Here is a 72,089-nt window from a genome sequence, read left to right as displayed (position 1 = left end):
CATAAAAGGCATGCGCTGTGGGTGTTTTGTTTTATGACATTTGTTTGTGGGCTGTCATTCTCAAAATTCCGTGGAATAGCTTTGTCACGAATGTAAGACAAAGTACGAGTAACTTTAATGATAGAATGGTGTGGCAATATAACCCGCATATACCATAGCATGTCATATAGCAAGGCGTAGCATATACGTATGCCTAAATTATATATACGCTAATTTTCCCTCACGGGACGCCGACACCGGTTTTCTGCGATGCGCGGCCCTTAACGCTCTCGCGTTAAAAATGAAAATTAGTTGTCGGTCTCTTTAACCCTGTAATGCAATGCAGACCACTTAGTTTGTTATGCCAATGTGCCCATTGGTTACACTCCACGTGGCGGAATTAAGCTGCTGCTCGGCAATGCCGCAAACGGCGCCAGAAAGGGAAATGCAAGTTGACAGATGATGACAAGGTGTGCATTAAAAACTGAAAGTTTATTCCTTGATCCTGCAAGATAGATGCTGGTTGATAGCATAGGGGTGTGCGAATTTTCGAATATCGCCGCATTGAATAGTGAATTCAAATGATGTGCGACTTGAACATCTATATTTGACTTTTTGAATATACACAATATATATATATATATCAGGCGCACCCAGGATCTCTGCCAGGGGGGGGGGGGGGGTTGACAGTTTGCCAATACCATCTAAACAGCACTAATTTTGATTTCTTCACAGGAAATTGTCAAAAAATTCGCTTTTTGCGAGTGTGCAGATGATTGCGCGTCTTGCATATTAGTTGCAGTGCTCAAATGCGTAAGGAAAGTAAAGGGGTTAAACAAAAGAGGGTTAAGTCGGCCTCAGGGGGGGGGGGGTTACAGCCCCCGAATCCCCCCCCCCCCCCCCCCCGTCGGTGCGCCACTGATATATATATATATTCGGCGTAGAGATCCAACGCTATGCCCCATGTTGCGTGCACCGCGGAGCCCCTCGTGGTCGACGCGGTCCAAGCGAGCGTTTCATTTCGTTTTCGGCGCGAAAGGACGTGAGCATTGGCTGAACGCGCCTTCATAGCGACGAGCACATTATAATTGGAATTCTCCGCTCTTTCTGCGCATGCGCGGGGAGCAGTGGTTGCGAGAGAGATATGTGGGGACTTCTGAGGAAGGTTCCTCCATGTTGGGATTAACGTATCCAAGGAGTATACTAAATTTTACATACTCGTCTTGTAAGCATTTCATACGTCGGAGGCCTAGGTGAACGTCGGGTTTGTTTACACTGACTGTTTTACCCTCGTAGCCAACTCGTAGCTATTCAACGCAGTTGCGGAAAACGCGAGCAGTTCTTCCTCAAGTTTTTTTAGGCTTGCTACAGTGAAGAACGGCGCGATTGTTGCCGCAATTGGCCCTGTGAATCCACAAACAAAATAGTGTTTGGCTTAGCTAGATACGATATAAATTACATGTACTCGGAAAGTGAAGCATGCAACTGTGCGTCACCCGGTCTGAATGCAAAACGAACCCGATGCTCGTGTGTCACACAGGATTTCTTAGGCTGCCCAGGTGTCACGCGCTGCCACGCAACGTTTATAAGCATAGTCGCCGACTACGGGGGGCATACTTTGAGGATTCTTTTGCGTTGCCTGTACCTTTTCACTTTTGTTGTGGCTAAACGCTCACGGCATCATTGCTGGCGTGGACGTGAACGGCTTTTAATTCAAACTTTCGCTTTATTTCGGCAAGTCCTGACAATAGGAGGACAAGCGCATTAGAAGCACCATCGGCGGCTACCTCATCCCTGTTTCCTCACTATGGTATGGTATTGTATGATGAACTTTATTCAGGTCCTGAAGATCAACCCTTAGGTTGACGCAGGCGGCTCTCACGTCGGGACAGTAAGGTTTAACCTTACCGCCGTGTCGTGTTTCCTCACTTGAACATTTTTTTAAAATTTCCACTGAGGACATCATGCACAGACACAATATATTTAAATATATACAAAGGACAAAATTTATTATAAGGAGAAGGAGGTAGCCAATTAAACGCATAGCATATGCCTAGAGAACGAACATGTTGATGTAGGTTCACCTCACTTCAAATTACTTTGCGTGCTTTTTTGACCCTGAAAAAAAACAAAAAAACTGCAGACTTCAGTGACCCCTTCGGCAGTCTTCTATCAACGGCGTGTGAAAAGTACGTGAGTGATATGTGTATCAATATTGATGAATTCTCTTGCCTGTATACGCAATGCTAACGACTGGTGACATAAAAAAAAAGAGTTCTAAATATTTGCAACATTTACACATTAGGGATGGAAACATCGCCTCTTGCATGCAGAGGCCATAAATACGGGGTATTTCAGCAAACACTTTCAAAAAAATTTGAAAGGTTGCCTGTGGCAGATAGCACAATTCTAGTTCATGGGCTGGTCTACTGGAAGAGGCAGATATTACTTGCACAAAAAATTGAAATGCATAATCGACTACTTACCAAAAATTCGCCAATTAGGTTTTTAATATATTAATTTATGGCCCATATGTTGCACTTTACAAATTCTAGCCGTGGAGTTCGCAAAGCGGATGCACTAGGAACTAATTCTCAGGATGGCACCAGTTTAATTCCCTAACATTGCGGAGAAATGCATTGGCGTTCCAGTTACTTTTGCGCTTACCCGCCGTTGTTGTTTAGTGGCTATGGTGTTGGACTGCTAAGCATGAGGTCGCGGGATCAAATCACGGCCACGGCGGCTGCATTTCGATGGGGCGAAATGCTAGAACACCCGTATACTTAGATTTAGGCGCACGTTAAAGAACCCCAGGTGGTCTAAAAATAATTCCAGAGTCCTCCACTACGGCGTGCCTCATAATCATCGTGGTTTTGGCACGTAAAACCCCATAATTTATATATCTATTCATACATCTTTGCTTCGATGCATAAAACAATGTTTTGTTAAGAAAGTGACTGCAGCACGCCGATGCTTTTCTCTGCAAAGTTAATTGTCTAATAGTGGCCACATAAATCTTAGTAAACATTCACCTAAAATTAAAATAGCAAGCATAGTGTAATGTACGGACTATGTAAACCTGTAAATACCTCACTGGATGACCTCGACACTGGTGTCAGCCTGAGAATTAGTTCCAAGTGGATCCGAACTCCACGGCTAGAAATTATAAATTGCAACATGCATGGCCATAAGTTAATTAGCTAGAACTTAATTGGTTAATTTTGTTAGTCGATTATGCATTTAAATTTTTTGTGCAAGTAATGTCCGCCTCTTCGAGTAGACGAGCTCATGAACTAGAATTGTACTATCTGCCACAGGCAACCTTTGAAAATTTTTGAAGGTGTTCGCGGAAACACCTTGTATATAGAATTCACCCAGTAACCGAAATGATGCCAAGCCGGGTTCACTCAAAATCAGAATAAATAGAAGTCTAGAAGGCATGCGCAGCAGCGCTTATACTCGGGCTCAAAGTACTAAAAAAAAAGTGCAGTTTAGCCGGGTAGGCGAAGCAGTATTAGTGACAGTGAAGACAGTTACACGAAGGACGATTCTTACCATGTAAATCCGTGTAAGGATCGCACCCGTGTCAGGGCCGCACCCTCAACTTGACAGCCAATATTTAAAAAAAAGACATCCAACCTAGAAGCAGTCGCGTTCCGTGCGTTGATTCTAATCGGGCTCAACAGCGAATTGTCGCACGCAGCGTACTTTCGCGCGTCGCTACTGGTTGTCGAGAGGAGGCGATCCGGAGGTTTACGGCGGATTTCATACTCGCAGTTGGGAAAATGAGGTTAAATGGCCTGGCCCCATGAAAGGCCTGTCAAAATCGCGACAGAAAAGTACGGCCCTTACACGAGTCTATACGTTAGTTATAGCGGCCACATAAATCGTACTAAACATTCACCTAAAATTAAAATAGCAAGCATAGTGTAATGCACGCACTATGCAAACCTGTAAATACCTCACCGGATGACCTCGAGCACTTGCTTTCACTACGCAAGCATTATGAAGAACGCCGGCAGCGGAGGCGAACGGTTCGTACAGCCGCGCGATTCACCGCAACTCCGAAAGTTAGGTTCATCATCATCATCTGCATATTTTTATGTCCACTACAGACGACGTCTGTCAGTGATCTGCAATGACCCGTCTCTTAACTCTGCAACACTAGGGGTGCGGAAAGACAGCTCGGCAAGGAAGACAGCGCGCATGAAGTTAGCAGCCATCCCTGCTCGCCCTTTATCATTGCACCCACTAATGATTACGAACAATGAGATATGGCACGCGGGCCGCATAAGTGTCAGCCGCGCACAGTCATTAACAGCTACGGCAGGGCTAGAGGAGAAGACGCGCGCTCTCCTTCCCATTCGCGTTTGATTACCTGACCTACAACTAACCCCAATATTGAGCGCGTGGGAAGATAATGCCCATCAAGCCGCCGTCCTTTTCGGCTCACTGTTGTGCTTTTTCTCGCACGCACAGTGTATGGGTCGCTCATTTATATGGCTTTTGGATTGAATACGGAACGTCACGGCGACCACAACAGCGAAAATTTACCTGGAGTGTCGATATCATTGCTGTCGCCACAAAGCGAGAAAGAGCAAATTGTTAGCAAAGGGTTAGCAAAAGCTAGTAGGGCCCCAGCCCCCCCCCCCCCCCCCCCCCCCCGAAAAATGAAAACTTTCCGCCTATGTTTATAAGCGTGGATGTAATGGCTTTCTAACGTCGCTACTGATTTACCCGCGCTCGAAACGACACAGATCGACTTCGACGAAAATAAACACTCCCTGACTGCAGTACAAGAAAAGGGATGCTAAAACAGAGTTATCTAGGTCGCGTTCGCGTTTTTTTAAGCAGTCGTAAACAGCACACGGGAAAATGTATATTTTAATATTCGACATCGAGAGGTCGATATTTATTGCAGTGGTTTTCTTACTACATTACGTTATTTTTGACACAGCCGCCCGCATTCTGACGCTCTTCGAGCCACATTTAGCTCGGTTCTGCATATTTCTGAGCATCTCCTCGCTTCATTTGCGCAAGGCAAGCTGCACTCTTCAAAGCAAACGCATGAAGCTTCTCGATCACACAATTATGGTATTTAGGCTCTTCGATGATGCGGAGAAGCTTCCCAGCTTTGCGATACCATCAAATTCACCTAGTGGAAGTGAATTTGTCGAGCTTTCGAGAATGTGTACGGTTTAAAGTATGGTACGCATGCCTGGGTGTCCGCATGTGGCACTTCCGCGTAAAACGATAATTTACCGACACTGAAAAGTCAGTTGTCCGGCCCGCAAGTGCCGTCAGGCTTGACAGCTGATGTGCCTGCTCGTAGGCGCCGACTACGGTGGGGCTTGGGGGCCTAGCACCCTCTGGAGTTTTCCGGGGGAAGCAGAGCCCCCCCCCCATAAAGTGTCGTTACCAGAGTTCTGTAATGGCTGATTCCCACTACGCCGACACGAGAACGACTTTGGTCTGCCGACTGATGACGCGAGCAGTTTACAGGACAGAAAATGCTGTCGCCAACAGTCGGCAGACCAAAATGGGTGCCATGTCGGCCTAGTGTGAATCAGCCTTTACCAACGTCATTTGACGTTTCTTTTGTGTTGCCTCTATATTTTCAATTAAAATGTTATTGTGGCTAAAAGCTTAGTGCATCATTGTTGGCGTGGATGTGCACGGCTTTTAATTCACACTTTCGTTTTATTTGTGCCAATCCTGACAATAGGAGAACAGACACATTAAAAGCACCACCTCATCCATATTTTTACGCGCAAGCGTACCCGTCTGTCAAATCGGCGAAATTATGCTTGCTATGAGGGAAGCGAGCGCCAGAGGAGGAAAAAGATTCCCCGCGTTCGCGCCCTTTCCGTTTGTGCTTCGACGCCGCGCTGTGCATGTTCGCGGCGTCTTTCCTTGCGCATCTAGCAGTATGCGCTTTCCCTGTGACCAACCAGGCATTGCACCATCGAGATCAATGTAGCGACTGCGTTCGCGCCCTTTCCGTTTGTGCTTCGACCGTGACTTCGACGCTGCGGTGCTTGCTGCACCTAAAGCCCCCTGAATTTTATGCTGTGTATGTTCGCGGCGTCTCGCTTCCCCTGTGGCCCACTAGACGTCGCACCGTCGAGATTAGTGTAGCTTCCGCGACCGCGTTCACGCCCTTTCTCTTTGTGCTTCGACGCCGTGGTGTGCATGTTTGCGGCGTCTTTTACTTGCGCGCTTTCCCTATGGCACAGCAGGCATTGTACCATCGAGATCAATGTAGCGACAGCGTTTGTGCCCTTTCCGTTCGTGCTTCGACGCCGGAGTGCTCGCTGTGCATGTTCGTGGCGTCTTTCCTTGCGCATCTAGCAGTATGCGCTTTCCCTGTGACAAACCAGGCATTGCACCATCGAGATCAATGTAGCGACTGCGTTCGCGCCCTTTCCGTTTGTGCTTCGACCATGGATTCGACGCTGCGGTGCTTGCTGCACCTAAAGCCCCCTGAATTTTATGCTGTGCATGTTCGCGGCGTTTCGCTTCTCCTGTGGCCCACTAGACGTCGCCCCGTCGAGATTAGTGTAGCTTCCGCGACCGCGTTCACGCCCTTTCTCTTTGTGCTTCGACGCCGTGGTGTGCATGTTTGCGGCGTCTTTTACTTGCGCGCTTTCCCTATGGCACAGCAGGCATTGTACCATCGAGATCAGTGTAGCGACAGCGTTTGTGACCTTTCCGTTCGTGCTTCGACGCCGGAGTGCTCGCTGTGCATGTTCGCGGCGTCTTTCCTTGCGCATCTAGCAGTATGCGCTTTCCCTGTGACAAACCAGGCATTGCACCATCGAGATCAATGTAGCGACTGCGTTCGCGCCCTTTCCGTTTGTGCTTCGACCGTGACTTCGACGCTGCGGTGCTTGCTGCACCTAAAGCCCCCTGAATTTTATGCTGTGCATGTTCGCGGCGTCTCGCCTCCCCTGTTCCCCTGTGGCCCACTAGACGTCGCACCGTCGAGATCAGTGTAGCTTCCGCGACCGCGTTCACGCCCTTTCTCTTTGTGCTTCGACGCCGTGGTGTGCATGTTTGCGGCGTCTTTTACTTGCGCGCTTTCCCTATGGCACAGCAGGCATTGTACCATCGAGATCAATGTAGCGACAGCGTTTGTGCCCTTTCCGTTCGTGCTTCGACGCCGGAGTGCTCGCTGTGCATGTTCGCGGCGTCTTTCCTTGCGCATCTAGCAGTATGTGCTTTCCCTGTGACAAACCAGGCATTGCACCATCGAGATCAATGTAGTGACTGCGTTCGCGCCCTTTCCGTTTGTGCTTCGACCATGGATTCGACGCTGCGGTGCTTGCTGCACCTAAAGCCCCCTGAATTTTATGCTGTGCATGTTCGCGGCATTTCGCTTCCCCTGTGGCCCACTAGACGTCGCACCGTCGAAATCAATGTAGCGTCCGCGACCGCGTTCACGCCCTTTGTCTTTGTGCTTCGATGCTGTGGTGTGCATGTTTGCGGCGTCTCTTACTTGCGCGCTTTCCCTATGGTACGACTTTCCTTTCCGCCGCCGAACAGGCCGGACGTGTTTCGAGCGAGCTCCTCAACAACGACCACCACCAAGGCCACGTGCAGGGAAAGCGGCGTCCGTCTCGGCTCCCTTTTCTCCTCGACCTGGTGGCCGGCCAATGACTCCGACCATTTTCGACCTTTTCGAACCCTTGTGATCTGCTACGCCACCGACGCTCTAAGCATAGCGCGCAACGCTCGACTCCAAGCGCCTGCGCACCGCACAGCTGCGTTCCGCGCCACACCTGCGGCCGACGCCGCCCGTTTTCACCACCTCCGCCGAAACCGTTCGTGACCATCCAAGCCGCCGACATGGCATACCAAGTCGAAGGCGTCTCCATCACCCCTGCTGAGCTAGAAGCCGACTCACGATGGATCCGTGGCGTGAAAGCACACCGTGCAGCCGTGGCCCACCAGGCCATTGCCTCAACGCCGCCTGCCTCGCCCCCATCCAAGACCCCTACTCCACCGCCAGCCATCACCCCCAGCACTACCACTCTCCGTCGTCACGCTCCCCTCCCTCGTCTCCCAGCAGAGGACTTCAAGATCGTTTTCAGACCGGGAGGGGGCTTGACCTCCGCACTACCACTAACGGAGCCCTGCTACAAATCCTCTGCACGCTTGCCACCATCGACTATGCCACCGCCTGCACCGCCGACCGTGTACGGATCAATCCGTACAACAACTCCCTGACTATCAGCACCCCATCTCAACCCCGCGCTCGTCTCTACCTTAGGGTATCGGAACTCCGCCTGGGTCCCACCTCTTACCCCCTGCGTGCCTACATGGCAGCACCCGACAACGCCCTCCGCGGCATTATATACAATGCCGTGGACTCCCAAACCCAGGACGAGATCGTCCAAGATCTACAAGCCATGAATGTCAACACCCCCTACGCCATCGCCGACGCACGCCAGATGGGGGGCGCTCGCACTCTATCCTCATCACCTTCGTCGGCACTACAACACTCCCCAGTGCCATCGTCTTCAACTGCGGGATCTACCGCTGCCACCCGTTCCGCCCGAAAGCCGAGACCTGCACTAACTGCTGGGCTCCCGGCCACCGCGCGGACGTGTGCACGAAGCCCAAATCCACCCTCTGTCACCGCTGCGGCCAGGCTCAAAAGGCAGTCTAGCCCCCGACCTGCGTCCCCTGCTGCATCTTGTGCAGGGGAACCCACGTCACGGGCTCGCGTCCGTGCAAGCTCCGGTTCGACCGGAACGGCCCGTCGTCACCTCCGGCCACCTCTAAGCCTCAGCCTCCCCCACCAGCGCCACCCACCAGGCCCATCCACAAGACCTCTCGGCCTTCCCGCCGCCGCTCTCCCTCCCGTGGTGCCCGGTCTGCCAGCCGCCACCGCTCCGTCTCCTTCCCGCCTCTGCCCAGGTCCGAGGCGTCCACCGCCCCCACCACCACATCACCGGTAAGCTGGAAATCGCAGCCTCACACGTCGGACCCCCAAACCGCGGCCCTCAAGGCCACTATCGCTGCCCAGCAGCTACAAATTCAGGAGCTGTCGCGCCAGTTGCAGGCCGCGCTAGCGCGTCTGTCCTCCCCCGCTCCTTCTACTCCTCCTAGCCCAGCTACCGCACCTTCACAAACGCCGTCTCAGCCGGCGCCAGCAGAGGAGCCAATGAACACGGCACCCTCGGCTGCGTCATCGCGCGCCTCCTCTCCCACCCGCCACCCCCCGCACAAACGCTGATCACCCTCTTCCGATGACGTAGCGCCCGAGCGTGACATCGTTCGCAAAACAACCTCCTTCTTGGAGGCGTTTGAGCAGCGCGTCATGGCGCGCTTCGTGCGACTTGAGGAGCGCATCGCCTGTGTCAACAACCGCGTGGCCGCCATCGAATCCCACCTTACCGCCCTAGACACCAGGGTCGCGGTCCTAGAGGCCCGCCAGAGCGCGACTGAGGCCACCCTCGCGCACCTCTCGCTCCCCGCCCCCCTCCCCCCGGCACCTACCCCAACTCTGTCCGGTGACCCCGCCATCCATCATGGCCAGACACCCCCCGCACCTTAATCTCTGGCAGTGGAACTGTCGGGGGTTCCGCGGCAAGCGGAGCACCCTGCAGCTCCACCTCCAGAACATCCCTCCCGACACTATCCCCTCCGTCCTAGCACTCCAGGAACCCCTAGCTCCCGTGAAGCTGCGCGACTACACCTCCTTTCATCCTTCTTCTGAGACCCACCCAAACGTTGCCACCCTGGTGCACCGTAACCTTGCTGCCGTGCTGCACCAGCTGGACGTTTCAGGCTGTGCCCATCTCCTCCTCGAAATCCTTCCCCGCCGTCGCACTGAGGCAAGCCTCTTTGTTCTCAATGTGTACAGCCCTCCCAAAGCCCCTTCAGCCCCTCTACTCCTCGTCCTCCGCAAAGCGCTCTCCTGCGCTGGCCGCAACGCCATGGTCGTTCTGGGCGATTTCAACGCACCTCATACTAGCTGGGGCTACCCCCAGAACACCCGCAAGGGCCACTCGCTCTGGACTTTCATCCACAATGAATGCCTTTCCGTCCTTAATGACTTCGCTCGCCCCACCAGGATCGGATCCAGTGTCCAACGAGACACCAATCCGGACCTTACCCTCGCCAAAAATGTAGCCGATCCGACCTGGTCTAATACGGGAGTCTCCTTCGGTAGCGATCACTACATCCTCTGCACCGCTTTCCCTCTCCCCTCCCTTGCTCGCACCTCTACTCGTCTCACCCAGATAGTTGACTGGGACCACTTCCGTTCCACTCGTCTTTCTACTTCCTCCTCTGCTCCTATCACCGATCTCTCTGCCTGGACTGAGACCCTTTTGGCAGACGTCCATAGTGCCACATCCACACTCCCTGCACCACCACACTCCACCACGGCAGACAGCCGTCTACTGCACCTTTGGGAGGCCTATCACGCTGTCCACCGCCGGTGGCAGGCTCAGAAACACAATCGCCGCCTGCGCCTCCGTTTGGCCCAGCTCGCGTCGGACATGGAGGAGCACTGCTCCTCTCTTCTTCGACAACAGTGGGGCCAGACATGCGACCGCATGGCCGGCAACCAGGATCTCCGCGACACGTGTTCACTTCTCAGGGTGCTGCTAGACCCTACTAGAGCACTGCACGGGCTCGGGCTTACCCGAAAGCCCGGGCCCGGCCCGGCCCGTGGCCCGGGTCGGGCCGGGTAGAGCAGTTTTTTCACGGGCTCGGGCCAGGCTCGGGCATGGCGTGTGCTTTTTGACCCGGGCCCGGGCCGGGCTGGGGTTTTTTGACGCGGGCCCGGGCCGGGCGCGGGCTTTCTGCGAGTTATTCTCGGGCTTCTCAACTCTGACAAACATGTATTTTTCGGTCTCGGGCTGGGTTCGGGCCGGTTTCGAGCCGGGCTCGGGCCGGGCTCAGGCTTAAGGTAAAGGGGTGGCGGGCCGGGCCGGGCGGGTAACGTAGATTATTTCCGGGCCCGGGCCGGGCCCGGGTCTTGCCATAAAAGTTTTGATCGGGCTCGGGTGGGCCGCCCAATGTAAGAACAGGCCCGGGCCGGGCCCGGGCCGCAAAAATCGGCCCGTGCAGTGCTCTAGACCCTACACACACCAAAGCTTCCCAGCGCAAGGATATATCCCATCTCATTCACTCCTCCCCACTCACCGATACTGACTTCCTGGCGGCCCTCCGGGACCGCTACCTCTGCACCGACCCCCCTACAACTCTTCCCGCCTACACCGGTTCCCCCAACCCTGACCTTGAGGCGGACATCTCCCTGGGAGAGGTTCGTGCGGCGCTACTCATGCTCCGCACCACTTCGGCCCCGGGGGCGGACCGCATCACTAACAAGGCACTCCGAAACCTAGATACCCCCTCCCTCGAAGCCCTTACTGACCTTCTCAATGAGCATTGGCAGGCTGGTACTCTTCCTTCCTCCTGGACCCATGCACGTGTCTCTTTCATCCCCAAACCCGGTAAACCTATTGCCCTCGAGCACCTCCGCCCCATCTCTCTCACCTCCTGTCTCGGCAAGCTGTTCGAGCACGTCATCCTGGCTCGCCTCCAGACCTATCTGGATCATCATGACCTATATCCGGACTCTATGTTCGGCTTTCGTCCCCAGTTGTCCACCCAGGATGTCATGCTCCAGCTTTCCGAGGATGTCCTACACCCCACCCACCACAAACGCGCTCGAGCTATCCTGGCGCTGGACCTTACCAAAGCATTCGACAATGTACACCACACCGCCATTTTGGACGCGCTCTCCTCCCTTTATGTCGGACCCCGTGTCCATGCTTACGTGACCGCTTTCCTCGCCCACCGCACAGCCGAGATCTCGTACGGCCCACTTTCTTCTCTTTCTTTCTCCCTTGGCAACAAGGGTACTCCCCAAGGCTCTGTCTTGTCCCCTCTTCTATTTAACATAACCCTCTTCCCGCTGGCACGTGCACTACGCACTATCCCAGCTCTGTCTCATGCTTTCTACGCCGATGACATCACCCTATGGGTGACCACCGGCAATCTTGGCGACATGGAGACCACTCTCCAGGCGGGCGTGGACGCGGTGGCGACTCACGCCCGGTCTGTCGGTTTGAGCTGCTCCCCGGCCAAATCGGAGCTTTTGCTCTTTCTGCCTCGGGGGATGGCCCCCCTGTCGCCTTCTGCACTCACAGTCTCCCTTGACGGCACACCCATTCCCCTCGTCTCTACTCTCCGCATTCTCGGACTCTTTCTTCAGTCCAATGGCAAGCACACCACCCTCATCACTCGACTCACAAACACTGTACACCAGACCATCCGCCTAATACGCCGCATTGCCAACCGTCACCACGGCATGCGCGAACACGACCTCCGCCGCCTAGTGCAGGCCTTCGTTCTCAGCCGCTTCATCTATTCTCTTCCGTATATTTTCCTTTCACGCACCGAGGAAGACAAAGTCAACAGCCTCATTCGTCAGGCATATAAGTCGGCCCTGTCTCTTCCCACATTTACTTCAACGGCTCGGTTACTGTCGATGGGCATCCACAACTCCCTTACAGAGCTGACGGAGGCCCATCGCACGGCCCAGCTCCTCCGTCTCTCCCGTACTCGGTCTGGTCGCGCACTTCTCTCTACCCTTAAACTCTCCCCTCTTACCCCTCTTCCCACGTCTACTCCCTGCTAACCGTTAATCCCCTCCCTAAGAATATGCACCCTGAACACCACCCGTCCCGTAGAGCAGCGCGAGCCTCCGTGCTCTGGCGTCAGTACGAACGGCAACCCGCCGTGGCTTACGTGGATGCCGCCCCGTACCGCCACTACCCAGCCCATGCCCTTGCAGTCACTGACAACTCTTTTCGACCCACTCTTACTGCCTCAGTATACACTTCGACCTCGGTCGAGGCCGAAGAGGCAGCTATTGCCCTTGCCATCACGCAAACCTCCGTGGAATACATTTTCAGTGATTCCAAGCCTGCAGTCTACAACTACGCGGTTGGACGGGTGGCATCCCCGGCCTCCGGTATCTTGCGTTCCGACACTGTTCCCTCTCACCCAATCCAAATCATCTGGGTGCCCGCTCACGCGGCCCATCCTGGCAACGAGGCGGCCAATTCCATCGCCTCGCGATTCGACTGACCGAGCAAGCCCGCCCCCGCCGGGAATGGATACGCGCGACGCGCTCCTCAGGTACCACGATATCACCTTGCACTACCGCCTATCTCGTCTCACCTTCCCCCCACCGCACAAATCCCTTTCCCAGCACCACCAACACTTGTGGCGCCACCTTCAGGCCCACACCTTTCTTACTCCTGCACGTCTTGCCCTCTTCCACCCCGGGATGTACTCGCCGGCCTGCCGCTTATGTGACAGCTCCCGCGCCGATTGCGATCACATCTTATTCTCCTGCCCGGCACACTTGCCCCCTGCCTCTTGGCACCTAACCAGTCCGCAGCAGTGGGAGGCTGCTTTGTCCAGCACCGAGCCGGATCTCCAACTCCGGCTGGTGACCTGGGCAGAGGACGTCGCGACTAGGCACGGCCTGGACGCCACAACCGGCAGCCTGAAGGCCGCCCACAACGCTGCTTTTTAATTTTCATTATTTCGGGCCTTCTCAATAAAAGTTTTCCACCACCACCATCCCTATGGCACAGCAGGCATTGTACCATCGAGATCAATGTAGCAACAGCCAGGCGCGGATCCAGGGGGGATGTCCGGATGTCCTGACCCCCCCCCCTCAGATTTCTGCATCGCCCCCTCGCTGACAGGGGGATGGCCCTGTCGCAAAAAATTATGGCCACCAGCATTCTTGAAAAGCATTTTTCGCGAGTACCAGTGATATCAGCCATGTATAGAAGTAAAGCTAGCTCGCTCACAAGCTTAGTTGTATTCCGTCGGAGTGTGGTGTCGCGAAGTTGCCGTAGTTATTTTTTCTCATGAACACCTTGGACCTCCTGGCGCCGGCGGTGCCTTACTCGTCCCGTCGGTGGCGTCGAATGAACGAGGTTGCCAAGCACGCCGATGTCCGCGCGAGCGCCTTCGCGCCTGATCAACTTAGTTGCCCCTTGGAGTGTCATCGGTTGCCTCATTGGCTGTCATCGGTTCCGCGACCAACCTGCTTGATGGAAGAGATCACTTGCTGAAGTGTTCATATACAGTGTTTGTCCGAAAAGAAATGTCAGTGATTATATTGTGAAGCGACTAAACGTCGCAGCGCGCTAAGACCAGTTGGGATTGGTGGAAGGGGAAGTTAGCATACGCACGCGTGGTCGCTCAGTCGTCTGCGACAATCTGGAGAGTAAGGACAAGGTTTTTCGTAAACTCATTTTTATTTACCGTGCAAGCCATAATGCAACGCTCGTTGGAACAAAGGATTGCCATCGAGTTGTGTGTGAAACTCGGCAAGTCTGCAGTGGAAACTTTTCCAATGATAAAGACAGCTTTTGGTGATAATTATTTGTCAGAACGTCAAGTTTACCGGGGGCACAACGCCTTTTTAGAAAGTTGTGAAGAGGTCAGCGATGAAGCCCACGCTGTATCGCCATCAACGACCATCAGCGACGAAAATGTGACGCGCGCGAGAGATCTTTTGTACTCAGACCCTCGTTTGAGTGTCCGTTTAGTGGCACAGACAGTAAACATTCCAAAAAGCACCGTTCACGAGATTTTGACGAATAATTTTCAAATGTGAAAAGTGTGCGTGAAGATCTTGCGCAAAATATTAATGGACGACCAACAATCAAGCCGAGTTGAAACATGACAGGAGGTTTGGGACTTGTGCGAAAGTGACCCCCACGTTTTGGACAATGTCATCACAGGTGACAAGACTTTGGTGTTTGAATACGACCCCGAAACAAAAAGGCAACGTGCCAAGTGGCACAGCTTGGCGTCCCCTCGCCCCAAGAAAACCAGAATTAGCAAGTCAAAGTTCAAGACCATGCTGATTGTGTTCTTTGACATCAGTGGCCTTGTCCACCATGAGTTTGTACCCCACGGCACAACCGTGAACGCCAAATTCTATGTGAAAGTGCTCAAGCGACTCAAACGAAGGATTCATCGCAACCGGCCTGATATCGGGGGCGATTGGAAACTTCACCATGACAACGCACCATGCAGCCTGCACCGCCTTCCTCGTGACCCGCTTCCTGGCCGATTGAAAGATGTCAACAGTTCCCCAGCCGCCCTACAGTCCCGACGTGGCTCTCCCAGGCTTCTTCTTCTTTCTGCACAATTCCCATGAAAGGACATCATTTCGCGACAGTTGGCAAAGTCGAAGAGGCTTGCACCAAGGCTCTAAAGGACATTCCTGAGGAGGCCTATACCGTGACGCCTTCGATGGTTGGAAATCTCGCTAGACGCAATTTAACGACGCAGGAGGAGCCTATTTTGAAACATTTTATTGTGTTGTACCAATCTGATCAATAATTTCTTTTTAATCGACTCACTGGCATTACTTTTCGGACAAACCCTGTATAAATAACAACTAACAGCTAAACTAAGAACTACGCATGGGCAACTTTTTTAACTGTAGCACTCATTGTGATCACAGTTACACGTTGACAATATCCAGTACGAGCACAGTACCGTTCGTACGCTACAAGTTTTTCATTGTAACTTCGCAGTTTTATTGCCGTACATTAGGCATAGTAGGGTCAAAGCCGCTGGATCCGTTTATCTAAGTGGGCGTTCTCGCGGAGCGGGGCGAAGTCTCGAGCAGCGGCTGCGAAGTGGGGGAGCGTGACGTCAGCGGTCAACGCCAGCGCGCGGGCCAGGGATGGCGTCGCGTGGTTAGAGAAACGGGAGCAGATGCGCGCCTTGTGTAAAAGGATGGCGTCGCGCGGGAAACAAAACATGAAGATGCTGGCTCACGCTCTCGGCTACTAGAACACATCGTTCTTCTTGTAGGTGGCGTCGTGAGTCTTCATACGCGGCGATTCGCATATCGTAAACAACAAGCGTAGTAGTTGCTGCGTTGGAGCTCCAAAGCAAACGAAGGTGTCTCAGCCGACCACAAAGAATCTCCTTAAGGAAATCAATGTGTCCCAACAGAACTCCAAAGAAGGGCCCGTGCTTACGCATTTATAACGAACCTGCAACAGATCATCCCAAATTTTATTTTAAGAAACAATACAGGCTGGATATACCAGGTGTTCAAAATTAAGCATTATGGTTTTCTTAAAGTTAGGCACTGGGAGGCACGTGAAGAGCACCTGCGCAAATAAGTTATGTGGCCAGGGGGACACAAATTGAGGTGATAATTATCGCTGTCAGCAGCCGAATTGACTAAAATTGAATAATTAACTTTTTATTGACTGCAGTAAGAAACACGACTGCCTCTAAGTTTTCAATACAAACATACCCACTTACTGCAGTCGACAAAAAAAGATTGTTCAATTTTAGTTAATTGGACTGTTCACAGCGACTATTATCATCTCACTTTGTGACCCCTCTGGCTACATAACTTATCTGCACGGGTGGTCTTCGCATGCCTCAAAGTGCCTAATTTTAAGAAAAGCATAAAGCTTAGTTTTGAACACCCTGTATTATCAGGCACAGCCGCCAAGCACATGGCTGTATTGGGTAACGTCCTTTTCCTATAAGCTCAGAGAAACCGATATCTGGCTTCGCTACAGGTCTTCTTCCTCTTTCTGGGGTTTTACGTGCCAAAACCAGTTCTGATTATGAGGCACGCCGTAGTGGAAGGCTCCGGATTAATTTTGACCACCTAGGGTTCTTTAACGTGCACTACAACGCAAGAACACGGGCGTTTTTGCATTTTGCCTCCATCGAAATGCGGCCGCCACGGCCGGGATTCGATCCCGCGATCTCGTGCTCAGCAGCGCAACGCCTGAGCTGACTGAGCCACCATGGTGGGCTACAGGTGTTGCTCTAGACGTATAAAATGCGGGTTTATCGTGAGCAGAAACGGTGAATTTCGATAAATAAGAAAGGCTACTATCATCATCATCATCATCATCATCATTGACAGAAGCTGACCCCCCCCCTCAGAAAAAACCTGGATCCACCCCTGGCGACAGCGTTTGTGCCCTTTCCGTTCGTGCTTCGACGCCGGAGTGCTCGCTGTGCATGTCCGCGGCGTCTTTCCTTGCGCATCTAGCAGTATGCGCTTTCCCTGTGACAAACCAGGCATTGCACCATCGAGATCAATGTAGCGACTGCGTTCACGCCCTTTCCGTTTGTGATTCGACCGTGGCTTCTACGCTGCTGTGCTTGCTGCTCCTAAAGCCCCCTGAATTTTATGCTGTGCATGTTCGCGGCGTCTCGCTTCCCCTGTGGCCCACTAGACGTCGCACCGTCGAGATCAATGTACTTCAATGTCGAGATCAATGTCGAGATCAATGTACGCTCCCGTGGCTTCACTCTCACAAGTGAAGCCGACGGGAGCGGACGTGTCGAGTCGAGGTGCCATTTCAGCGCTGCAGGAGCAGCGTGCCAAAGAGATAAGTTTTGTTATTTTATATTTCACTTTTTGGTTTTTTTAGGAGGGTTAGCTTAGCCAAGCAATCTTTATAAATTATTCTAAGGCTTTCTCACTTTCTTGGTCTTCTCGCTTAGATAAAAGTAGGTAAAGAAATTTTTTTTTCCATATCTACGCCTTGTTAGTACGAGATGATGGTTGGTACTAGGGGGAACCCACGCGTGCGTTGTTCTGAGTGCGAGCGTTCCTACGCGCTGGAAGAAACGCGGTTTAAGTCAGCACGCGAAGCGAATGGTGCAGATTTTATCTGTAGGATGTGTGTGCTAGGGTCGCGGCTAGACCGCCTAGAGCAAGACAAGGATAAGTTAGCTAAGCGGGTTGGAAAGCTAGAAAAGGAACTTAAAATCGAGCAGAAGGAGGCAGAAGAAAAGCTAGCTAACGCAGAAATCCAGCTGAGCGCCACCATTCTGCAAAGCAATGATGAACGCATCGAGGCGAGCACCGCGAACGGAGCTGGCTCCGATGCGAGTGCAGAGACAGCCGAACCCGCCACGCCGGGAAGCAGTGGCGGAAACGTCAGTGATAGTCACGAAGGGGATACCACTGACGCGGCCGCGGAAGAAAACAAAGCGAAGGGCAAGGATAAGAAAGGAGGGGAGGGCAGTGTGACTTCGGGGGCAGCTTTCGGCGATGAGGGGGAAGGAAAGCGTCGAGTTGTCTTTGTTGGGGATTCCTACATGCGTAAAGTAGAACCGGCGATAGCAGAGAGGGTAGGGGCAGACGAACGAGTCTAGGTTAGCGCGCTTCCCGGAAAGCCGATTGGAGAGGTGATAGCGAAGGCCAAGGAATGCATGTGGGACACAATGGAGGAGAGACACCTAGTGGTGATAGTGGGCGGAGTGATTGACGTACTGAACGGACGAGGAGCAGGAATCACAAAGCAAATAGCCATAGGGGTCACCGACCTGCGGAATGTTTCAAAAGAAGTACAAATCGCGGTGTGCACGGTGCCAGAGGTTGAAAGGCAGGGTTATAAAATTGAAAGGGCAGTTCTTGCAGTTAACAGGGAAATTTGGACTCTAGCTAAAGCAATGAATTTTACGGTCATTGACATCAACCGAGAAGTGCACCGAGCAGGCCGCGAAGGCGCTTTTGTGCATGACGGGATACATTTTAGTGAAAGTGTAGCAACACCGGTCGGAAGTCGATTCGCGGCACCAGCTGTAGCTTTTTTAGGCGGGCCCCAGGCAATCAGGAAGCAGGATTGAGTATTGAACATAGCGAAACACCAGTAAAGGGCAGAATTAGGCGACCAGGAGTCAGGAAAAAACGCAGAAAGGATAAGAATAGAGAAGGTAAAATTTGCTACATTAACATGCAGGGTGGTCGTAAGCAGGAAAAATGGCTGGAAATTCAAACGCAACTGAATGATGAAGCGATTAGCGTGTACGCCTTGACCGAAATGCATCTACGAGATTTGGAGCAGCCGCCTGTTATTGACAACTTTGTATGGGAAGGGTGCAACAGAATGACCGGGTCAAGGAAAGGCGGAGGCCTAGGTGTACTAATTAGGCGAGGTCTGAAGTGGCGAAGGGTAAACGAGACATGTAAAGAGCATTTATGGATTAGTGGTACATGGCAAGGTAAAAAGACGTGGCTGGGAGTAGCTTACCTATGGACAGGTAGTGATAGCAGGGAAAAAAATAAGGAATTGGTCGATTGCCTTAGAAGCGATATTAATGAGTTCAGTAACTCGGGCCAGGTGATATTAGTCGGAGATATGAACGCGCACATGGACGATTTAGACAGATATACTGATTACAACGGCTCTCTAGTGCTGGATTTGTGTGATGAACAGAACCTTATAGTAGTTAACAGGGAGAATAAGTGTCATGGACAGGTAACGTGGCAATGCGGAAACAGGCAGTCATGTATCGACTACGCCTTAGTCTCAGAAATGGTCTACGAACAACTGGACCAAATGATAATAGACGAAAATGGAAAAAATAGCCTGGGAAGCGATCATAGACGTTTAGCATTAAAGTTTGGGAGAGATACCAGCGCAGAACATGAACCAATAGCCTCAGAGTTTTTAAAAATGAATGACGAGCAAATAACAGAGATCGCAAACAACATAGAGAAGAAAATTGAGGCTTTTCCTACAGCAGTCTGGGAATATAAAGAACTGGTGGAGGTTATGCAGCATGAAATAAGGCGGACACGGCAATACAATTGTTGGATTGGAAAGAGGAAACCACGTAAGTGGTGGAACAAGGAAATTAAACAAGCTATAGAAGAACGTAAAGAGGCATCTAGGGTTCATCGAGAAGCCAAAAAGTTGGGATTACAAGAAGAAGAGGTGCTCCTTAGATGGAATACATACAGAGAAAAGAAAAGGGTTGCGAGTGAGCTCGTGCAAGAGAAAATTAAATGCGCAAGTGAACGTTGGGTGCATAACATTCACAAAAGAGACAAAGGCGCCCCAAAAAGATTCTGGAACCATATAAAAGCACTCGGAGCTCCAACTAGAAACTCGCAAACGGCTATAAGGGATGAAGACGGTAACATCTATGAAGGCGATGATGCGCTGCGGTACATCACAGACGTTATCAGGCATAACTTCGGTACGAGAAAAAGCGTAGTTCAGACAACAGATCCAGCAACAACAGAGAGGCTTGAGAGATCAAAATTCAGCATAGAAAGCTTTTATTGGAAAAAGGCAGCAGAAAATGTCCCTAACAACACGGCAGCAGGACCCGATGAAATCCCAATACAGCTAATCAAAAACCTCGGTCCAAAAAGCAAGGCACTGCTGACTAATGCCATAGAACAAGTGATTAGAACAAAGAATATTCCCGTTGGATGGCGTGAAAGCAAGATGAATCTCATCTACAAAGGCAAAGGAGATAAGGATAAGACGAGCTCGTACAGGCCAGTTACAGTAACGTCCGTGATATATAGAATGGCAATGCAAGCCATAAAATTAGAACTGTCGAAGTGGGTGGAGAAAAACGATGTATTGGGGGAACTACAGAATGGGTTCAGGCCAGGCAGACGCTTGGAAGACAATATGTTTGTACTAACTCAGTGCATAGAGATTTCAGTAGCTCAGAAAAGACCTTTATGGGTAGCATTTCTAGATATTAAAGGAGCTTATGACAACGTAGACAGGGAAATGTTGTGGGATATTCTTCAATACGAAGGCATAGATGACGATTTCGTGGAGCTGCTGAGGGAGATATATCGAGACAACCAAGTACAAGTGGCATGGGAAGGCCGAAAAGGAAATGAAATGGTGGGAATTCACCAAGGATTGAAGCAAGGATGCCCTCTGTCACCATTGTTGTTCACGCTTTACGTCAAGGGCATAGAAAGACGACTGGAAAACAGCGAATTAGGTTTTGAGTTATCCTACATGCGTAATGGACAAATGGTGCAACAGAAGGTCCCTGGATTGATGTACGCAGACGACATTGTGCTACTAGTGGACAATAAAAAAGATTTACAGATACTTGCGAATATCTGTGGGAACGCAGCGACAAATCTAGGCCTTAAGTTTAGCACAGAGAAATCAGGGATTATGATCTTTAATGAACACACGAGTAACTTCGTGGTGTCAATTCAACAGCAAGTAATACCCATAGTGAAGCAATATAAGTACCTCGGCGTACACATAAACGAAGGAAAGAATTACTCAAGCAACCACCAAGATAATCTGAAAATAAAGGGGAAGCGGAATGCAGCATTAATGAAACACAGAGCACTGTGGGGCCACAATAAGTATGAGGTGGTGCGTGGAATCTGGAAAGGAGTAATGGTGCCAGCGCTAACATTCGCAAATGCCATTATATGCTTAAAATCGGATATATTGGCGGGTTTGGAAGTTAACCAAAGATCAGTATGCCGGTTGGCTTTGGGAGCCCACGGTAATACCATAAATGAGGCAGTGCAGGGTGAGATGGGTTGGGCCTCTTTTGAAGTCAGAGAAGCACAGAGCAAAATTAGTTTTGAAGAAAGGCTCAGGAACATGGATGAAAATAAATGGGCGGCTAAAGTGCACAAGTATCTCTACATGAAAAGCGTGGACACAGAATGGAGGAAGAGGTCAAGGAAGTTGGCAACCAAGTACAGGATAATCGAAACTGTAAATAGACAACCAGGGGTCATCAGAAAGAAAGTGAGAGAAATAGAGACCGTGAATTGGATGCAAAGAATGGAAACGAAAAGGACAATGGAGATTTACAAGAATGAGAAGAAAGAAATTAGAAGGGAAAATCTGTACGATAACACAAAGGGCAGTGCCTTGCTATTTGAGGCTCGAGCCGGTTGCCTAAGGACGAAAACATATCGGAACAAATATTCGGAACTAGATGAGACATGTGTATGCTGCAATAAAGATCCAGAGACCACTCAGCACATCCTAATGGAATGCGACGGGATCCACCCAGCGAGAACCGTAGGTAACGTGCAACTCCCGGCCAGAAGCGCTTGGGTTTAAAGTGGAAGGAAACATAAACAGATCAGCCGTAGAGATCAGCAAGAGACGATTAGAGTACTGGTGGAAAAAAAGCAGGGAAAAGATGGATACGACCTGATCTCTTAAAATCATAGGCAGCGGTACAAGCTAAATTTTTGAAAAAGAAAGATAATGAGAGGTATACAAAAATGCTAGATAAAGAACATGTGTAGTATACCTGATTAAATCAAGCATTCTAGGTGACTATTTGTCGCCACCCCGTTTCAAAGGGGATGCCAATAAATCATCATCATCATCATGTAGCGTCCGCGACCGCGTTCACGCCCTTTCTCTTTGTGCTTCGACGCCGTGGTGTGCATGTTCGCGGCGTCCATATGCTTGCGCGTGATCTACGTTCACGAAGTGAAACGTGACTCTAACTTTTTTCACTTCAACATTTAAAGAAAAATTCCACTGTGAACACCGTGCATAGACACAATATATTTAAATATATACACAGGACAAAATTTATTATAATTTCTAAAGAGAATGAGGTAGCCAACTAACAATTATTTCTAATGGTATGGATAGCCTATGCCTAGAGGATGAATATGTTGCTGTAAGTTTAACTTGCTTCAAATGGCCCTTGCGGGCTTTTTTGACCATAAAAGAAATCCGGCAGGCTTCAGTGACCCCTTCGGCAGAGTCTTTTATTAACGTCGTGTGAAATGCAGCTGAATTATATGTCTCATTATTGCTTCTCTTTTCAGTAGGCAATGCTAACAACTAATGAAAAAACATTAACCGACGATTACACACTCCCTAATGCGAAATTTGGGCGCCTAAGAGCTCTTCCTAAGCCTGAGCCTAAGTAAGAACTCTAAAGCTCTTCTAATAATTGACTACATTTATTCGTGATGGAAACCTCGCCATTTGTGTGCAGAGGTCGTAAGTATATATAATTCACTCAGTATCCGAAATGAGACCAAGCCGAATTCATTCGAAATCAGAATCAATAGCAGACGTGCGCAGCAGCGCTTATCGCGGACTCGCATAAAAAAAAAAAAAAAAAAAAAAAAAAAAAAAAAAAAAAAAACTGCAATTTCGCCGAGAATTATTAATTAGTAATAGCAAAGTATAAGACAATTACACGAAGGACTCAAAGGGGCCTCAGATGTTAGCGTGGAGATCTGACAGTCGTAGAGGGATGCCAACGTTGCACGCGCAATTCCGGATGGTAGAACACGGGCGCGGATGAGCCAAAGTTGAGCACAGGCAGATAAGCTTCGTTGTTGACAATTTCGAGAACCGCCTGCGTTAGACAGACAGACAGAAGAACTTTATTGGTAGGAAGTGAATAACTTGGCGCTGCGAGGGGACTAAGCTGGGCTGTGCAACTGAACTGTCTCCTACTGTGAGGTCTTGTAAATACTCATATAAGGCTGTCACTTTAGTGAACAATTCTTCGACGTGACACGAAGTTCCTTTAAATGCAATTATTATGAAAAGTTATATATATATATATATATATATATATATATATATATATATATATATATATACGGGTAGGTTTCGGAAAGCACGTCCCCCGGCCCTCCCCCCCCCCCCCCCCCCCCCCCCTGTAAAAATGAAAACTTTCCGCCTATGGCGCCTGCTAACCCGTCACTGCATGATCATTAAGAGAAGATGACGATATTTCAAAGAAAAACAAGCGCACACATCGCCGCAACGGTCTTGGCGGACCAGAACCACGTCCGAAATCAGCGCAATCTCCGTACGAGCGTCGATACCGAAACTAGAGTGTACTGGATTATGGTGGCTAGATTCTAGCCACCATAACTGGATTGTAACCTAAACCAGCCGAAACTGCACCTACAAACAGCAATCGACATCGACAATAATGATCGCTTGCATAATGGCCGCCTTTTGTGGTTTGTGAAACTGTGAAACTACCGTGGCATTTCGCTCGGTGAAGCATCGTGCAGTGTAACTTTCTTCGTTTTGCGTGGTGGAACCCGACCAAGCTTTCTTTCGGGTTTTCGTCGTGAACGTAGCTTCTGCAGGCTGCGAGGTGGTGCTAGTCGTGAAATGTGGCGTCAAAGAACGCCGAAGAAGGCTGCGTGGTTGCAGTGTCGCCGCTGTGGTTTGCGCGTGGGTGACATTTATGGGGCACTCGTAAGTTCTTGGGATCAGGTAAGTGGCTGCGGTGCACCGTTTGCAGGTAAGTGCACATGCCTCTGCTGCAATGCGAGGCTACAAATGGAGACGCATTGTAGACGATAGGCGCACCTGACGTCACCTCTATAACTGAAAAACGGTGCATTTTAGTAAGCAGCGTCTTGTTTTCCTCTCGGCCCACTTGTTCGTCTAGTTCATATTTCCCTCTTTGCTAACCTTGATCGTGAGGAGCAATTTCGGAAGTTTTCGTGCGTGATCTTCTACCATACACCTGCGACGTGTTTACACATAAATACTGAGTCCACAAAAGCATTTCAAGAAAGTAAAATGACACAGGAAAGGCCGCAAAGAAATCCTGAAGGTGGCTCAGCTGCTAACTTACAGCTTATTCGCAACCACGGTGCTTAACCTCATGCTGCGTGCTTGCAGCCGTCACTCGCACATTCCGTTGTCGCACGCCACACTGTTGACCTCGTAGGAGAGTCGCTGATGCTTCCGTGGCTGCGTCGCGGTTGTGATGCTTAGCGCTCAAATCAGACCTGCATATTTGTACGGACAGGTTTTGCTCGTCAGCCGAAAAGGGAAAGCGCCAGCCATCACGTTTAACGCCTGTTTGTGCCAACACCGCACTATGCTACACTACATCCCTTAATACATGTTAACTGTAATCCGTGGGCATAGGTAGCCTTATAGGGGTGTCACATGGCGCACGATCGCGATCGAGCCCGATCCGGATCGAATTTCTCGGTCTTGATCAGCTCCTTTGCGCAAGATGCGCGAGGGATCCAATCAAGCTTGACTGCGAAATTCGATCCGGATCGTGCCTTGACGCGATCAAAAGGGGCCATGTGACAGCAGTATTAGTTTTCTGTATTAATAAAACTCTAATTAAATAGCATGCTTACTTTCTTCATGCGGTCGTCATAAGCACGGGGCCTGCCCGTCAGGCAGCCTTGTTCGTGCTAACACACCAGGTGGTCAAAATTAATCCGGAGCCATCCACTACGGCGTGCCTCATAATCAGAACTGGTTTTGGCACGTAAAACCCCAGAAAGAAGAACTCGCCACTCAAAGCTTTGCCGTGCAAGTAAGCTCGTGTCTAGTGCAACTGGCTGTTACGAGTGGCAACACTACTTGAGGGCGCTGATGAAACACCACGCAAAAAATTGCATCCAAAAGTAGAGAAAAATGTGGTCACTTTTAAAGACACTCGTGGCATGGTAACATTGGCACCATGAAAATAAGCAAGATTTGGTCGGAGTATTGGTGGCGTTTAAGTAAAGAACAAGTAATGTTGAATAAAAATCTACATGGCAGCAGGATGGTTTAATCATGCACTCATCGTAGACAGCAAGACGTTAAAACTAATCTAACGGTAGTAAAGCTGTATTGGAACTTAAATAGTATGCAGGAGTGTCTTCGCATATACCACTGCCGCATTTCAAAGGGGAAATCACAAATATCATTTTCACATCGTCATTATCGGACGTAGTTCTGCGAGTGCCCTTTCTGAAAGTGAGAAGTTGACGTTTCTGAACATTCCTTTAATACCATTTAAATAATTGTAAGCTTCAGAAACAGCTAGCGGCCTTCTGCTTTGGCACTTGGTCGCAAAATAAATCTAATTGGTGGCATACATGCTACTAGTTGCTTTGTTTAGAGTGTCATTTTTGCAATTTTCTGGCTACCTTATGATCAATAACTGATAGAGACTACTACCTGCCATGATATGTTGATAATCGACTGGACGGAGACCTTGTAATGCTGTATAATGTCTCACTTGTCTATTTCCCAAGCCACGTGTCTTTTAACTAGACACTTTACAGAAGGAAATGTATGTAAAATTGAACTTCAGCATTGCTGACCCTGAAAACAATTCCTTGCAAGCGTCCCTGAAACCATTTTCAAAGCAGGGTAGATGTATGGCCATATTTGGCTGGTCATTCTAGAGCATGCTGGATGTGTTGCTAACAACATGCATGGTGGCGTTCTTATGAGATGGCTTTAATTGGGCATCTTTGCCTCTGTTGCAGTTAAGCTTGGTTGCTGTCTTACATGACTGCTGGAGAGCTGCCACAGTGCTTCGACTAGAAGAGCTGGATGTGCTAGTTCAGCATTTAGGACACATAAAAGCAACATTTCTCAGAAGTCATTTGAATGCTTGTAGAGTGAAGCCTCTATGGACTCGTCAAGCAGTAATTGCTGAATGTATTTGTTGCTAATGAAAAAGATGAAATTGTGCAGGTCACTGTTCACACCACTGTGCAGTCGATGAAGAGTTTGCTAACAGTGAAACATTTGGCCTTATCTTAGCTCGTGATAAGTGCCCATAGGGACTCTTAGTGGCTAAGTGGCTCTTAACGACTGACAAGAGCTCATTTCTACATTTTGCCTCATCATGCTTTCAATGCTTTCCTCTGAATTTCTCCCCTTTCTGTTTGTGTCAGTGTTCTCTTTTCGTGTGCTGTACTGGTATGCACTTCTCATCATGAATATTCATTAGTGGGTCTGGTTTTCTGTATTATTCCACCGATGTCATCCTGGCCCACCTTATTAATCTGCTGCTTTCTTCTGGTGACACTAGCTCTGATGGTAAGCTGTACTAATGCCACAAATGCAGTTCCAGTTCAGTGTTCGATTGTAACATGCAGCAAATTTCCACACAAATTTTCTTGTAAGAAGGGAGCACGTTAGAAATAGCTAAATATGGTTATCATTTATGTTGAGCTCCCATTCCTGCCTCAAAACCTACCAAGTGCAGGCTTAAAATTGGTGCTTCTGAGGGGAGGCAATGTGTCAACACATTCACGGTTGCCCAGAGCTGCAGCCACTGGGGTTGGGCGTGTGCGTGCTGACCAGTCAAGTTTGAATTACCTGGTGAGGATCACTTTCAGGATAACGATAACGAAAGTTCTGGCCCATAGCGATGTATGGGCACTGGCCAGGACCTTCAGTTGAAATCAGATTAACCCAATAGTGACTTACCAGAATCAAATTAATGAAGCTCTACTGCGGCACACTATAATATAGGATCCTTATATCCTGACCTCATTCATGCATTAACTTGCCCAAAGTCGGTTATTACAGCCGCTTTAAAAGTGTTCTGAATATACTCAACTTTACCTGTCCTCCCAGAATGCTGTTGCAATGCGTTGCAGAAGCATCTGTGAACGAAAAACGACACCATGTGTTGTACTAGAGTACACAATTAACATCAACGGTCATAGCAACAAAGGGGCCCTGAACCACCCCTCTGGCTTTGTGAAATAACATAGTCCGCGGGTAGCATACGCTGCTGTGAACATCTCAGCCAAGTTATGCTGTCGTATGTGCTGCGTGGAGCTCGCATGTGGAGCGCGAAGGCACCTTTCTCTCAAACGCCCTCGTTTCAAAGCCATGATCCTCACTCTCTCCTGTCTGCTTTATTGTGCAATAAAGCACATTCCAATACGCGGCTGCTATTCGTTGCTGTGGTTGGTTACACCGAGGCCGCCGCAGGGTGCCGCCACGAGTCCACTGGCTAAGCGCACTGCGGCTCTCCGAGGACGTTTGGCTTACGTTTAGTGCGACGTAGGCACCAAAATCGGAAATTTGAACTGCGCGCCACGGTGACGTTTCGAAAGCGGAGCGTTGTGGCCCCGCTCCACTCCGCCATAGCCTTCGCAGTGCAAGGCATTGAAGAAGGAAGGGGGAGCACAGTGGAGGCTGTGTTTGATTGCCATTAACTCTGCTTCTGTTGAAGGTATTGAAGTACTTTTTGCGGCAAAGTATTTCTGAAATACCCCATTTTCACCTCAAATGTATTTCTCCACATTGATAAAAAGTGGTTCAGGGCCCCTTTAAAGCGGTCAGAGCAATATTTGATGGAAGTTCAGTTCAGTTGTCACAAACATTGTTGTTTACAAAGGTTTTCATGTCAGGATTGAAATAATATGCATGCATACTTTCACTTTAAAAATTTCTTGTGTTGTTTTAAGATGCGTTCTGAGTCCCAAGCTAAGTTGAGTATCCTGTGGTAACAGGCCAGGAATTGTTAATTCTACGTGTAACATTTTTATGCCCTGATGACTGCATTATGTTTCTATGAAATTATGTAGTCGTAGAGGATTTGGAAACAGTCGTAAGTAAGGTCTAATGGGGGGATTTACTACTGCAAGTTCTCCCATTTCAGTGCACATGCTACATAAACATCAGGCAACTTGTGATCTGAGGTAATGACATTTTGTCCATCAATGTTGTGTATGAACATGTCTAAATGACGTTAAGGTCCTTGGATCCTTAAGGTCAAAAGCATTGATCAAATGTAGTGTTTGTACTCGACTGTTTAACCCTCTATTGCATGGCGTCCCATATTTGGCACATACCGGTTACCATTTTTTTCGTGCGTCAGAGTACTTGTGATGTGATACCGTCAGAGTAATTCTCATAGTTATGCGCACTTATTATGGGCAAGTGCTGCCGTCTCTTGAGCGATACGCAAAACAGAGCTGAAGTAGATTTAGGGAAGCGACGTGAAACTCGGACGGGACAAAGACGAGCAATTGTTTTTTTTTTTTTTCTCTGAGCATTTTCACCACAGAAACATAGAAAAAATATTTTCGCATATTTTGTGGTCTTATCAATTCAAGTCCGTTATTAGTTTTCTTAATTTCGTCCGCAACTACAGCAGATAACCTGAAATCGGTGTATGCCAAATTTGGCACAGTATGAACTTGAAAGACAAAAAATGGTAACATGCTGCCATGTGTTCAAAACACAAGAAACGCAAGACGAATATAAACAATGCGTAGCCTCCGAAATTGGGCAGCACAGCTTTATCGTGGAGCGTTGTAGGTGATGGAAATAGATTTTGGGAAGCCACACGAAAGTCTGAGCTGCAAGCAACAGCAACAGGCAATTTTTTCCTTACATTGCTATCATGAGTACATGACAAAAATATGTAAGTTCCGACCAGTTCAAGCCCATATTTAGTTTACTCAATTTCCTCTGCAACTGCGGCTCAGCACCGCAAACTAGTATTTACCACGTTACAGATAGTAGGAATTTGAGCGGGAAGGCATATAGGTGTTCTGTGGGGAAGGTGTAGTACGGCAGCGCCATGAACTCGTCGACGTTCTACGGCCTTCGAAAAGCTCGGGAGAAGACCACGGCGTGTGATATTACATCAGGCAGTGACGATTCGGATCTCTCCGACTCAGATGATCAGATCCAGTCCGAAAGAATATGCACTGGTTTAGCTCTGCCAAAGAGTTTCGCTAAATTGATTGCCCCAGCGTAGTAAAGCTCTGCAACAGACACATGGGCGGGGTCGATCTGCTGGACTCACTGCTTGGACTTTACCACATACATATCAGGTCGAAGAAATGGCACGCTTGAATTCTTACGCATATGCTAGACTTAGCGGTAGTAGCAGCATGGCTATTGTACAGGAGGATACAGGAGCAGCTTGGGAAGAAACAAGTACTACCGCTGGCTCAATTCAAAACAGAAACTGCAGAATGGCGTACCTCGCATAACAAGTGCCTACCCAACAAGCGACCAGGAAGGTCTTCTAGTCAAGAAATCAAATTCCAGGTTCAAGCCAAAAAAGCACGGGGACCAGCTGCCGCAATGCCACCCGAAGACGTCCAATGTGACCAAGTCGGCACTGGCCAGAATTTGATGAGAAGAGACAAAGATGTAAGCGACAATCTTGCACAAAGAAGTCATCGGTAAGATGCAGGAAGTGCAACATTCATCTGTGCCTGAACGCAGCAAACAACTGTTTCATTTCACTCCACACATCGCGCTAAAAAACCACCACCGTGAAGCTCTGTTTTTCGCCCATGGCAGCAAAACCGCTCGGCCATCTTCATGGTTTGCCACATTCGGCAGAAAGCGGTATCTTTATTAATACAGTCGTTATCACTCTGAAACTTTTTGTATATGTGTTTGTTCATTGAATCAATAATAAAAGCTGAAAAAATAATTTTTAAAATGACTTTTTCATAATTCATGCAATAGAGGGTTAAGTGCACTTCTGCAAGTGATGCAAGCATTGCATTTGCATGGCTCCCTTCCTGAGCACACTAATGTTGCAGCACGCTATTTTTGGCATTTTAATTGCTCTTTTTTGTCTGCACTGATAGGTGCTTGCGCATTGTTGGCTAACTATGAAAACTTGTTCCATATGCTGATGTTTTCACTGACCATTTTCTAGCTGTGCTGCTTCCTAGTTACATCCTCAGAGTTTCAAGTGGCTCTGTGAGTGTATGATTTTTTGTTGCTATTCCACATCTGTACTACACTGTGTGTGAGCCTGTGGTAAATCCCAACGATCCTGCAACTGCCTCTGGTTGTTCAGGGTTCCTGGTTCTCTTGCAGGGGGCTGACAGCTGGAAGTACGTACTGCAGCTTGCTAGACTGCTGCAGAAACCATGCACCCAATGTAGATGGTCAAGCTCTGTCAAGTACATGAAGACGAGGGCACTTCTCGACATGCCTACTGAGCTGTGTGCAGTGGTGTTTATGTTTTATGTTTTAGTGTATTAGAATAGGAGCCATGGTTCCAGTGGTACTGAGTGTCCAGATTCTGCACATTTGGGCAATGTTTTAAGTCATGCAAATGTTGTGTTGGTGCTGGGTGCAGCAGTTTAACGAAAATAGTGTCTAAGCTCTTGTGTGCTGAATGTTAGGTAAATAAGAGCATTGTGTACGCATGACTTTCTGGCTCAGTAGTTTTCTTGTTTCCCCTCTCATTTGCACAGAGCTAAAACTTCACATTTCATGCAGTTTAATGGCATGGTTGGACAATTCGATACTTGCATGTTTTGTGCACAATAAACCAAAAGTATTTCTTATCTGCAGCAATGGCGAACAGCAAAGTTTAGCTGCTAGGAAACAATACACCAGCTGTCATTATTGTCAAGGCAAAACATGGTGCCTGCCATGTGCCATGTTTCATCATAACATTGACAGACAGCATCATTATTGTTTCCATTGAGATATATTTTTTTTTGTTTTACGCTGCAACTGGATTGTGTGCAGTCGGCAAGCACAACTGTGGATGCACATGCTTAGCAGGGAAGAAGAGACAGAGCGAGATTATGCGGCATGTTCTTTACTCACAGCTCACGCAGTGCATCTTGGTGACGACCATCCTTGGCCACCATGATAGACTTAACAGACGCTTGCAAGCTAGGAACTACAAAGAATGCTCACTTGGGCTGGTTGGCACATGTTGAAGTGAAAAAAAAAAAAAAGAAACAGTAACTACGCAAGGGATAGACGAAAAGAAGGAAACTGGGACATGTACGCTGTTGGTAACACTCCTTTCCAAGGAAATTGCATTTCTTTCACATGGATGATGGCGCCCATTTGGAAATTTCTTAATTTTTAATTTAGATATAACCTCCGATAATTCTTTCACATCTGCATCTGTATACTAACTGTTGAGTAAAATGTGCCAGTGTGCTGTGATGGAGAGAAGTTAGGATTTTGCCTGTTCAGGTAAAAAAGAGAAAAATTTGGCAGGTAGCTGGAAACATTAAAATTTATGTGAATTATTGGAAATTGACTGTAAGTGTTAGAGCGGACAGGGGCCATGCTTTTATGTGCACTGCGCTTGTGAGGTTGGAGAAGAGCCCTCATCTGTGCACCGAGAATGAGTGCCCGGACTCTTGTTGCAACCGGCTGCCTAAAGCCAGTGTGTGCTGCCTGCCTGATTTTTGGCAAATATGGTGTGAATGAAACAGCAAGACTCCCTTGCACTGTGTCCCAAAAGCAAAATTTAACGCCAGATTCCTCTTATTATTTTTTAAGTGTTGCTTCTCTGGCCACGAGAAAGTTTGAAAAGAAAGCTAGTGTTACTGGGAGAGGAGGAAAAACATTTCTGACAATATTTATAATTGAGTGATGTCTGCGCACACAAGTCTCACTTTTTTATTGTGTGGTGCCCCTTTGAATCTGGCTACACAGTGACACCTTCCAGGGTGTATTTTTGTCTTTCCATGTGTGTGTTGTCTGCATGCTCCGAAAAACGTGAAAGAAAAAATGGGGAAAAAAAAAATGACAGTTGGTGATCGAGCATTTCAAAGAAATGCATTTCAAAGAAAACCTTGTTGCAGGCTACTTAACTGTGGTCTTTTGGTGCCTGAGACAGTAACTGTGTTGTGCTAATAGAACATAGTACGTATCAAATCTCAAGATTGTGCATCTGGATGCATCTTCCATCCCTCTGTTGTGTCACACTTGAGCACAGAACTCCTTTCCTTTGGCGTATTTTACATGTGCCTTGTCTGTGAGAATTTGCCTACTTTTGTTTATTCTAGCTTTCATGTTAGCATATTATGAGGTCGTTATCTTTGACGTAACTGTACCTAAAATTTGATGTCTTTGTCCTGTTTAGAATAACTCCACTCTACATTTCTTGCCTTTGAGGTGTTCTTGTTTACATGTGTCTTCTGCTGCCTCGGCATTTGCCCCAGTTTTCCAACTCTCTGCTACATTTAACTGTGTTGGGGTGTGTGTCAGCACATTTCCCGACTTTTCTTTCATACGGTCAACAGCATGGTAACCAGGTGAACTGAGTTTGTCTTATTTTGTTTTTTGTGTATACTAATGAGTGCAAGTTTTTTGCTTTGCCTTGGTATATAAAAATGTTGTTTTTCATGTGGTTATGCGCATGTTAGCACACAATCTTTCAAGTTGGTAAATAACGTGTCACTATAATTTATGTTGAAGACATGCTCGAACTTAGCCATTTTATTTTTAAACAGATTACCTTTTGATTGCGTCTGTGAAACTGATTTGATTGTGCCATGTTTGCAGCAGAAAATGCCATCAGTGCAATACTGATATTGACCAGTATTTTAATGATGTGGCACCTTCTCTTGTAAGTGTATTTCTGGGTGCTTGCAAATTTTACAACTGCATTGGCTTCACAAGGGACGGCATGGATTTTGCATTGCAGAGGAGGTTTCTCGTAACTGGCACTTTCCTTTTTTTTATGTGCATCGGTTTGTCCGTTTACAGGGTAGAAATTTTCGTTCTCCCGTCATGCATAAAGCACACTTACGCAACACGACTGCATTGAAGGGACCTTGCATACAGCCCTTTCAGCAAGAAGGAGGCTCATACCAGTGTCACACGGCCACTTTCGATCGTGACCTAGCCCGATCCGGATTGAAATTCTCGACCGTGATTGGCCGTCTCTTGTAGGTTGTGCAGAGGAGTCCATTGCAACCAAAATCCCGAACGTGGTCGGTCGCGATGAAAAGTGCATCGTGCGACACCTGTACAGCCTTGTCTGTAATTCTGGCAGCCTCCTCGCCGTTTGCACTTGAGCGTTAGGTGACTTGGAAAAAGGAGTGAAGCAGCCATAAAAACAAGACACTAGCAGTGTGCCATGCTATACTTCAATTCATACATAGTAGGTGACGCTACGAAAGGCAGGGAGAGCTTTTTCGCTTGCCGTATTTGTGACCAAGAAATTGTCTGCCACATATATTACGTATGTGTCATGTAATTTGACGTAGATTTAAGTCTTGTACTTATATGTCGCAAAGTATGACGTAATTATTACAAGGAAGGTGTTGCAGACGTGAACATCGTCGCTACCGAACGAGCAGAGTAGTGACATGTTTCTGCGACTGGCGGCTGCCGTGAACCACTTGCGCTCGCAACCCGGGCATAGTACGTCACATACTGGAAGCACAAAGGTGCAAAAATAATACGTCATTTCGTGTAACCTTAGATCGACAAGCTATAGTTGTAATATGTTAAATAGTTATTTGTAGAAAGCATTGCAGATAAAAAGAACTGCGCTATGGAAACATGCAGAAAAAGACATCTATGCACAGCATGCCCAGCATTTTCTGCTATGTAGACTCAGGAACTCTGCAGTGGCCCACAACGAACGGCTGAGGCTTTTGCCTTTTTCCCACCAAGCCAGGCCAACTCGGACAGCTGGGCATTCTGAGTGTGCGCACCAGACCTTGGGTTCTCCCATGCCATGGGCAGCAGTTTAATTTAATTATGGGGTTTTACGTGCCACAAGCATGATTTGATTATGAGGCATGTCGTAGTGGGGGCCTCTGGATTAATTTGGACCACCTGAAGTTGTGCACCTAAATCTAAGTGCGTGGGTGTTTTCTGCATTTTGCCCCCATCAAAATGCGGCCTTCGTGACTGGGATTTGATCCCGCGACCTCGTGCTTAGCAGCCCAGGGCAGCAGTTTCCCCAGTCGCCGGTGAGAGGTGCCCCACACTTCTCCCTCATTGTGGCAAATTGATGAGAGACTACAAACAGGGACCCTGGCAGGCTTTTCGTTTTCACCGCAGAAATTGAGCTGGCAAGAAAGACAGATTGGCGAACCGCAGTTGGGCAGCAAAACAGAGCCCCGCAGATTTTTGACTATCTTCATCTGCAGGTAATTGCAAATATACAAATAAATCTTGCTGTATAATACATAGAAAATAAAATTATCTGTGCTTGAAGCATGATAATTGTCTGTGTTTTTTTTTATTTAAAAACGTATGAAGGGGCGTCTCCTACGTCGAGCTAACTTTAAAACACACTTTCTGTTCGGCATGACAGAGTAGTGTTGTAGGTGTTCTTCGCTTGTAGAACACTGGACCGTAAGTTTCTTGGGGGCCGTAGACTCGTTGCTGCCGACGCGCTTGCAAAATAGTCTATAGGCAAGTAGACAACTGCAGGAAAAGTCGTAAACTGCCAAATCCAGGCTCGCAAATTTACCCTGAGAACTTGAAATAATTACAGAGTCAGTTTCTTTCCTTAGCATAAGGTACAGAATTAGCAGCTTGGTAATTGGCTTTCACATGACAGTTTTGAGATAAAGCATAGTATGAAATGGAACAGTGTGTGACTAGCACTACGGAAAAGGCTATTTTCTCCACAATGAAACAGCTTTCGTGGATCTGAGTGGCTATTTCTTGTGGAATCTAATAGCTGACACAGTGATGGCATTAGCATGGTGTCGTGTGACTTGAAGGTGTACTTGTAGCAGACTGGCTATTTAGTGGTGGCTGCTTTGTGCACATGTTTTGTAATAGTGTAACCTTGTTCACTTGTGCCAGTTAGTACAGCAATTTGTATAACCAAGTCGTAAGGTAGTAACAGGCATGTCTGCAATGCTTTGTTTTGCTCTTCTTTGCTGTAAAGACTAAGGGTACAAAGCCAAGCATGACTTTCAGTGATTCAACTCCTCTGTCTTCGGTACTGTTGTCACATGTATTCAAACATACACTCTGTCCTTGCTTGTTTGCTTTTGGCTGTCAACCACGCAGGGAAATTTGCACTTGCCCAGACCACTGTTTTGATCGACTTTCTCAGCTCCTGACTTTGCCTACTTCCCTGCCATTAACACTTTAATCCCCGAAATAATTCTGGAAAAACGTACCAAACTTCCCAAATTTTTTTATGCAGTCATAATTATTTCTATGTCATTCTGATTCTGAACATATATACTTGATTGGTTTCTGGTTATAATTAACACACAAAAAAAAGCTGCTCGTGAGGGCAGCTTTCTCTCAATGCTGATCGTAATTTGTCTTTGGCAGTGGGAACATCAGGTTGAATGAGTGTGACTTGTCCTTGGCAATATTGGTTAAACCTCCCATGACAGCTCAGGGTTTAAAGGCAAACTGCAATGAAAGTATACTTTGGCTAAATTTATTATAAATGAGTAGTATATACCAATGAAACAATCCTGGCAAAGCTGCAGAACTAGTAATTGCATAGTTTTCTTGTTATCAGCCTTTACACAGCACCCAAGCTGACGACACTTGCACCTGATAGTTGTCGCTATGACTCGAGTCCTAACATGTTGCCTCTGAGATTGTTCAGCGCACCGCAGGCGCCTCCTTATCTCGGAAGTCTTGCCGAGGAGCCGTGCATTCCGGGTCATGTGACACTTCCAGGAAGCTGTAATGGCAGCTCTTTTTATTCCTTGTACCAATTTTTTTTTTTTCAATGTTGGTATTGTCTCGGTACACAGGCCCATATCGAGTGCTGCGTGCCGTGACTCCAGTTACGTATGAAATCGCCCCAGTCAGTACCAGTGCCTCGTCTGCCCCGCCTTCAACTGACGTTGTGCATGTAGCACGCCTAAAACCGTATTACCCTCATGTTCCCACTGATATTTAGACGCACCGGGACAGTGCTTCTGCTGCCGGGGATTATGCTACATGCATATTGCGTGTTTCTTCTGGACGATGCGCGCGGGCGCCTAGACGAAGAAGACAAACTGCTCTGGGCTCTTGAGCTATCAGCTGATCTGGCCAGCGCTGGAGCTATCTTTTGTAAATATACTTGTAAATAGTCTCCAGTACTTAATCCTTCGTTCGCCTAACAGTATAAAGAATGAATATTTTTTCGAGTTTCTTCTGACGTTTTCACTTGTATTTCAAAGCTCAAATTTTGCTCGCAATCTCTTACATCTACATTATCTGAAACTGGGCTTCTTGTGCCATCTAAAATTTCAAAAGTGCTTGTTCTTGGGCTGGTTGGTGTTTAGGCTTGCTACACGTACTGTTCTTGGCACAAAGAGCGCGAGACACGGGAACAGAAAGAAGAGACGCACCACCAGAAGCAAAGCACTCCTCTGTGTCTCTGCTGCTTCAGCTCCTTGTGCCAAGAACAACATGCATAACAAGTCCAATATTTCATTGCAGTTGTCCTTTAAGGGTGCTAGAGTTTTCTCATCCTCCACTCTCGTGCTGTTAACCCCGATCGGGAGACACTTTCGCCAAGCTGTTGCGTGGGGGGGTGTGCGTAGTCATTGCTCCCAAATGTGCACGATGTAAATGATGCCCCGTTTCCCTCTCGCAGAGGTGCAGCTTGAGGCCATTCGGAGTCGCGTGCTGCACTGCCGCTTCTGCAACTACACGGCGCTCTATCACTCGCTGCTGCTGCGTCACGAGCGCATCCACACGGGCGACCGTCCCTACCAGTGTCCGAGCTGCCCCAAGCGCTTTGTGCAGAAGTCGCACCTGGAGACTCACCTGCGTCTGCACTCGAGCGAACGGCCCTACCGCTGCAGACACTGCTGCCGCACTTTTGCCACCGTCTCGGCACTAGCCAGCCACGCGCTGGTGCACAGTGTTGCTGCCACCACTTTGCAGGAGGATGTTGGAGAAGTCACGTTGAGCTGCGAACAGTGCCGCCTTGTGTTCGCTTCTCCAGCTGAACTGTCGGCGCACGCATGCCCCCTGTACATTGGTCCCGAGCACTAGCCTCGGAAGCGTCCTCGTGAGATCAGGTTCACTCGCATGCAATGTGTCGATGCGGTGGGCGCTGCTGCGCTTATTCTGTACTGAGGTTCTCTGAACTACTGTGGGAATGTCTCTGCTTACAGAAGGATGCATAAGGCTTCATTCACGCAGCCACCATGCATCCTTTCACTATCTCAGGAAAAAAACATGCTAAAGGTGCGATAAAACAACCTACAAACTTGAACTAGCAAGCAGATGTGTTGCTACAGTGTTGAGCATCAAAACCAAATCAGTTTAGCGTTGTTGTTTTGATGAGCAAGACTTTCTTTTGAATGAACACCACTTACATGACGATGTGAGTAATTGTGCATAAGCAACACTTTAAACAAAAAAGGAGTAATAAGTGATTTCTGCTGCCATGACTGGCAGTTGGTGTGTTAAAGCACTCGGGAGAGCACTGGAGTGATGTGAGCACTCTTAGTGGCAGTTGACAGTGCCTGCGACCTTCTTAATCATTTTCTGATGGGGTGGGGTTCCATCACCGGCATGATGGCAAAAGAATTCTTCACAGATGTATGCCAATCTGACAACTGATACACCAAAGACAGCAAAACTGTATAAGTGAGTCCTCACATTTTTAAGAAGTATTTACTTGAAGCCTGTTTGCTAGCTCGCAGCATTACTCAAAACTGCTGCTGCATTAGTGTTGTGGTGGCTTGCTGTTCTTTTAGTGATGGCTCCCACAGGGTGCATTTCAACACCATGGCATCCGTACAAACTCCTAGCCATCTTTCAACGTAGAACCGGTATAACATAATGTGAGAAACAGAAATCGCATTACTGGTTTAAGAAAGATGTGCACTTATGTTGTCTATTCCAATGAGATTAAGGCAGGTAACGTTTACATTATAATTATTAAATTTATAGTACAGTAAAAGCTCGATGATACGATCACGGCTAATACGAATTTCCAGATGATACGAATTTTTCTGTGGTCCTGGCCGAGCCCCATTACTTTGCAACGTGCTAGAGAACGGTCGTTACGAATCTATTTTCAGCCTCCGTCGGTTGATACGAATAAACGCCGCCCAACCGACGGCCGCAAAAGAGAACAGCGCGCAGTCACGCGCTTTCTCTCCTTCTCTTTTGGTGCAGAAGCGCGGCGCCGGTCAGCGCCGACTCCGCGACTGGGCGCGAAGAGTTTGAAGCGGTGGCGCTTTTGGTGCTTTTGTACTTTTCCTCCTTTTCTGCGAGCCGTCAGATGGAGTGGCTGCTGCGCTTTGGGCCACGTTCTTCGTGTTTGCGCCATTTTGCCTAGTCGCAGCGAGCTATGTCTCGCAAGCGGAAAGCACTCTTCTTTAAAGAGAAATTAGACATTCTTCGAAAGGTCGATGAGGATCCCAAGAGGAAGCGGATGGAGTTGGCTAAGGAGCTAGGCCTCGCAACGTCAACACTGAGCACAATTGTTGCACAGCGAGACTATCATGAAAAACGTGCTTTCGTTCAACGTCAACGCGAAGCAAGCGAATTTGAACACGCTTATTTCGATCATACCGCGCACCGACAATGCTCTTAGCAGCGCGCCAAATCACGCGACGGCGCCTCCGACCGGCATTGCTCCGACACCGCCATAGAGCAAAAGCTCAGGAGAGACTCCTCAATGCCGCGCGCGAAGGAACGGGGGAAAAAAAAAAGAACCCGCGGCGGAAATTTCCTTCTCTCTCAAATTGCAAGGTCGCCGTTTCTGCATCGCGCCGGAACAAGCGTGTACGTGCCCACTAGAGTGTTCTAGACAACCGTATTCTAGCACACACTAGTGCCGACGTCTCAGCCACGCGGATAAAATGGCAGTGAGCCCTTCTCTATTTTCTAGTCACATGTTGACCTTGCACGCTGCTGCAGCAGTGCAGAGGGAAGCAGCGGCGGAGGCACAGTCGGGCCAACGAAACTGCCACGCCCGCAAACGCTCGCTTCCCGATAACGGCAGAAAACGAAACTTCAGGGGGTGGCTAAAATAAGCTGGCGCCAGCACGGCGGCGGGCGCGCACGGAGATGTGCGCACGGAGTCGCAGGTGAGAGAGCTACGAGGAACGAGGAAGTTGAGAGGGAGGGCGAGGGGAGCCACCGTAGCGGCGGAGTTGACCCGGCCAAATCCGCTTCCCTGCCGCCCTCCTCCCTCACCTTCGACGGTCTCCGCGTGCACCCGTGTGCCGGCGCCACCCGCTCGCTCCCTGAAGCTTCGTTTTCTGTCATTATCGGGAAGCGACCGTTAGCCGGCATGGGCAGTTTCGTGGCCCGCGCTTGCTATGCGCTTGCGCGGCGAGATATTTCATGACTCGCACCGTTCGTGCATCGTGCTATGGTGCACGAATACTTCAAAAATACGTCCTTTTAATTCGAACAAATTTTCGGGCCCCTTCGAGTTCGAATTATCGAGATTCGACAGTAGTTTTAATTGTGTTTCGATGATACGAATTTCGGCTAATACGAATATTTTTCGTGACCCCGTGAGATTCGTATCATCGAGCTTTTACTGTATTTATACAGAGATAGATCAAACTCAAAGGGGATCACAATATAGTTTGATATATCCATTTAAAGTATAAAGTAGGCTTACCCGAAGCTTGTCTGAAAACTCTGCCTGTCTCGGACAGTTTTCTGGGATGGTGAAAAGCAAGGATTTATCTGTTTGGTTCCTCGGAGAACCACATAAAATGCACTAAAATTTTCAAGTATGAACCAACTTGCCCAAAATCGCATTCTGCACTAAAAGTTTACTATTCTCTTTCCCCACGTTTATCTCGGAAGTCACTTTAGTTGCGGAATGGCCATTGATAAACTGAGCGCAACTCTAACCCTAGAAGCTCTAGTGGCGGGCCACATAACCGCAGCACACCTTGCTCACATCGAAGTACTGTGGTAGAAATAGATGCAGTGCTGAAGTAGGCCAGCCTGTATGGACATGCACCATGCCACCTTCAGCGCACTTGTACTGCAAATCACGCATGAACATGGGCAACCACGCATCCATACAATGTGCTCTTTAAACGACCAATTGTTGTACATTGGCAACGAGTTGACCAGGCAGGCTCTGTTAGATTAGAAAGTGGCTTTCAGTCTGAAGAACATCAGAGTTCATTCCCACTCGCGTGCCGACCTGTGAGCACAAATCAAGAACGTTCAACGTGGACTGTGGGCCCACAAATCGCACAGTGATGAGTCTTGCACGATGTTGCCACAATGGTCTTTCCGTGAAGTGCGGGTTTTGTTCATTTAAATCCATACTGCAGTATGGATGCAAAAGATCTGTCCAAGTAGGGGTTGGGGTCAAACTCGTATTGGCCGCTGACAGAACCCCAAAAACGCCGTTTGCGGATGACTGCAGCGGTGCACAAAGTCCAGGAGCCACCCTTCTGATAGATGGATGTGCACTCTGCGTGGCACACCGACACCCTCACGTAGAGGCACAATTCACAGTGCATCAACAAAAGCCCAGACTAAGCAAATACAGAGAGAGGACAAATTATGCTTCTAGAAATATACAACAGATGTCGGAACTACCTCGGGCCTCACCAACTTCATGTTAGTGCGCACATACGACGAGAAAGTGGACAATGTACGTCAGTGGCACTGAAAGGATTAAGGGACATGTACGATGTTCTATCACAGTGGCCCCTTTCCACTCTTGATGTGCTTCACCGCAGTGTTTTCTGTATGCTTCACTGCATACCATTGCTTTATTGCGGCGAAGCTGACTAAAAAGAACCGGCGATTATGCAATGCAAATAAGACCCTCGAAGGCCTGAAAATAAATGTAGCCCTGTTGTGCCTGGCAGATTTGCCCCAATGTGTGTAGTTCCCGGTAGGTTTTGACCGATGTGAACTTTTTTGGGTGCTTTGCCAACTGCTCTGTACATGTTTTCTCCGGATGCTTGTGCAGCGCCTGGCCTGTTGCAATGTAGCAGAGCCAATTTCTCTTTGCACCACTAAACTTATGTGACTGCCACGTTCAAAGGCAACATGAGATGCGGGAACATTACAGAGTGGCAACGTATCAAATGGGCACATGAGAGTCAATGGAATTGAGATTGGAACTGTGCGACGTCGCAGCCGGAAAATGTAACAGCGAGGAATGTATCAATGGCAGAAGCATACTCATTTGGGCTGGTTGGTTCATGACTTGAGCAGAAACAGGTCAAGATAATGCATGAGAAAGGGACTGACAACAGTGCTCAACGAAGTTCATTTATAACAAATTATGCAAAGTGAAATATCGTTGCAGTTGGCCTTTAAGTGTGTAGCACCAGCACATTTGGGTACTTGGGTTGATGACTGAAAGTGGCCAGGGGCCATATTTGATGATGAATAATTTTTTTATTTTCTTCCCTGGCATTGTAGTGCTGGTTCATCCGAGTAATTAACACAGACTGTAAAAGGTAGAACGGAAGACTTGTCGTTGGAAAATGTTACCTCAGTTCACTAAGGTTGCACATTGGGTTTGTTGATGTGGCATACTGAAAGCGATAGGCATAATGCCCTCGACACTAGACACATGAGCGACACAGAACGCGCACATAGATGGCGCTAGCTTTCAACGATGAGCTTATTCGCGGAATAAAAGAGTGCATATACTCTTCACTAGGTGCATAATAGAAAACCAAAGCTTTTAATTCCTCAGTGTTTCCACAAGCCATACCACTCTGGAATTATCTTTCCGACAGCCTTGTTTCCATCACTAACCATGAAACATTCCGCAAAGAATTTGCACTCTCACTTCTTGTAAAAGTTGTGTTCAGTATTGTATCAAATTTTTGTAGTCATTAATAACGTTCCTGTGTTCCTGTTTATGTTTTATGTATTTTTGTTGTACTTCCTCCTTCATCACTCAATGTTTCGATTGGAAACTGTGGTGTATTTATAAATCAATAAAAAACAACATACTCGAAGCATACTGATGTCTCTCGTGACATATATGGGACCTATCGTGGGATAAACATTCATGGTATGCAATGAGATAGATGGTTTGCTGATGCAACTGTCATCATAGATGGCTATGTGTTGTGTTTGGATGATTAGCCTGGTCAACTCATTCATGCTTTTGCCGAGAATCCGTCTCATTTTTGGCATGGCACAAATATTTATCTTAGGATAGGTCCCATATACAGGGTGATCAAAGTTAAGTCGACAGGTTTTTAAAAAATTAGGCGCTTAGATGTACGTGGAGGCCACCTCTACTATGTGCCCAGGGTGACACAGAATGAGGGGGTAGTTTTTGATGTCGGTGGCTTAATTAACTAAAATTGAATAATTAACTTTTCGTTGATGGCACTAAGTGGGTATGCTTGTATTGAAAAGTTAAAGGCAGTCGTGTTTCTACACAGTATCAGTTGGAATTGTTCTAGCATGTCGGTGCTCCGAGATATCCGACTCCAAATTTTAATTGTCGTTTGCATGATTACGCATGCAAGAGAGTTAGCATCGGTGCAAAGCTCCTCCCTGGTGTGACGTGGCTGTTGCGTGCGTCGTTTAGTCTGCCAACGTGGCGGAGGCATTGGCAAAGATAGCTGCCCCCTTCCCCTCTAGGCTGGCGAAATCAAGATATGACAGCGTAAACGTCTCATGCAACAGCAGCATCACAAAAGGGAGGAGCTTTGCGCCGATCCTCACTGTCGTGCATGCGTAATATTGTGAATGGCAATTAAACTTCATGGTTCGATATCTCGGAGTACGGATGTGCTAGAAGAATTCTGCCAAATGAAACTGTGTAGAAACACGATTGCGTCTAACTTTTCAATACAAACATGCCTGCTTACTACAGCCACTAAAAAATTAGTTATTCAATTTTAGTTAATTAGGCCACCAACATCAATAATTTCCATCTCATTCTGTGTCCCCCTGGGCGCATAACCTTACTGTAGAGGTGGTCTTCACGTACATATAAGTGCCTAATTTATAAAAAACCTGTCGACTTAACTTTGATCACCCTGTATGTTGCGACAGACATCAGTATGTTGTGATCACATGTTCTATTACGCACATAGTGAAGGGTGTGTGCGAGCTTTGATGCCACAAATAAACTCGTTAAAGGTTAGTCCCTGTATGTGTCCGTTCTGTGTTGCTCATGTGTCCAGTGTTGGGTGCACTATGCCTAAGGCCCTCAGTAACCCCAAGTTAGCTTTTTCTTTGTGTGCGGAAGGGTGTGATACAGCAAACTGATTTCTTGCCATTTAGCAAAAGCATGTGCTTGTGTGCGTGTTTGTACACCTGTCTCGTTTTGAGAGAGTCCTATTGATGTGTGTTTGTGCTGCAGTGTGTTTAAGTGAAAAACCTGTAGCTATCTTGAGAGGTTCACAAGGAGAAATACAGACTCCAGTTGAAATGGCAGATTACACTTTCGGATTTTTGGTGTATCAGTTTTACCCATGAGTGGATTGGTCTGTTAGAAAAGACAAAACAACGGGCCCATGACTCTTCCTTTAAGTTCTTTGGGCAGTCACTTGCTGTGGCTATTTAATTGTTTCATAATAGGAGAAAATTTAAGCTACTTTTGCAGAATTCCTTCAGGAATAAAGGCATTAGTATGTGCGAGAACATTAAGAAATTCGTATTGTGACGGATGCCACTGTTTGGACATGGAGTCCAATGTCACTTTAACCTTCACTTTCTCGGCTTTTTGCCATGAGAGAAGTGTGAAGGCCTAGTCCGCCAGTGCAGACTGCATTTGTGCATAGCATTCCTTCAAGGTCACCCCTCCCATGTGCCTGTAGGCAACTACACCTTCGTGTTTGCAGGCATGAGTGCCAACTGTTTGTATCGACACATTGTGCATTTCTCAGGACATAAGGGGATTTCGGCTGCTAACAGTGTTGGCATAGTGTTTTAACCTTGTTGGTAAGGTGTGTTAAAGGGGCACTAAAGAGAAAAACAAGTTCATTGGTTTATTAGTGAACTACCTTTCCACAATACCCAGAAAGCCATTCTTAACCGGGGAGCAGGCTTGGCAGGCAAGAAAAAACTCAAACAGAGCGAGTGGTGATGACGCTTTCAAGTGCCTGCACCCATTCGCAGTGGATGTCAGGTATTCTAAAGAGCAGCCAAAGACTGAACTTGGCAAGCTTTGAAACTCTTGCTACACCACAGTGGTTCAATTATAAGAGAACACTCTGAAACCTGTGAGGTCACATTGAAGTATTTGTTACTTGGGTCTTGCAAAATTTTAAAAATTAATGTTAGTCCTTCATCTGCTCTTCGCGTAATCAACCTCTCAGAAGGGTGAGAATTGCTCTTAGAGGAGCAATTTATCAAGCTAGACCGATTTAGTGCATCTCTGTCAAGGGTGGACTAAAAATGAGTGGACTAAATGATAACTTGAACAAATGTTTATTTAAACAGGCATAATATATATACACACTCATACGAAACTTGTTGAGAGCCATATGAAATGGGCCCATCATCTTGGCATGCACATGACTCCTTTTTCCTTGCGACCATCTTACCATCGCTTATTTAACATTTTTTCTCGGTATGTCTCATCATTGAAAGGGTTAAAGGGAAGCTCCTAAATGCATGGGAACGAAGAAATCGGATTTTTTTTGGCAACCACTGCATCAGTTTTGATAAGGTTTGTTGCAATTAAAACAAAATGTTGAAATTTAGTGGCTGTAGCGAGTAGATTTTTCATTGGGCCTCCTGCTGTTATAGAAAAATAATTGCGAAACTTAAGAAATCTCAACTTTCAAGTTTACAACTGTAACTCGGTAGTAAAAAACGTATCACGATCCTTTAAACTGGAACTAGTAAGACATATAAAGTAGACAAAATTTATATGTTATACACTGCTGTTAAGATATAGCACTAAATTGTGCAGGACTATCGCAAAATCCTTTCGAACATTGTAATTTTACATGAACTGAAAATTCATATATAAAATTTGTCCATTCTAGTTGCTTTAACAGATGAAGTTTACAGAACTGCAATATCTGTTTTTGGTGAAGTTAGATTTGTAAACTTTGTGCTTTGTCTTATCAATTTTCAGCATTTTTTTGTTAGAAATGTTCAGACCATAAATCAAAATTGTGCTTCCTGCAGTCGCTAGAGTTAAACTTTCTCTCTCAAATGCAAAAACTTTATTTAAACCGGTCCAGCGGTTTACTAAAACAAAAGCATTTCTGCATTTCTGTGCTTGAATGTGTGGCATTGGAGTTTATTCCGGGCTAAAGCTTTGTCTTAATGATTTCACATGTCGTTTCATTTGTGTACACTGGATGCAGATTTTGTGTTAGTGACGAGACATGACACTCGCTTTGGTAGTTTGACTGTTTCTGAAGTTTTTTGAGGACTCTAAGCATGGCGTCATGTCTGCAATACATTATGTAAATGTGCATGTTGAAATATTTATTTATTGAAATGTTATGCTTTTACGTCTTCATTTCAGTATAGTATACACTGTGACTGACTGACTAAAGTATTTGCTGTGTGGCATGTTTTTGCTGTTAGTTGGCTATTGCCTCCAAGTGATTTGGCCTCGAAGTCATTGCCTCGAATTTATTGGAGACTTGAAAGTATGCAATGAACTTTGGAAAAAAAGTGTGCAGAACACAAGTTCCTAACACTGTTATTTCTCAAGTAATTCCTTTGCAATCCATGTCCTGTCATTTACATCCCATACAGTACTTGCATTGGGAAAATTGCTCACCGGTGTGAAGTTTGTTCTTGGTTTTACTGTAGAAGCAGCTTAAACCATGACTGCATGCAATTTGCTTCAATAGTCTCTGAAAAGTGCTATTTATGTTTCAGTTTTTATTGATGTTGTTTTGAGGTCCTTCGTGGTTGGCTCTTCATTTTCAAGTGTAACAAGTTAAGTCCAGTGTCTATAAAGCATTGCAATGCCTCCCTGGCTTCCAGCAGAGGTGCTTCGTTGCACAGTTGAACCTAAATATAATGAACGTCAATATAATCATTTATCAGCTATGACGAAGTAAATTTTAAAGCTTATTGCTGATGTCAGTGTGTAACAAATATATGTCCATAATAAATGTTGGATATGCAACTTTGCTTTAATGAGGTTTTACTGTATTAATTACAAGTGTGCAGATCAGTAGAACTAGACTGTCACAATTTATTTCTTCATCGGTGCTAAACTCTGAACATTTATTCACTCACCATGTTGCATTGTGCAGCAGAAGTCAACCCTATGAAAATCGCCTCTCAGTGTAAATAAAACGCCATCCGAGGTCAACGTGGCTTTTCATCACCTGTGGGACTTTGGCCAGCGCAGCTATCTTTCGATGAGCTGTTGCAAGCCATGTCTGTAACTTTTCTGTCACTCACGCAACAGAAGATAGCTGCTGTTTTTAAACAAATATGAGGAGTTGTCTTGCCCACTAGGGACATGCCCTCTATGCTACACAATTAGCTGTGAAGCGTGCTCTGTCCTTGTTTCCTGTGTTTCGGTTTTTTGGTTGTTTATATATATTTTTGGCATTTGCCTGTTCGTCTTTATGATTTGTCCTCACCTGTTGCATCCTCTGTCATACTCACTTGCCATCTTCACTGGTGGTGTACCTAACATTGTGTGTCGCAACCTTTTGCTTTTTTTTTGTATCACAAGTGTTGTGTTCGTGCTGTTTCTTTCTGCTAGTACTGTTCTTGCCTCGATGTCTCTTTTCCATTCTTTCTTCAAAGGAACTATTGCCTGTCCTATTTTGATCTTGTGTGCAGTGCATTTTTTTCTTTTGTTTGCTTGTCTTCAGTGTTTCTTTTATATCCTTATTTTTCAGTGCAGCAGGCATGTCCTTCCTGTTATCCCATTTTGTGCTCCCGTTTTATGTTAAAAAAAGTAATAGGAGTTAAACTTTGCATACACTAGGAGCCATTAGGGCAGTGCAGCAGGAAGCCACAGGGCCACTAGTGACACCTGGTGGACCTGTTTTCAAACAAAGTGTGCAGATCTTGCGCTGTTACGTTCATTTGCTTGCATGAAGCTTTTGATAACAGTTTTGTCTAATGCAGCTAGATTTAGTTTTTTTGTTAACTGTTGTAACTAGCTTTTAGGCTGCCTGCATTATCGCTAATGTGTTATATGTTAATAAGTGTGTTAGGCTAAAGTTCACAAATAATTGAACTAATGCGCTGCAGGATAGTATAAGGCAGCTCTTGGCAGCTGGTAATTTTGCCTCTGCATGAAGGCTAATGCATAAAATATAGCTTTGAATCATGAAGTCTGATGTTATGCTGTGACTGTATGCATATGCTTATGTACCGGGAATGCAACATTTATGCATCATCTTTGAGGCAGTACTGGGCCGGTATTTTGTAGCGATGCCTTTAATGTCATAATGCCTTTTCACGCTTATTGCGCTTTGTCAGTGGTCAGAGCGACGGCCCGCTCACGTTATCAACGATGATATCGTGAGCGGACCATCGCTCTGACCACTGACAAAGCACGATAAGCGCGAAAAGGCATTATGACATTAAAGGCATCGCTACGAAATAGCAGCCCTGAACTATTTTCATGTGATTTTGCAATGTGAGTAGAACATGTTAACTGTTCCAATATTAAGCTTTCTGCTTGAATTAATGTTTAAAGTTTTAAAGAAATTGCAGCATGTTGAGTTCATGAAGTACATGTAGCCAGCATGGTATGCATCACCTTTACTTTAGTCAGGAGATGAGGGGACACCATGTTAACAATGCCATAATGTTAGCTCAGGGTGGAGGTTCTGGAGCTCCTGAGCATTACCTGAAAGTTGTCAAGTTACAGCCTTGCATGCAGTTTTCTTTTGGCAGCAATGCTTTCGGTATGTTGATTCAAGCTCCCAGGTCATATTTTCGACTGATAATTTTTGTGTATTTGACCTGATGTAGTATTTGGTGCGGCGACCCACTGGAGGGGCCGGTGTTCTTTGCACTCGCTTCTATAGCCAGTGACCACTGAATGTAATATCCTCGAAAGTGGTCAGTTTAGTTTTCTTGACAGCGGAGAAAGCCGAGAACTTAGCTCAGTCACCTAAGGAAGAACGATCGCCATCCAGCTGACCAGTAACAGAGTGACAGAGAGAGGCCCAGTTCAGTGTTGGTGAAAGGCAAACTTTGTAGCTTAAGAAACCATCGGTGGTCAGTCTACCATCCGAGTTAACCTGCAGGCTAGCCTATGACAGTCTGAGGCTGTTCCAGTGAAAAGCTTAAACTGCTGGAAGCGACTGTCTGCCGCTTAGACAATGTTTTTGGATTGTGGTGGGAATGAGAAGATTTTGCATCATATCGATGGAAATGAGCATGCTTGTACTCCATAAACTAAGAATTATATTTTTAATTTGGCTCTGAAAGCAGTGCAAAAGTGAGGTGGCATTTCTTGACAGTGAAACAGTGTCAACCAATCTGCGTGCAGTCACGTAACCAAAAACAGGTGCAAGAAGAGGTATTTTGCTTCTATACTATATAATGTATTGCCTGGAATTGTATTTTATGCTCTTCTGCTAACTGTTCTTTGCAGCGGAGAGTAATTTCTTGTGTCCGATTAGTGCGTGTAGAAAAGCCTTGCAGACGAACGGAGTGGTGGGTCCTCAAGTATGCCCTCTTGACATGGTGACGCCCAACAGTGCGAGCAGCATTGCGGTTGTAAAAGTATTGAAACGGAAAGCATCGCCATATTTTTCAGGACATCGAAATTGATTTACCTTTTAACACGTGCCGGTGTCATCATAACACCAGTGGAGGCATTCTTTGCCACAAAGTGCCTGCTTAGCCATAGCACAGAAGGCTTGAATTGGCTATACAGACTGCGACTGTCCGAAACGCATGATATTTAGGTGATCAAGAAAAAAGCTACTCGCTTATGCAACCGATTACAAGCCAAGGACGTCTATCATGGTCATAATTTCAGTGCTTAACACAGAGTAATCATTCCTGCTAAAACACTTTTTACCGGCATGGCATGTTTGCCATCTTGTGAAAAGGTCTGTTTGAGCTGTTGCTTTGTTTTTGCTGTATCGGGAAGCGTTGCGCGTACAAACGGACAAACAAACGGTTTGTCCGTTTGTACGCGCAACGCTTCCCGATACAGCTATGCACCAACTCGCCCAGCAAGAAGTTCTTCTAAACTTTGTTTTTGGTGCCCTGCCGACATGGCTGTCGCACTGCTGAGAGCTGGTCTCGTTTGCAGGCACTGCGGTGGCAGGTATCAGGCGGCCGTTCCACGCACGGGGCGAGACATTCCACTGCGACTGCTGCGAGTACACCACGCGCCACAAGTGGAACATGGTGGTCCACGTGCGCACGCACACGGGTGAGCGGCCCTTCCGGTGTGGGGTGTGCCCCAAGTCGTTCTCGCGCAAGAATGTGCTCGAGGAACACATGCATACGCACACGGGGGCCCGTCCCTTCCGCTGCTCCCTCTGCCCCGTGGCATTCGCACACAAGAACTCGCTCGTGACTCACCTCAAGCGCCACGTGGGCGAGCGGCCCTTTGCATGCCCCGAGTGTGGCCGGTCGTTCACCGGCCGCTTCTCGCTCAACCGGCACCTCCTGTCGCACACACGCTCGGCACCTCCGCCCTGACTTTTGAAGAGGCGCTACGATGGAAGGAAGCTCTGCTTTCTTCAGCTCTCATAGCTGGCACAGCCAACTTTGGTCCGAGTACTGAGACGTGATGCACATTATTCGGTAATAAGGCTGTAGGATGACAGAACACACGGATGTATGACCAACAAAAAAAGAGCACCTATTGCAGCTGAGCTTTGTCACACCCACACGAAGGGCAGTGCATGTCACATGAGGTTTAAAAGGCAAGCAACAGAGGCATGTGTCCGTGCAGTTGTACTGTCTGTCATGAAGTGAAATAGAAAAATGGCTCGCTGGAAGAACAGCATTACATTACGAGTTGTGCCAGTGTCATCTGTTTGAATGCAGAGCCGTTTCGTTCCAATGCCCTGGCCAAGCCGTGTCTTGATAGCATAATGTGTTGCCAAGAATGACACTCTTTTCATGAGCGTGCCTTCCACTTCACTTTGTGAGGAAAAGTCCATTTGAACACACTGCTTATTGTTTGTCTTCCGAGTCATTCAAGTGTTTTATTCTTCACAGTGTCCAGAATGATTTGTAGGTGTGGCAAGATAGTTGTGGTTTGAGCTAGTTGGCACAGCTTACACAGCAACTACATGCATTTTGTTTCTGAGAGGACAACATATCAAAATTACAGAAAAACAAAGCCTAGATAGCACACCAACCCGCCAAAAGCACAGAAGCATGGATCTGTGGTATCTGCAAGATGACTTATTAAAGTATTGGCTGAAGATCTTCATGAGGGCTCAGCCTTCCAGATACCGTACATCATGTCCTGAAGGTTCACCAAACTTCAGTGAGTGGTGATCTTTAACTTGTTTGATTTTGTTGCCACCATTAAGGTTGAAATTGGGATGCTTTATTCTGTGCATTTGCCTCCTGCAAATTCTGCCACGTGTCCCCTTTTTATTGTCATCAGAAAAGGTAACACCTCGCACCTCTATATCTCAAAGGAGAAATTGTGACAGGATTTGTCAGCAGTGAAAATCTGTGGAACGAAAGAACTCAGTGTGTTCAGTCTGCAGCTTACTAAGTTGATGAGGTGTTTTTCCTGTTGCCCTTTGCCTCTTGCGATGTAATGCTCTTGTGACTTAGATATGAAATGAGGGAACACCTGCTCTTCTGTGAGCACCTGCACACATCTTAACCAACTGAGGATGCTCATTTAAGAGAGCTAGGGCATTCATTTCTTTCCCTCAGAAACACCTGTCGCCATACTCACAGGGAACAATATTTTCTTTTTCGTTAAATTTATATTGTGCCTCCTTGTGTTAAACCGTGCTTGCAGACCATGTGTATTTTGCACATGTATGTTTCGTTAGCACGGGAATGTAGTGCAGAACTGCATCAGCATTTGGTTGTGTAAATGCAAGTACATTGAATTCTCAAGTCAAGGAGATTAACACATCGTTTGCTCTTGTTTAGAACTACTGTCGCTTTTCTTTTTACTTCTCACCTCAATCATTGAGAAGAAAATACGGCATAGCGAGACACAGTCGCCACCCAACAGTATTTATTGCCACTTCTGTTTAAGATGTGCTCCATCATGCATTTGCACTGCCTTTTGTAAGTGCTTCTGTGAAACCGAACTTGTCTTTATACATGTGTGATGTGAAAGCTTGGTGAAATTAATTTGTTCAGAGCTGCTTGCATTTTAGCTACTAAATTTTTTAGTCTGGCCTGGATATTTGTTTTTGTGCATGACAGTGTGCAATTACAGAGTTGTGTGTTTGTACTTTAATAAATGCCTGTTCCTCACTTGCATTCCATGCAGTTCTGATTACGTTTGTAATCAATACGCATTTACCATGAGACAGACTGCATAGGTTAGGTGTGATCACATCATGTGCTTCTATGCCGTCAGGACCCTTTCTTATCCTGGCATTATGAATATGGCAAGCAGGCTCTTTCCAAATATGTGTTGAATGCAAGCTCTGATTGGTGCAATTATATGTGTATCCTATACGACTGTTCTGTGATAACAGAATCTGAATACTTCTTTCCTTATCGATACTCCTTCTTTCGCAATTAAATTTGCTCAATTTCAATTTGTAAAGGCTCTGTCTGGCTTTAGCACTAATTACTATTCATTAGCACAACTTATATGCACATCACATTGTATATAGTGAAGGTTTGTTTATCAACTTGCATCTCTGTTCATAATAATCTATCATCACTATCATTTGCATATTTATGCCTCACCTAATGTATTTATTGCTTGGTGTTTAATAAACACCGTGGCCCATTGTCAAGTAGTCTGCAATAATTTTGTTTTTTTGACGTATTGGCATTCTCCATATGTTCTTTCATGCTGTGAGTTGGCAACACTTTCGAAGCAGCACGGCCAGTCAGCAGGATGCACATATTTGCTGTAGAATGTTACTCATAAACAAAGCTGCTTTGAGAACAACATTTCATGGAGTCTACAAGTTGTAGCATTAGTATTGGATGGTGAGAACTAGTGCATTTGGACATTTGTAACCAAGGCCTGTTGCTTACGCCTGCATAGCCAGCAACTCCCCACAAATCATGCTCCCAGGATTAACAAGGTTCTCGGCATGCCTGTTGTATGTAGCCTGGAGTGGCAAGCATATTGTGGGCCAGATTTTTTCCTAAACGAGTGACACTTTGTTCCATTCCCATTTAATTTTATTGTCAGTGTCAAATTTTGACAACAAGGTACATGTAGCTGTGGTAACTTTGCCTCGTGGGCTGTCAATTTAACTTCTTGGCTGTACTCTATCTCGGTAATCTTAAAGCTATAACATACATTGAGGCTGCGCTGGTGCATTATACTGCACTAGGGCCATTGCCGAAACACTGCTTCAGAACTTTATGACTTTCATGCGCCACTGGTAAACTGGGGGGAAAGGGGTACATTCGAATCTAGATATTGTCACAATGGCATAGTGATAGCTGTGAGCACGATCCTCGGTCATTGAAATCTGTTCTACAATTGTGTTGGCCGACTCATCGTACATTCCCTCAAAATTGCTGGTGCTCGCATATTTTCCACAATGTACGCCACTATTGCCATTGTGCACATAATCTGATTATAGTACAAGATTATTTCACCATAAAATCGGTGACAGTATTCAGAAAAAACTGTTTCTCACCCATATCAGTATGTAGCAAAAACAGTCGAACCCACGTACAGCGAATTATTGTGCATAACGAACAGCAGTAAGATCCCCTTGAAAATTATTGTATAAATTATTTATTTTATATATCGAATTACCTATATGTCAAGCTTTTTTGTGATCCTCCTCAGATTCGATGTATGTGGGTTCGACTTTATGTACTTACAATTAATATCGGATATAATGAAGGCATTCTTGTATCGAATGTGATTTTCTCATTTAAGGGTAACTTAAAACGCTGTGCTAAGGACAAGCAGATGACAGTGCCTGCATGAACATACTGCAGCAGCTGTGCTCATCCCAGGTTGAAACTGCCACAGTGCCGCAGGGAATTACCAAGAAAAATGACGGGTTGTGCTCTGCTGCTTTGAGCAGCTGCAGACTTTTTTTCATCTGTTACCGTGCACATCGGCATGACCATTGTACAAGGACAAACGCTGAGTGGCACACAAAAATGCTTAGCGATGCATCAGCCATGTGTCGCTCTTGAAACATTCCGATTTTCCTGGCACTGAGTGAAACAGTCATTTGCTCTAAGGCGTTTATCCAGACAACAATGCATTTGTTTTGGTGCATGTTTTCATGGAGCATGTCTTATTTGGATGAGAATGGCCTTTTATTTTCACTGTACTTTTTTCTTTGTTCACTCTTGCACTGCTCACCGTGTTTGTATCATTGATGTTTTGTTAGCATTTTCATTTAGGACTTCCACCCTTCATATTCATTTGACGAGCGCCGCAAACCAAGATCATCTGTTTCACACAATGTACAGTTGAGGAGGCTCTCATTACTTCAGACTTGCATGAGCCACAGCTTTAGGTTGAAATATCAGGAGTTGAAATCATCCAGATTTGTATAAAATATGGTCCCAAACTGATCTGTGTTGTTACATTACAATCATCAACATGAAGGAAACAGCGAATATTTTTAAAAAGACGATAACTGGTGATGCATGGATTCCAATCTAGGAACTTGATCCAAAACAAGTTTTCCTGTTGATATCTTGCTCTCAAAAGCCCCTACAGGCATTTGCAAAAAAAATTTGTGTTCCTTTTCATATTGATGATGACTGTACAAGTATGCAAACACTTGTGTATGCACAACACAATTGCCTATGTCGAAACTAAATCTGTAGCGCCATCTTGTATGGCCACCTGTAAAATGAATACACTTGCACCAGTTTCTTTTCTTTCTTTTCCTTGGGTTACCGTTTGACATGTTTTGACATCGATATGCATCTAAAACAGCAAAACAATCAAAATTTTCATATTTAATTTTAACATTGAACAATATTCGCCGGGGACAGCTCTTGTGCTTCCTCAGTCAGGGAGTACTACTGAGCATGAAAGCTTTATACATGGTTGCTGCTCCCAACCAGGCTATGCTTCTCTTTATAAAATAAACGACTTTGTAACGTACACCTGGTTTTTGTGTTTTATTTCAGTATGGGGTGCTTAGGGTGAGTTGAAGCCTTGTAGAAGCCTGGAGGAAGCAAAATATACTAGGAGGAAGCATGACAACAGGTGGCTAGCCCCACCACCAAGGCAAGCTCCTCTGAGACCGCCCCTCCTTTGAGGGCATACCGGTACTCTTGAGAAATAGACCCAAAGTGGTTGCTGGACCTTTCGAGGCATTCTTTCGGTCCTGAATATCGGACCAGATGCTTGGTGGACTCTCAATAACTCTTTAAGCATTGTACCTAATTATGAACAAGTTTTGACAAATCCATGATTTTCATGACAAAACCTAAATACGCATCACACATGTAGTCACACATTATTTAGCGTCAAAACAACCGTCGCGAAAATCTGACGCTAAAGTGCCTCCAGTGGCGAGTCGCACGGCAATTTTGCATGTATTCGCGGGCTTCTTTCACGCTCGGAAAAACGCTTTTATGTAACACGTATTGAGCAACAGAAAGTTGTATCGGGAGTTTTTCATCTTGCTCTACAATTTTCTCATTGACAGTTTTTATCTAATTATAATATTTGAGAAGTTAAATTAATTAAGACTAATTATGTGATTAGGCAGAATTCAAAAATAATCTGAGCATCTTGAAGCGACGGCAAACATTACCTTGGTTCTGTCCATCTACGTGGCATTTTTATATTTTAAAATCTTGGTGCATGATAGTTGGGACCCCCTGTATAGTAAGCTACGGGCAATACATGCACACATCGGTGCTCCATGCATATCACGACGCACCCGAAGTCTCCTAATTCGCGTGCACGACAAGCTTTGGCATGCAAACTCTTACACATTGAGTGCAGCTCCAGAAACCACAAGACATGACATTTTGGTCGGGCTATTGTAATGTCACTTTCAACAGATCGAAAAGCGCAGATCTACGAGCTCTTCAAACAAAGAAACGTAGCCCTACGTGCTCTCCTTCCAAATTAACGCTACAAAAGATAGCATCTAATAGCATAAATAATACGTGCAACTTACGAGTAAATGCGGACGACCGTAGGAGGTGAAAATCCGCAGGCTGCAAATGTCCATTTTTCGCGAATAAGAAGTGCAGCGCCATAGAAACCGTGCGAAGCTGCGCCAATCAAGCAGCCACTGAACGTCTCTTCCCGCCCAAAAGCTCCCCCGAACAGCCACCATCTACGCACCTGCCTCATGCCGGTTCCTTCCCCGTGAATACTGCCTGAACCGACTGCCACAGACGGTTGAGACAACCTCTTGCTCTCTATTCTTTCGCTCCCCAATCCCCCCCGCCAGAAGTCGGCGCCAACTAGTCGGGGATTTCTATTTGCGAGCCGACTATAGGCGGCGGTTGGGCCATCCTGTATGATTGGCCAGCAGCATCAGGCCAGAATGAAGCCGATGTCTCTGGCCAGCCAAAACTTTCGTGCTCGGCATTATGCAGCCCTACGCATCCGGGCCAGCATCCGTGGCCAAGATAGCGCCGACGGGGTCCGCAACATAAGTCGGCCTTCTTACGTCCCAAACTCTTCAAGCCGACATGCTCGGCTCCCAGCTATCTGCCGAGCACCGCCCGATGGTCGGCCCTCGGCCAATTTGCTTGGGTATGGCCCACCTTGTCAACCTCGGTCATGTGCTCGTCAACTTTCCGGCAAAGCACGAGCACTTCCTGTATGTAGGAGACGTACGATTCGGTCGACGACTGGACACGGGTGGCAATTGAGCTCTTTTCGCGTAGCCTGTTGGCGACCTGACGGGTTGCCAAATTGGTCACGAAGATTCTCTTTGAACATGTCCCAGCTTAAAAGCTCGGCCTCATGGGTGTGAAACCAGACACGCGGCGTCCCGTCCAGATAAAAGATCACATTGGCAAGCATGATGGTAGGGTCCCAGTGGTCGCTTTGGCTAACACACTCATAAATGCTTAGCCAGTCGTCGACGTCAATGCCATTTTGGCCGCAGAATGTCCCAGGATCACGGAGACTGGGAACCGTAATCTACTTTGTGGTTGGTGCCGCAGGCGTAGGTGGTGACGGGGTGGTTCCAGCAGACGCCGTGGCGGAGAAGACGACAGTTCGGCCACTTCGGAGCTCCGTGGCGAGGACGGGGAACGTTCCACCTCCACCACAATGTTACGCGAAGGACGAGTCAATTAGACGAGCAACTGTTTGCAGATTGTCTTGACAACAATGGTTGCAGCGCTGGCCGGTTGGATTCACAGCGCAAGTCCAGTTCGTTCTTACTGCTCTTTTCTCGAGTGATGGCGCCCGCACGCCTCGTTCAAACAATCAAATACAACACGCGTGTAGCAATATCATGGGATGGCACGATGTCGTCACATCAATGACATGACATATGTGTCATGGCACGTGTGTCATATATGGGACATCCTGTATACGTAGCAGCCTTAACCCAGTGGCGTAGCCAGAAATTTTGTTCGGGGGGGGGGGGGGGGGGCTCAGGTTGCAGCGCGGCCTCCTCCTTATGGAATTTGTCCAGGGATCAAATAGATGAATAACTGCATTGCCAAATGCCATTGTATATTAGATGCTGCAAACGAATTATTTAACGCTACGCACTGTCAAGTAAAATATGTATTTTGTCATAAAAGAATATATTCGTATGTCCCAAAAATTGTGGCAGGAATAACTGATATCAATGCTGCCGCGTTTTTTTTGTTCGTCTATTTAATAAGTAAAGGAAATATCACATGAACTTTACAACTATATCAGTTCGAAACCAACAAAACAGTGCATGCAGCTATGAAAAATGTAAGGCCATGAAATGAATAAGTTGAGGACAAATTTTTTGCTAAATCTTTGTCATTCAAGAACCTTGTTTACATTTTTGCACATATGCAACGGCCAGGAAAAAACCTCAATGACGCTGTCCCTCGTTGCAATAGATTGCGCAGGAGCAGCTGTTATTGGTCGTGTATTGTAATTACACTGAGATTATACTCACAACAGTGAGTACAAATAAAAAGTAGGAGTTCTGCAAATTATACATTAGAAATGCGATGATAGAATGGAATATACAAATGCAAAGATACAACTCGCTAAAGGAAAAAAAAGAGAGTCGCTGGAAACAAAGTTCACTGCTTGTATACACAAAACCTCGCAACAAGATATTTAAATATCAACTAAGTCTCCCATAAATCTACGTATTTAAGCAAACGTCACTGTATATAATGCGTCAAACAAGACAAATAAACATGTTGCGCAGTCACAAATAATAAACTTTGCGCACAGAAAGACAGATGATCTAGGCAAGAACAAAACTATGATCGCAGAAATTGTGATATATACTTGAGCCATGCAGCGATCGCGACAGCGCCATGTGGGTAGAATAATAGAGTAATAATGCAGAAATCAGTACAAAAATGTGTAATTTAACTGCCTTCACAGGGGCAACAATTATTCTGCACCCAAAATTAAAGGAGGGTTGTCACAGACCCCGGTGAACGAGGCGCAGACGCCGGACTAAATTCCAAAGCCGACTTATCAGCTTCCGAAAATAATCCCACGAAAGCAAGGACAATTAAGAGTGGGCCCTCTGGTGCGCCAGCGAACGCCGGTTGCTGTCCAAAGACCGAGTCAGAGCCCAGAGTTGTCAAAACACAACAAAATATATTCTTCACACAAGGCAGTTACACACACACTTGCACACTTAGGCTAGACACAACACAATACAAATCAGATGGGTATTAAACACAAGAAAATAATTCACGACAAGCACTAAAAAGAGTCCAACACGTAAAGTACAAAATATATAGGAACACTAAGTGTCCAATCGTATTCACCGTGCTGGTTGGTCTTGTAGTCGGACGATCTCGGCGTAACTTGGGGGCAAATCTCGAAGAAGGAACTTCTTCCGGAAATGCAGACGCTCGATGAACTCGTCGACTAGCTTGCCGGGGAATCCCTTTTTTTCCGCAGACGCTTGGTCTTCACGTTACATCACTTCACGGTGCGGACTCAACTCCTGAATTCCCGGATTTCCCACTGGACTCCCGGATTCCACCATCCGATTCTCGCACGGCGGTTATATAGCTTCCACAGGCGTTCTCGAACTTTCCTATCGGTGTCGTGATCTCGTAGCTTCGGTAGCATGGCCAAAGCTTGGGAAGCTTCTACTCTTTTCTCGTACCTTCGACCGCCACCATCGGAGCATTCTCGAGGGGGGGGGGTGATGACTCATGCTGTTGGCGCGCGCGCTCACGCTGTAGTTATGTCTGTCCACTCGCCGGGTGAGAAGGTGTCTCGGCGCGCGCGTGTGCTCCCTCTCTCTCCGGTTAACGTCGCTTCGTCGAGCTTCTTCCAGACGTTTCGGCGCCGTTGTTAGCGTTGTTGCTTGAGGAGTATGCGCTCTCCCCCTCTGTTGAAGTTGCCGCGGGGCCGGTGTGTTCTTTCGCTGGCTTGCGCGACACGCGGCGCGCGCTTGGATTACGCGCTCTTTTGTGACACTGCCCCCCACTTTAAGAATATTATGCAATAATATTCAAGAAAACACAAAAGAAGTGCGCACAAAAGTCCGCTACACACGAGTCCGTAGGTCCATAAATCAGTCCACCACAATTCACACATCACTCGCGATACATCGAATACAAGCACAAGTCACACAAGTACACTTGGACTACACAATAACACATCGCTCGTGTAACTATTACACTTGTACTACACAAAATTCATATCTCGTGTGACAAAGCAAACATTTGAAATATAACATGTGCAAAAAAAGTATACAAAACTATGACAGGGTAGCTTACAGAACAGAAACAAATACATAAACATAAACATGATACATAAACAAACACTCGGTGCACTCAATCAAAACACTTTGCACCACACACTAATCGTTAACGGTTCTTGAATTTAAATTTCCTGTCCTTGGTTTTTCGATGGTGGTGTTTGGCGTGCTTATAAGTCCCGGTCGGTTTATTTTCGGAATCGGGCGTGGAAGGGTGCTGGAAAGGCTTTGCCTGAACCTTTGCTTGAGCTCGGGTGACAGCCGCCGCGGTGTTCTCGTCAGATGTTGATGGTTTTCCGCGTGGCTCTTCAATCGTCGAGGGTTCGGTCTTCGGCTCTTCTTCCAAAGGTTTCGGATCGTCTGGGGCGCGAACTCCCTCGACGTTTCCTATGATTAGGTCGTACAGTGGGTTGTCCATGCAAAGCGCAGTGACATCCCAGGTGAAAATTTCCAACTGGGAATGCAACTGGTTCCAGTTAAACTGGTTTATGGAACAATTCCCAGTTGGTCCCCGTTGCAACTGGTCCCAGTTGGTCCCCATTGCAACTGGTCCCAGTTGGTCCCCATTGCAACTGGTCCCAGTTGGTCCCCATTGCAACTGGTCCCAGTTGGTCCCCATTGCAACTGGCCCATGCAGAAGCCTATCAAAAGTGTATTCTGCTGATGGATTTCATACAACTAAGGCAGTTCAGCTATTATTGCTTAATTCCCTAGCAAAAATTCTAATACAAACGCTAATAGCCTATTAGGTTATTGACACTACTACAGTCTGTTAGTGAAAGAAAATGTTGCAATGTACCAATACATAACGAAAAACAGGTAAAATTGCTAAAAGCATTTATTAGCACAGCATGTATTTTTACAGATTCATCTTTCGAGATCTTCATCAGGTCAGCAATCTTGATTGCGAGCTTTTCGTTGACTTCGACCAAAGGACGTCCTTTTGAGGAAGTGGTTAAAAAACCTGGGCACAAAAATACACACATATAGAAGAATTAGAATACAGAATTACCAAACTAATTTTAGGACAGTGATATATGCTAACTCAAAATGTTTATCATAATAAAAATGATGCCACGTGACACGATAGGACAATTATAAAGCACACAAAATCAACATAAGATATGTGTTCCATCGAAACAGAAGGCAGATATAAAGAACTATAGACAGAAATCTTGCACAGCGTTGTCGGAAACAGGCATGTCATTGCTGCAACGCACACAGCAATCGGCCCGACGGCACTGTACAGATCGAAGTACTTCCCAGTGAACCACAAATATCCATTGGATGTACCACAAAAGACCAAATATCCAAGACATTTAACGACGTCCAGTTTACATCTATCGTACGTTCGAGTGGTACGTGGCAGTCAAAGGTCATCCAGAGGACGTCGAATGTCCTTATGATTTGGACATCTCTTGCACATTCAAAGCTCTCGTGCATTGATCGTACATAGTGCGTTATGAGTAGATGCAAGCACTATGCCGCAGAAATACAAGCAAATTGTCTCTAATGCATAACAATGGGAAGCTAGGAGAGCAAAAGCATTTAATTAATTATTTTGAAATTTAGCACGACCTTTGCTCGCACTGTTGGAGGTCTAGTAACGTTGCTGCCGGACACCGCGCGCAAAAGCCAATACTTTCGCCATTTTTTTCGCTATGCTTTCGGTCTCGGTTACGTCATTTTCTTTCTCATAGAAAGATGCTTTATTTTTCAGTTATATCTATTAGTACACTGTTGAAAATACGTAACCTTTAACTTGCTGATGTAATACGACAATTTATAAAGAAAAAAAGAAGCTTGAACCAGCTTGAACTCGCAATAGCTCTGACTTCGCATCGCCACTGATATCAATTCAGCAACACGCGCCTCGATGCAAGTGCGCAGCAATATTCCGGGCGTGAGCAGCGTGTGCTTTATTTGTGTCTTTTCGACTTTTGTGCGGTTGACCATGGCCCAAGTACGTGTATACTAGGCAGAACTGTACAGTTGCGTGCTGAAATTTCGAGCTGTGCTTCTGACTGCTATTTGTGGTACGTTTGTTCGCCTTGCGGAGCGCTTACGGGAATACTCGGGAGGCAATGTTCTGATGGTTAATTTTCGCACATGTTTGTATCGCTTGGTTTCCTGCGTTCCTCTTCAAGTGTCAGGGATGTTTCTCATTTGCAATGCCTATCTCTAAGTCTCTGGCAGCATTATGTTATTGGCACTTTTGTGATCTGAGAAGCTGCCTGACCAAGTTGCCTATCAAGATGAACATTCCATCTCTGGATTCTGCTTGCGTGGAATTTATTTTACCATATATTAACACGAAAGTGTTTTATGCCGGGGTCCACCAAGACTTCACTGACGTATTTCCGTCACGGAAATACGTCACAGAACATAATACAAAGAAAGAAACCAGAAGAAAAAGTTCCACAAACATGCAAAATTTGGAAATCGAACCCACGACCTCTCGGTCCGCGACGATAGATCGCCGAGCGTTTAACCCATTGCGCCACAAACGCATTTGCAGAGAGCTACACAGACGCGCCTTATATATCTAACACTCCTCCGTGTACCCGCGCTCTTGCTCGGGGCGGTGCCGCCGCCTACGAGCAGAAAAGAGAAGTACTGCATTATGACACTAACGCGCACCGACAGTGAACGCTTCGGTGGTCTCAGCACTACGACGCCTCGATGCCAGCATTCGAAGGGACGCTGGCATCAAGAAGCACTACCAACGCCACCTAGGTGGCGTTCACCGTACTCAGCACAGCGGAGCGTGGCCTCCGCAATTAGCTCTGAAAATGTTTCTGAAGTTGATCGCGGAGGCTGCAATTACGACGCGCTGTACGCGCTGATTTGACTCGGTGACGATTCAGTTACGTGCTTTGTCTTGCGCGTTGTATTAGTGTGTCAGTTACGTGCTTCGTCTTTCGCGTTGTGCTAGCGTGTGCAGCGTAGTGCAGCTTCCATATGCACGACGGTTGCTCATGGTCATCGACGTTGGTAGTCGTGATGGAGGAGACGTGCCACCAGGCGTCAGCGTGGGTGCATCAACGCCTAAGGGCGCTTTAGCCACAAAACACCAATAGACATTATATATCAATGTGCAATAAACATTACACTACTTCTGTGAAGACACGTTTCACTTTCGTGTTCTATACCGATTCCTATATAAGAGGGATCAACCACATTTTTTTTTCAATGCAGCTAGAAAGTACTGGCTTTCTATCTTGAATCCGGTGGCCCCAGAAGCAAGTGCTGGCAAGCAGGCCATGCGCTTTTGGTCATTAATTAGTATGTTATACTACCTCTTACTAATCAGTTTTATTCTTTTTAATTATAATTGTGTCACTGTGCCTACTAGTCATTTTGTGCCTACTCGTTACTTGTGTTTTAATGAAGTTTAATTTTCAAGAATCTGTTTTTGATTACGTTTTTTTTTAGATCCGCGTTTAACCTGTTTGTATACAGCGGGAACATGTAATGAATAATTTCATACATGTGCGTGGCTGGGGGCCGATCATTTTTGTAATAAAGCTTTATCAGTTGTATAAATAAAAAAGTAACATTGGTATGACATTGTGAGTTTCACTGGTGTGCTTTACCTAGTGATTACTGAACTCGCTATTTTTCATTTATCCATTGCAGGATTTGTAATGATGCATAATGATCAAAATGCGGATTTACGGTTTTGTTAGCACAGTTTTCGCATTTTGATGAGCGCTAGAACTATATATAAAAGTTGACAGTCACTTTAGCGAACACTGAAGAGGATGAAGGCAGAAGCCTGCGCACTCACGAAGCATTAATTAAATTATTTGTCATTCTCATTCGCATGCGTTGTTACTTCTATTGTTTTCTCCTACCAAAGTTGTGGGCTCGAGTGCCTTAATTAACTTCGTCATAATTAACACCAATGGTTGCGGGCTCTACTCCCACCAAAGGTCGAGGGTTTGAGTGCCTTAATTGTATCTTAATTAACTTTGCCTTAATTAACACCAAAAGTCATGAGTTTGACTTCCACCAAAGATCGAGTGTTCGAGTGCCTTAATTAACTCTGCCCTAATTAACTTGCCTTAAGTAACTTCGCTCTAATGAACACCCAAGGTAGTGGGTTCGACTCTACCTTCACCATGTCAATTGGAATCCAACTTGGAGATAATTTGGAGATGTGGCCGATTCGCCCATCTCTCCAAGTGGTTTTGACTCCCAACAAAGGCCGTGGGTTAGAGTGCCTCAATTAACTCTATCTTGATGAACTATGTCTTAATTTGCTTCGACCTAATTAACACCAAAGGTCGAAGGTTCAATCCCCAATTTTGGTGCCATTAAATTTTGGTGCTGCAACGCTGGACATCGGATTTTTCGACCATCGAGCCATCTAAGGATTTCACCTTAATAAGTGTTGCAATTTATATTTTCACATTCACACGTTTACACGTTAACAAAACATTTCAAGCAAAGTCACCAGCTACATGCCGACAATGGGGGTAACTGTGCCATTAGTGTGCCTCAGCAGATGTACCATCGAGGACAAATTAAATGCGAACAGCGGAGTGTGTGGCCGAAGCATAACTAAAGGTATACTGTGCATGTCGTCGGCCAGTCGTTGTGCACGTGCGTGGGGATGTAGTTCTCGAGGAAGAGTGCAGCGCAGCTCGCCCTATTGCGATAAACGTCACCCGTATTTTGTCCGAAAGTTGTTTTCTCATCTCTCCTCGACAGTGCCATACCCACCTGGCAGTACAGTGTTATGGTGACTAGCACCATCGCTACATCTGTAGTGTGATATAGCTGGCATGCTACCCAGCTTGCTAACGTGCATTGCTTTGCTTTTGTTACCACCATCAAAGCTGACAGTGTCTAATCGTAATTTGAATAGCACAAAAAATGTATTGCATTGGATGCGCAACAACAGTGCTAGCCACCTAAAAAGTAATCACAGATAGGAATGGCACTGCAATAGTGGGGTGAGAATACAAGCTTCAAACAAAATACAGGTGACGTAATACGCACTAGGACAAGCAGCCCCGCACTCCGCATCGAAACCACATGCATGTACATGTGGTACATGTGGTTGTACATGTAACCACATGCGTGTAAAATGATCGCTGGCCGACGCCGCAGACTGTGCTTTTAGTTACGTTTTGGCCACACACTCTGCTGTTCCCATTTCATTTGTATTCAATAGTACATCTGCTGTGGCACTCGCAGGTATGCAGCTCAGTATAGCGTCAGCAGGAAATATCCACTAGATGTTCTATGGACCTCCTGCATCCCCAAAAAGAACATCTATTAGAGGTTACTTATGTCCAGCTGCGACATCCTTTCAACGTTAGAGCAACGTGATCTGGATGGGACTTAGATTATCCATGGTACGTATTTGTAATGTTGTTTGGATAAATATAGATATCTATAGGATGTGTCCAATGTCTCAAACATGATGTTCTATGAACATCTATGGTACATTAATGGTTCACTGGGTTACGTCCACCGTCAGGATTAAAAAAAAAAGAAGAAAACACTTCATACTAAGAAGAATAAGAAGTATAATTACCTCGAAATGGTGAATCGGCGCCGGCGAGAACACTGCACATCGATGCACGCTGATAAATCCACGAAGCCGCGAAGGGCAGGTGTAAAACAGTTGCCTTGCGTTGTTTTGAAGTCAAAACAGCAGCCATAGATAAAACTATCCAAATATACTACTGCACGAATCAGATTGCGCAGCCGCTAATACCACGGGTTCCTTAAAAACACATCGTTCATTCACTAACACGCACGCACGCACGCCTCGCGTGACGCCTCGCTAGAGTGTACTAGAATAGCCTCGCCTAGACATGGCAGCCGCCATTACACACGTGCTGTGCGCAACCAGTGCGCAACTACGGCTGATACGGTAGCAGTTTTATGTCCTTCCCGCCCGCCGTGTTCCCTTCTCTGCGATACTGCTCTTTGATGTCAATAAATATTACGGCCTTTTATATGCGGTATCAAGTTAGCAATTTAGATTAAAAGTTTATCATTTACTTTATGTGCACTTCAACAGAAAATACGACACTGATGAAACTTCAGCGGCAAACAAATATGGTTGCTGCTATTGACCGGCGTTCGAAAGCTGACCGGGCACCGCGATCTGACGGCTGGTTGTTCGGGTTTTTCTTTTTTTTTTCTTTTTTTTTTTCGTGTGCTGTAAACACTAGCTGTTTCCTCGACTCATCCCGACGAGGCTCAGTGAAGCAAAATTGGCAAGACCATGTAGGCGCACGTCGCTTTTGTGTATGTCGCTGAGAGATGGTGCGCTGAAACAAATGCAAACGTGCGAATGCAATCTGCTGCCCAATTGTACAGCAGAATTTTTAATTATTCAGTGATTAATTATAAACACCTCTCCATGCAAGCAAGCGGTCCGCTAGTCTAATTTTTTGTCGATTAACTTTCACCAGCAAACAAGAGCTGCAGAATCTAGCAGTACATGTTGTATAAGACCAGCAACAATCTGCATAAGGCCAATAGGACCTATTAGCCTAATAGAGAAACTAGTAGACACGCAACACTGCTTGTATAAGACTAATAAGTCTAATACGCACGACCTATTGATCTTATAGGTAAATCAGTACGACTAATAGAAATTTATATTGGTCTAATACAAAACTTAATACAAACGTATTAGACTAATTATTACAAACTTCTATTAGAATGTTTGCTAGGATTGCTAAAACTGCCAAACTTAATTACTCAGTATAAGTAGGACTAGCTGCTGCTGTTGCCTTAGCAAGCACTGCATGTTACTTGCTTTCATTTAAACTTCTGGTCACCATTTCATTTGGATTCAAACTGGAACCAGTTGCTACCAGTACAACTGGTCATTGTTTAAGTTGGTTCCAGTTGCTACTGATACAACTGGTCAAAGTTCCAGTTGGAATCCAACTGGAACTTTGATTCTAGTACAACTGGCGAAAGTTCCAGTTGCCTCTCTACTGGGACCAGTTGATTCCAGTACAACTGGTGAATGTTCCAGTTGGATCCCAACTGGGTCCAGTCACTCCCAGTATAACTGGAAATTGTTCCAGTTGGATCCCAACTGGAACCAGTTGCTACCCAGTTGCTTTCCAACTGGGACCAGTTGGTGTGTAACTGGGACCAGTTGGTTTCCAGCTGGAACCAGTTCATCCCAGCTGATCCCAGTTGGATCCCAGTTGGAAATTTTCACCTGGGATTCCCACTGTAATATGGGGTATCGACCTCAATGTTGGCTTCGGCAAGCTTCCTAGCCGTACCGTCGATCAGGTAAACTAAAGTGGTTTCGCCCGTGAGCTCCTCGTCTTTGACTAAGTCCCTTCGCACTATCACTGTGCTGGTGCCGGAATCTCGTAACACCGTGATTTGTTTGTCTGCCAATTTTCCGGCAAGGACAGGCATTCCCTTATCGGGAAATTCTGGGCGTTGTGTCATCACCCCATTAACGACCGGAATTCTTTTTCCGTCTCGAAGTTCTACACAGCCGTCGTTTATGTCTTCTTCTTGATGTTTTGGCGGGGCATACACACAGGATGCTTGGGGAGTTTCCTTCACTCCGTTGCGACATGAATCGGCTTTGTGCCCCGTTCGCCCACATTTGAAACATTTAACCTCATTGGTGCGTGTAAAGTTGGTACGACAATTGCTAGCACGATGGCCCAGTCGGTTACAAAGATAACACCTCGGAACAGGCTTCGGAGGGTTTCTCCCTTCATCGGATGCCAGTTTCTTTGCATCCTCTGGTTCCTCTTTTCTGATCTTGGAGAGATTGGTGCCTCCCTGTGCTTCCAAAAATTGATCTGCCAATTCCAACATATCTTGAAGCGATTTAGCTTTCCTTTCTTTCAGATAGAGTGACAGGCTCGGGTGGCAACTGATGAGGAACTGCTCCTTGATCAGAAGCTCTCTAAGCGCACCGTACTCCTGTGCAGTCTCTGAAAGTTCGGTCCACCTATCAAAATAGTGACTGAGCCGCGCGGCAAATTGCGTGGCAGTCTCTCCATCGGCGGGCTTTCCAGTCCTAAACTTATCTCGGAAGCCTTCTACGGTGAACCTAAATCTTTTCAGTAAAGCAGCTTTCACCCTTCCATAATTAGAGGCATCGGTTGGCGTCAGCCGACCGTACACGCTAAGTGCTTCGCCACTCAAACACGTACTCAATGCAGTGGCCCATTGATCCTCTGGCCAATTCTGGCTTTTAGCAACTGTCTCAAATCTGTGCAAGTAAGCATCCAGATCATCTTTTCTTTCATCGAATGCCACAAGCAGTTTGCTTGGGTTCAGACGGAAACTAGTTTCTTCCCTTTCAGTGCTATCGACTCTTGCCTGGGCGGGAGCGTCTGTACGCTGCTGCAATCGAAGTCGTTCGAGTTCTAACTCATGTTGTCTCTGTCTTTCTCTCTCAGCTATTTCAGCTTCCCTTTCTTCTCTTATCTGTCGCTCCTTTGCTTCTCTTTCCTCTTTGGCCCGTTCGGCCGCTAGCTTCTCTCTTTCTACAGCTTCTTTTTCCTTCTGACTAACCCACTTCCGTAGTTCCGCTCCGGAAAGACCCATCTTCTCACCAAGGGCAACTAATTTCACTAGATCCATAATGCCCTTCAAAAATCTAGCCGCGTGCAAAAAATATCTGCCTAGATTTCAACAATCGAACTGCTCTCTGCACACAAGTTAGCAAAACGTGGTGCAACACTCAAAATCGTTTACAATAGCAATGTAAACGACCCTAGGCTCTTTCTCCCTACTATGGACACACAATTTGCACCAGAAAGGTCCTGTCGCGGACGCCAGATATATTATCACAGACCCCGGTGAACGAGGCGCAGACGCCGGACTAAATTCCAAAGCCGACTTATCAGCTTCCGAAAATAATCCCACGAAAGCAAGGACAATTAAAGCCTGTTTCACATGGTGCGATTTTGCACTGCGATTATCGCACCGGAAGTGCGATTTCCGTCGCATGCGACGAAAATCGCAGTCGCAGGGCCGTTTCTGCGATTTTCGGCTGCGACCAACCGGTTGGTCGCAGCGTCGCAACGTCGCAGCAATCGCTGCGATTTTTCCGTCGAAATTGCGCCGAGAGGTATTTCGCAGTCTGTTTTGGAAAATGGCGGCGGTCGCTCAACGCAACGTTTATAGATACTTTTTTGTCTATAAATATTGGATCAACGAGCCTCGAACAGTGCAACTAATTGAGTGGAGCCTTGGATTACGCAATCGGTACGTAGCATCAGCACCGACACGCGAACAGTGCAGATAAAAACTCGTAGGTCAGATTCGGTTCTGTGATTTCTACGAGTTTGTTGACACGCTACGTTGCTAATCTGGCGACGCTGTTTTTTAGGTTGGCTTCGGGTGCTGATAGTACGTACTTTTGCGTGATTTTCCGTTATTCACACGCGCTGCGAGTGTGTAAATACTACGAGGTGTCCCTCACGGGAAGGCATGGCCTTCGGATGTCGTCCCAATTTTCTGGTTCTGGAGACAACTCGCGATATACGAAAACGCCACAGTTTTATCGCCGTATGCTTTTACGGACGGAACAATTTAAAGAATATGCAACTACGGACAAATGCTGTGGTCAATAGGTCACGCTATACGCGCGACCATTTAGTTGCAGTCGGTTGGTTAGGGCTTTCATGCGCATTTTCCCCAATGAATTATCTCATTTCAAGGTTCTGTTACTTCCGCTGCGAGACGCAAAGCGAACGTGCAAACTGGATATCGTAATGAATGTTCTACAATAGCATATTTCACACTTTGACGGGGAATAAGCAGTATTGCCAATTTATTTTCGAAGCATTACAGTTTTTTTCTCATTTTTCTGATGCATCATTTTTCTCCTGAATAAAAAAACCAATAAACCTTCAGTGTGTTGCAGACTTTGTGTCCTTACTGCATCTGTATTATCCCTCACATTAAAAGGTAATTGCACATTTTGCTTACTTCAGTGCATCGAATTACTTTTGTTTATGCTGGTTGTAACATATTGCAGTACTCTAAGAAACTACATAGCCATAAACATCCTTGCCTTTTCTTGCTTCTCTGTCTCTACTTCCTGTAAAACACATGCAATAATGCGAAAAGCAGGCGAACACCTTGTTTTTATAAGCAGTAGATAACTCATTAAACAAAAGCAGATCAAAATTGTGCAGTGAAGTCAGCCGGTTGCATTTCTTCGTATGAATGATAGTATCTTTTCAAGTGTGGGTGGGTCTTGCATGTCCACAGCTCATAAAGTGTGCAGACTCATCACGAGGCGTAGGTATAGCCCATCAAGATGGAGGGAATGTTGCTAATGAGTCTGCACTTACATATATTACTGCATAAACTCGTATAACCATATCCCATCATTACTCAATCGAGCTAGCTCAGTCATATTCACCAAAATTCTACTTATCCGAGCTTGCTCTGACTCATATTCACCAAAATTGTACTTGGCCGAGCTTGATCTGACTAATATTCACAAAGATTCTACTCAGGCAAGCTTGCACCGAGTCATATTCACCAAATATCTACTTAGCCAAGCTTCCTCCGACTTATATTCATCAAAATTCTACTCAGGTGAGCTTGCACTGAGTCATATTCACCAAAAATCTACTTGCCGAGCTTGCTTTGACTCATATTCACTAAAATTATACTTGGATCAGCTTTCCCCGACTACCACATGACAATATTCACTAAAAGTTTACTCAACTGAGCTTGCTCTTACTCGTATTCACCAAAATTCTACTCAGTCAGGCTGAAACGAACTCAGACTCACGGTTAGTTCGAAGTCTGAGTGAGCCGACGTTTGAGTGAGTTCACCGTGCTATGTATACATTACATTATGTGACCTGTGCGGTGAATAAGCAAACATTGTCTATGAGTACGTGTTGCATCGGGTGAAATAAGGACAGCTGTAAACACTGCAGTTAGTTTTCTGGAGTTCAACTGACCGTTGCGTGAAAGCTTTGCCTCATGTCGATTCAAGCAAGTGCATTGGATCTGCATCATATTTTTTGCCAATCCTGCTGTCTGTCCTAACCATTACTGGGTGGCCACATTTTGTACATTTCAACACAAAGTTTAATAAATGACTGTAGTGCAATATATTTAAAAAAAAGATGCTTGCATCACTGCACGTATAACAATCAGAACATGACACAAACACATGCACATAAGATGCACACAAATGATAAATACATAAACAGATGGAATCAGCTAGCCACCACCTATTTAAAAAAAAGAAAAAGCCCAGGACTATGTATAACCATTCCCCTTGCCAGGTACATGGGCTATAGGAGAAACACACGTGCAACCTAGCAGTTACCTCGAGGTAGCACCTATGGACGTTTTTGCATTCGCAGCTGGCCACTCAACCACTCAAGTGTGTTCAGTGTGCACTTGTACTTAGGCACCCTTTTTATTGTCTGTATCTCAAAAATTTAATGTGGCTCCTCAAAATTTTGAGAATGTTTGGATTCTGAGGCTTGCAAAGGTAAATATTTTTATTCCGTTTTCATTGAAGGTGAAGGCTCATACAAAAGATTAGAGATATTGTCAGTGCCCCTCACTTTCTCTCAGAACATAAGTGGTCTGTTATTGAGATTCTAGCAGCTTTTCAACAGCAAGAAAGAGAATCAGCTTCCCTTGTTTTCAGCATTGGGTTAATGCAGGCAATTCAGGGAGGCATAAAGTTTAGCTAATACAATAGGTTCGGGAATACCAGATTAGACTGTACCTTGAACTTTCCTTGCACTTTCTTATTTTGGTGAAATAACCCAGTTTTAAATGGCTCCAGTTAGCATACTCTAACATTGGTCTAATATAGGTTAAGTACATGACTAGCTTAACAGACTGGGATGCTGGCTTTCATTTCCAGGAGAGGAATCATAGCACCTGCTCCAGTTGCATATGTTTTTGGTTATCAGGAGTATCCAGCCTCACTTTAAGGATAACGTGCTGAAGCAGGTAGAAGCACACGCATGCCATTAGCGGATAGTTTCGATAGCTTCTTACCTTACACTTGCCACCATGAATACAAAATTTTAGCGTTCGATTTTGTTATTAAACAAACAAACGTACTCCTAACAAGGTATTTTAATGTTAGCCGTGTCGCTACGCGGATGCGCTACGTACTGCAGCATATTAACTTAAGCTTCTTGATACAGATTCACAGCACACTAACAGCGCAAGAAACAGGACGAGAAAATAGACGACGTCCATGTCTGCCAGAATGATACGATACTACGTACACAAGTGACTGCAGCTCCTAAAAAAAATGTGGTGTCGGCTTTTACGCCTTTCGAAATATTCAAAGAGCACTTGTATGAATAATTACAGCACAGGCGCCGAGACGGACGAGCCAGGCTGGTGCTAAGATAAACGTTCACAACACAAATTCCATTGCACGTTCAGTAATTACACACAGATCAATTGCGGCTTTGTTCAGGGGCAGACGTGAGCTTTTGGGTTGGTGCTTGCTGCTAAGTTTGGTGCAAGAATATTGCTAGGAGCAGGAACCACTAATGCGCAATCACGAGCAATACACACACATCCGTTTTTCAGAAGCTGACGTTAATCACGGGTAGCGCGAGGGTCTCTGCGTTGACATGACGACTCCGCCGAATCCCGAATACTGCATATGCGATGACAACAGCTATAAGGGCTTGTTGATAGGTCCTCTTGTAATTTGTTTAACCGCAGGTAGAACGACACAGGCATAAAACACACACAGAGACAGCACACAACGTTGAACGACCACCTGCGAACAGCTGTTTACGTCCGCCATTTCTCCTCGTATTGAACTTCACAAACCGCTGTTGCGCACTCCAAAACAAACTAAACTTTGAAGCGCTTTTAAATTACAAAACGCACGTATTATTTGGTCCTAATAAAGAGAGGTCAATTATATTATAACCCGCACGTATTTTTCATTACATTAAACGAATTTATGCGGCGTGTGCGACAAAATCTGGCA

At 46.3% G+C, this 72,089-nt stretch overlaps 2 long non-coding RNA genes across 2 annotated transcripts; both read left to right on the top strand.

Moving 5' to 3' along the window:
• The first annotated feature begins 24,918 nt into the window (after positions 1-24,918).
• LOC125940700 (uncharacterized) lies at positions 24,919-45,370 on the top strand. The gene is made up of 4 exons (XR_007463903.1): positions 24,919-24,985; positions 25,078-28,348; positions 30,032-42,404; positions 43,086-45,370. It is a non-coding gene; the product is annotated as an uncharacterized LOC125940700 (long non-coding RNA).
• A 15,146-nt stretch (positions 45,371-60,516) lies between these two features.
• Positions 60,517-62,940, top strand: LOC125940701 (uncharacterized). The gene is made up of 2 exons (XR_007463904.1): positions 60,517-61,155; positions 62,318-62,940. It is a non-coding gene; the product is annotated as an uncharacterized LOC125940701 (long non-coding RNA).
• Positions 62,941-72,089: the final 9,149 nt, after the last annotated feature.

Source organism: Dermacentor silvarum, chromosome 10 (assembly GCF_013339745.2).
Source record: "Dermacentor silvarum isolate Dsil-2018 chromosome 10, BIME_Dsil_1.4, whole genome shotgun sequence".
NCBI lineage: Eukaryota > Metazoa > Arthropoda > Arachnida > Ixodida > Ixodidae > Dermacentor > Dermacentor silvarum.
This window is presented reverse-complemented; position numbering and strand designations above follow the sequence as displayed.